This window comes from Aegilops tauschii, chromosome 5 (assembly GCF_002575655.3).
Source record: "Aegilops tauschii subsp. strangulata cultivar AL8/78 chromosome 5, Aet v6.0, whole genome shotgun sequence".
In the NCBI taxonomy this organism is placed as follows: Eukaryota; Viridiplantae; Streptophyta; class Magnoliopsida; order Poales; family Poaceae; genus Aegilops; species Aegilops tauschii.
In genome coordinates, this window is record NC_053039.3 from 442,796,403 (window position 1) to 442,868,491 (window position 72,089).

Genomic DNA, 72,089 nt, shown 5'->3' on the forward strand with positions numbered 1-72,089 from the left:
AGAAGGAATAGATGAGGAGAGATGAGAGGGGAGAGGGGCCAACCATCTTGTAATTCAAGTGATTGCTAGGGGGTAGCCTGTAGTTCGAGCAGTCCTCTCCTTGCTCTCGCCGGGAGGAATCGCTATCACTTTCGATCTAGCTGTAAAAGCTTCATCCTTGCAATAAGACTTGCTTGCTGGTTGGAGCTGAATCCATCCATGGCGGCTTGCAAATTCTTAACTGAATTTATTTTGTTCCACAGTTGCTAGCTGGCTTGGCTGGATCTCGGCCGATCGACCGATGGACGGCCTTTGCAGATGGATGGTCTCCGCGGCGGAGAGGATCAGATCAGGCTTCCTCCTTCGATTTCGTGGTAGCTCGCGACTCGGCGCCTGCGGTCGATCAAGATCAATCCCTGCCTGCATGCAATTTTTGAAATTAACTATTCCCTGTCGCATGACGAGCTGCGATTCACTGAAAGATCGATCGATTGATTCGTGAAATTTGGTGCTTTGTTTATCGGATTTGGGCGCCGACGAGGTGCACTGCTGTCTGCGCTGGTTTTGGAGTCCTATTTCTAGTAGAAATGTTTACTCTGCTTGTGGTAGAACTGTTGATCAGTAGATATGGCTCTGCAGGGTGCAGGCCGGAGCAGCCGGCGGTTGCAATGCCTTGTTCTCCGGCGGTCGTGCAACTCATAGTTCGACTGTTCGGTATAACACCTGCCTCTTATCTTCATACTGGTTTGGTCGATTTAGGCGAGTCCAATTTGCTTCCGCGGCATTGGAGTGGGGACTGAGGATCGAGCTGCTGGGTCAGAAACTGGCCGGGGGCGAATGGAATGTTCTAGAAGCGCTTCCATGCCACCCGGTAAGTGGCGGCCAAGCCGGTCATGCGAGAGTTCCATTTCTTGCATCCTCCTCTACGTGGTTTCCTTCCTATATTATTATATACCACGATCGAGCTTATCATCTGAGATGACTCATGACTGATGAGGCTGCAGATAAATTTACTCTGAGCTTTCTGATGCAGGTTGTTGTACTTATCAGATCTATGGAAATGTAATCCTCTTTTTAGCAGTGTCTATTTTCTCTTTTGATACTGTGAGACATGACCTCGAAGTTCGTTCTTCAACTGCAAGATTCATCGAGCTAACACCGATGATGCATGCCATGCATGAGCAATATTATAATAAAGATACACAGAGATCCATCGGCTGTGTGAAACTGGTTATATATGCTTACTGGATCTCTAATGTGTTCACAACGTAGGAACAAATTTCTAGCATGCTTTGGAACGCCGATTCTTTAAACAGGAGAAAAGAAAGAAAGATAGAGTAGTTCTATCATCCATATGTGCTTGGTGACATGGCTTTCTTTGGAGATTGAATGGGATAACTATGACAATGAGGGTTCGAATAATTCCATTAGTGTCACTAGGCAAGCTGAGGCTAATGTTATGGAGGAATGGACTCCCTGAAATAAGGTTGTTTGTTTCGGCTTCAGTTGGGTGATTCGAAGCCAACTGAAGCTGAAACAAGCAAGACCTAAGACTCGGAATACTAAGGGATTGTGTGTATGTTGTATCGACGAGCCTGGCTCCCCGTTTATAGTACATACTGTAAATCGGAATACACCGAGCGGCTCAATGCCAGCCACCATACAGCCTCCTCGTATATATATGCAACCAGAAATTACAGAGTTTGTGTACAATCGAATACACCAACAGAGATGGAAACTAACTATTTGGTAGCTGCTTGACTTGCACTCCACGTTGTTCATCACAATGCGGCTCCATCGGATGGTCTGACTCTAACACCCCCGCGCAGTCTGAACCGGGCGAGCTCTCGACCTGAAGACTAGAGTGAAACTCTTGAAGAAGAGTAGTAGGCAAACCCTTCATGAAAATGTCCGCAAACAGCGAGGATGAGCGTACAGGTAAAACATGCACATCTCCAAGGGCTACCTTCTCCTGAACAAAGTGAATATCCAGCTCAATCTGCTTGGTCTGTCGATGCTGAACGGGGTTGGCAGACAAGTAGACGGCACTAACATTATCACAGTAGACAATGACGTCAGTCGAGATCGGTCGTCGAAGTTCCTGTAGGAGCTGCCGAACCCACCTATACTCTGGATCGGCACTAGAGCGGGAGACGGTCGTCTGTCATTGTGCGGACCAAGAAATGAGATTACATCGAGGTACATGCAAAATCCAGACGTAGAGTGTCGTGTATCCGGGCAACCAGCACTAGTAGAAAAAAGGGCTTTGGTTCTGGCCAGATCAGAGCAACAGTCCCGGTCGTGTTACGAACCAGGACTAATGCGAGCATCAGTCCCGGTTCGAGCGGCCAGGACGCTGGTCGGACCTCGGCAGGCATCAATCCCGGTTCGGCTGAGACCTTTAGTCCCGGTTGCAGACACCAACTGGGACGAAAGGGCCTCGCTCCTGGCGCAACCCCTTTAGTCCCGATTCGTGTCTGGAACCGGGACTAAATGTCAGTCTTCAATCCCGGTTCTAGAAACCAACCGGGACAAAAGAAATGCCTATATATATCCCCTGCCCGCCAGCCCTCTCCTCTGTTTTTTGGCCAGCCGGCATGGGAGGTGTGTGCGCTACTCTATTCTCACTTCCTATGCACATGAGATGTTTGATGAAATGCCCGAACCACACTTAAGATTTCTCCTCTCCAAGCTCGACCTCCAAGCTCCATTTTTTCCAAAAACATTCCTAGGTTTGGTGGTGGACCAACTATCCAAGTGTTCTAAAAAGGTTAGCAACTTCATCTTTTCATCTCTCACTGCTAGTTTAGCTCATTTGAAATGCTCTAGAAGTAGAGTGGTTTGTGGGTTTTAGTGGAGGAGTGTATGTGGGAGTTTATTTGATTTAGATGCACAATTTGACCTCAAATTAACTTCTTAGTTTGCACATGTGTAAGGTGTCGTCCCAACCCCATCCCCGTCCCCACCGCCGTCGATCGCCCGCCTCGATCTCGTCGCCGGCACCACCGTGGTGAGCCTCTTGTTCTTATTTTTTTTAAGAAAAAAATTCTTACTTGTATTATTTATATAGCTACTTGTATAATTTTCTTACTTGTTTTATTGTTTGTTATTATAGTGCCATGGTTTTGGTATCTGCCCCCCTCGGCTCCCGTTCAGTCTATGATTCGAATGTGGTATATTATCTTTTATAACTATTTGTTTCATTTAGTGTTTATCACAATTATGCCGACCAACTTTACATAGATGTATTTATGTAGGAGGTATGTGAACCGGAAATTCCAACCGACCCTCTTGTCAAGAGGTTAAATTTAGTTAAAAATAAAACAATTATTTGAAGGAAAAATTGAAAAGAATTGAAGAAGAGAAGATGAAATTGGAGTTGGATGTTGCCGATGTTGTCGATCTACACAAGATCCAGATGGACGCAATGCGCTTGAAGATTAGAAAGATTAGAAAATATGCCATTGATAAAGAGGCTTGGTATCATTATGTTGTTGGATCAATTGTTACCTTATTTGCGATTTTGATTGCATTTGTTGTTGCATTTAAATATTTTAATTAGATGCTCTAGATAGTTGTATGTTGTTCTATGAGAACTATGTATGTTGTTCTAATTAGATGCTCTAGACATTTGATCACTACTGTACTTCGGTTTTAATGTGATGATGAACTTGTATTAATTTGGTCATTTCTTTATTCATGATGTTCTGTAATGGTTTTTGATATACATAATTATATAATGCATGCAGATGAACCGACAATGGATGTACGGTGACCGACGCACCTCCGAGTACATTATGGGCCTGCTAATTTTCTCGAGGTGGCTGAGGCAAACTGTTAGGATGTTTTATGTATTGTCCATGTACTGTCTGTGGGAATACGAAGGATTACTCTTCCTCGAAAACCCTTCACTTCCACCTGCTTGAGAAGGGTTTCATGCCACAGTATAATGTTTGTACCAAGCATGGAGAAAGAGGAGTTATGATGGAAGACAATGAAGAAGAAGAGGATGATGACAACTATCCTATGTTCCCTGAATACGGTGATACTGCAACGAGGGAAGCTGAAGATCAAGAGGCACTAGATGTACCTGCTGATTATCTTCGCCGGATCATTGTTGATGCACAGAGAGAGTGCGAAAGTGAAAGGGAGAAGTTGAAGTTCGATCGCATGTTAGAGGATCACAAAAAACTGTTGTACCCAAATTGCGAAGATGGCAACACAAAGCTCGGTACCACATTGGAATTGCTGCAATGGAAGGCAGAGAATGGTGTATCTAACAAGGGATTTGGTTCACTACTAAAAATAATGAAGAAGAAGCTTCCAAAGGTTAACGAATTGCCTGACAGTACATACGAAGCAAAGAAGGTTCCCTGCCCTCTAGGATTAGAGGTGCAGAAGATACATGCATGCCCTAATGACTGCATCCTCTACCGCGGTGCAGAAGATACATGCATGCCCTAATGACTGCATCCTCTACCGGGGTGAGGAGTACGAGAATTTGAATGCATGCCCGGTATGCGGTCGATTGTGGTATAAGATAAGAGGAGATGACCCTGGTGATGTTGAGTGCGAGCGCCCCAGGAAGAGGGTTCCTGCCAAAGTGATGTGGTGTGCTCCTAATACCACGGTTGAAACGTCTGTTCAGAAACAAAGAGCATGCCAAGTTGTTGTGATGGCACAAAGAAGACTGTAAGAAAGATGGGAAGTTGAGACTACCGGCTGATGGGTCGCAGTGGAAAAAAATTGAGAGAAAGTGGACGGACTTTGCAGGTGACGCAAGGAACTTATGGTTTGGTTTAAGTCTAGATGACATTAATCCTTTTGGGGAGCAGAGCAGCAATCATATCACCTGGCCTGTGACTCTATGTATCTATAACCTTCCTCCTTGGTTGTGCATGAAGCGGAAGTTCATTATGATGCCAGTGCTCATCCAAGGCCCTAAGCAACCCGACAACGACATTGATGTGTACCTAAGGCCATTAGTTGAAGAACTTTTACAGTTGTGGGATAAAAAATGTGTACGTGTGTGGGATGAGCACAAACAGCAGGAATTTGACTTACGAGTGTTGCTGTTTGTAACCATCAATGATTGCCTTGCTCTTAGTAACCTTTCAGGACAGAAAAACAAGGGATACCACGCATGCACGCACTGTTTAGATGAGACTAAAAATATATATTTGGACAAATGTAAGAAGAATGTGTACCTGGGACATCGTCGATTTCTTCTGAGCAGGCATCCCTTAAGAAAGAAAGGCAAGCATTTCAAAGGTGAAGCACATCACCAGAAGAAGCCTGTCCTCCATACTGGTGACAATATATTTGATATGTTCAAGGATTTAAAAGCAATCTTTGGAAAGGGTCCTAGCGAACAATATGTTCCGAATGACGCTGAGGGACACACACCCATGTGGAAGAAGAACTCTATATTTTGGGACCTAGCCTATTGGAAAGACCTAGAGGTCCGCTCTGCAATCGATGTGATGCACGTGCCGAAGAATCTTTGCGTGAACCTTCTAGGATTCTTGGGCGTGTATGGGAAGACAAAAGATACACCGGAGGCACGGGAGGACCAGCAACGTGTGAACGAAAAAGACGGCATGAATCCAAAGCAGTATCAAGGTCCTACCAGCTACGCTCTTACCAAAGCAAATAAGGAAATCTTTTTTGAATGCCTGCTCAGTAACAAGGTTCCGTCTGGCTTCTCTTAGAATATAAAGGGAATAATAAATATGGCAAAGAAAAAATTCCAGAACCTAAAGTCTAATGACTGCCATTTGATTATGACGCAACTACTTCCGGTTGCATTGAGGGGGCTTCTACCAGAAAATGGTCGATTAGCCATTGTTAAGCTATGTGCATTCCTCAGTGCAATTTCTTAGAAGGTAATCGATCTAGAAATCCTACCGAGGTTATAGAATAATTTGGTCCAATGTCTTGTCAGTTTCGAGTTAGTGTTCCCACCATCTTTCTTCAATATTATGACGCACGTCCTAGTTCACCTAGTCTACGAGATTGCCATTCTGGGTCCTGTATTTCTACACAATATGTTCCCCTTTGAGAGGTTCATGGGAGTCTTAAAGAAATATGTTCGTAATCGTGCTAGGCTAGAAGGAAGCATCAACACAATCCATCAAACAGAGGAGGTCATTGAGTTTTTTGTTGACTTTATTCCTGACCTTAAGCTGACTGGTGTTCCTCAATCGCGACATGAGGGGAGACTGAGTGGAAAAGGGATGCTAGGAGCAGATTCAATAATATGTAGGGACGGGCATTCTTGGGCGCAAGCACACTACACAGTTCTACAGAATTCTACCTTGGTGGCCCCGTATGTCAATGAACACAAGAATATTCTACGCTCCAAACACCCAGAGCAGTCTGACGACTGGATTACACGTGAACACATGGGGACTTTCGGCGGTTGGTTGCAAACACATCTCATCGGTAACAACATTGTTGGAGATGAGATGTACTTGTTGGTCAGGACACCATCTTCGACTGTATTGACTTTCCAAGGGCACGAAATAAATGAGAATACATTTTACACGATCACCCAAGGTGAAAAGAGCACCAACCAAAATAGTGGTGTCCGCTTTGATGCAGCAAACACCAATAGGGCAAAGGACACACATTATGGTTACATAGAGGAGATATGGTAACTTGAATATGGACGTGATTTTAAGGTCCCTTTGTTTCAGTGCAAGTGGGTCAATCTGACAGGACGCGGGGTACAGGTAGACCCGCAATACGGATTGACAACAGTGGATCTCAACAATATTGGTACACAGACAAACCATTCATCCTAGCCAATGATCTGGCGCAAGTTTTCTATGTGAAGGACATGTCTACCAAATCGAGAAAAAGAAAAGATAAGGAAGCGAATACATCATACAATGAGCCAAAGCGCCACATAGTTCTTTCATGGAAAATAAACATCATGGGAGTGGAGGACAAGACAGACATGTTAGAGGATTATGAAAAGTTTCATGAAATTCCTCCCTGCATAGTTAAGACTGACCCAAGCATCTTGTTAAATGATGAAGATTATCCATGGTTACGGGGCAATAAGCAAGGGACACACGCGAAGAAAAGTGATGACTTTCTCCAGAGTGAGTTTTCGGACTTATAGCTGGAAAATCCCATTTGTGACAAACCGGAGGGAATCTTTGTATGAGCTAGGGCATTTTGGCATTTCAAACATGATTTTTTAATAATTATTTATTAAGTTATGAATTTTCAATTATTCCTGTCATTTTAGTATTATAATTATATAGAGGTGTTAATCAATGCAATTATGGTGAAACGGAGGACAACATATCAGATGGTAGGATTTTTCAAGTAACTGTTCGGCATATGAAAAGCATGCTCTCTTATCGCAAATTCAGGAAAGGGATCATACGCGTTTAGTCCCGGTTGGTGGCTCAATATAAAATAACAAGGTTAATAAAGACATGGCTTCAACGTCTTGACATAGATGAATACTTAAGGAAATATGCCCTATAGGCAATAATAAAGTTGTTATTTATATTTCCTTATATCATGATAAATGTTTATTATTCATGCTAGAATTGTATTAACCGGAAACTTAGTACATGTGTGAATACATAGACAAACAGAGTGTCACTAGTATGCCTCTACTTAACTAGCTCGTTGAATCAAAGATGGTTAAGTTTCCTAGCCATAGACATGAGTTGTCATTTGATTAACGGGATCACATATTAGAGAATGGTGTGTTTGACTTGACCCATTCCGTTAGCTTAGCACTTGATCGTTTAGTATGTTGCTATTGCTTTCTTCATGACTTATATATGTTCCTATGACTATGAGATTATGCAACCCCTGAATACCGGAGGAACACTTTGTGTGCTACCAAACGTCACAACGTAACTGGGTGATTATAAAGGTGCTCTACAGGTGTCTCCGATGGTACTTGTTGAGTTGGCATATATCGAGATTAGGATTTGTCACTCCGATTGTCGGAGAGGTATCTCTGGGCCCTCTCGGTAATGCACATCACTATAAGCCTTGCAAGCAATGTGGCTAATGAGTTAGTTGCGGGATGATGCATTACGGAATGAGTAAAAAGACTTGCCAGTAACGAGATTGAACTAGGTATTGAGATACCGACGATCGAATCTCGGGCAAGTAACATACCGATGACAAAGGGAACAACGTATGTTGTTATGCAGTTCGACCGATAAAGATCTTCGCCAATATGGTCATCTAGGTTCCGCTATTGGCTATTGACCAGAGAGATGTCTCGGTCATGTCTACATAGTTCTCGAACCCATAGGGTCCACACGCTTAACGTTCGTTGACGATATAGTATTTATGAGTTATGTATGTTGGTAACCGAATGTTGTTCGGAGTTCCGGATAAGATCACGAACATGACGAGGAACTCCGGAATGGTCCGGAGATAAAGATTGATATATGGGATAATAGTGTTTGGTCTCCGGAAGGGTTCCGGAATTCACCGGAAGGGGTTCCGGATGTTTCCCGAAATGTTTGGGTACGAGAACACTTTATTTGGGCCAAAGGGGAAAGCCCACAAGGTTTTTGGAAAAGCGCAAAAGGAAGTTTTGCGGAGTCCAGGGGCCAGACGCCAGGGTTCCCGGCGTCTGGGTCCAGACGGCGGGAACCCTGGCGTCTGGCCTTGGAGTCCGAGAAGGACTCTTGCCTTTCAGGTGAAACCGACTTTGTGGAGGCTTTTACTCCAAGTTTCGACCCCAAGGCTCAACATATAAATAGAGGGGTAGGGGTAGCACCCAAGACACATCAAGAAACACCAAGCTGTGTACCGGCCACCCCGTCCCCTTTAGTTTATCCTCCATCATAGTTTTCGTAGTGCTTAGGCGAAGCCCTGCGGAGATTGTTCTTCACCAACACCGTCACCGCACCATCGTGCTGCCGGAACTGATCTACTACTTCGCCCCTCTTGCTGGATCAAGAAGGCGAGGACGTCATCGAGCTGAACGTGTGCTGAATGCGGAGGTGCCGTAAGTTCGGTACTTGATCGGGACAGATCGTGAAGGTGTACGACTACATTAACCGCGTTGATAAACGCTTCCGCTTATGGTCTACGAGGGTACGTAGACAACACTCTCCCCTCTCGTTGCTATGCATCACCATGATCTTGTGTGTGCGTAGGAATTTTTTTGAAATTACTACATTCCCCAACAGTGGCATCCGAGCCAGGTTTATGCGTAGATGTTATATGCGCGAGTAGAACACAAGTGAGTTGTGGGCGATACAAGTCATACTGCTTACCAACATGTCATACTTTGGTTCGGCGGTATTGTTGGATGAAGCGGCCTGGACCGACATTACGCGTACGCTTACGCGAGCCTGGTTCTACCGATGTGCTTTGCACACAGGTGGCTGGCGGGTGTCAGTTTCTCCAACTTTAGTTGAACCGAGTGTGGCTACACCCGCTCCTTGTGAAGGTTAAAACATCACTAACTTGACAAAATATCGCTGTGGTTTTGATGCGTAGGTAAGAACGGTTCTTGCTTAGCCCGTAGCAGCCACGTAAAACTTGCAACAAAAAAGTAGAGGACGTCTAACTTGTTTTTGCAGGGCATGTTGTGATGTGATATGGTCAAGGCATGATGCTATATTTATTGTATGAGATGATCATGTTTTGTAACGGAGTTATCAGCTACTGGCAGGAGCCATATGGTTGTCGCTTTATTGTATGCAATGCAATCGCCCTGTAATTGCTTTACTTTATCACTAAGCGGTAGCGATAGTCGTAGAAGCAATAGTTGGCGAGACGACAACGATGCTACGATGGAGATCAAGGTGTCGCGCCGGTGACGATGGTGATCATGACAGTGCTTTGGAGATGGAGATCAAAGGCACAAGATGATGATGGCCATATCATATCGCTTATATTGATTGCATGTGATGTTTATCCTTTATGCATCTTATTCTGCTTTGATCGATGGTAGCATTATAAGATGATCTCTCACTAAATTTCAAGGTACAAGTGTTCTCCCTGAGTATGCAATGTTGCCAAAGTTTGTCGTGCCGAGACACCACGTGATGATCGGGTGTGATAAGCTCAACGTTCATCTACAATGGGTGTAAGATAGTTTTGCACACGCAAAATACTCGGGTTAAACTTGACGAGCCTAGCATATGCAGATATGGCCTCGGAACACTGAGACCGAAAGGTCGAGCGTGAATCATATAGTAGATATGATCAACATAGTGATGTTCACCATTGAAAACTACTCCATCTCACGTGATGATCGGTTATGGTTTAGTTGATATGGATCACGTGATCACTTAGATAATTAGAGGGATGTCTATCTAAGTGGGAGTTCTTAAGTAATATGATTAAATTGAACTTTAAATTAATCATGAACTTACTCCTGGTAGTATTAGCATATCTATGTTGTAGATCAATAGCTCGCGATGTTGCCTTCCGTTTATTTTGATATGTTCCTAGAGAAAAACTATGTTGAAAAATGTTAGTAGCAATGATGTGGACTTGGTCCGTGATCTGAGGATTATCCTCATTGCTGCACAGAAGAATTATGTCCTTGATGCACTGCTAGCTGACGGACCTATTGCAGGAGCATATGCAGATGTTATGAACGTTTGGCAAAGCTCGGTATGATGATTACTTGATAGTTTAGTGCACCATGCTTTACGGCTAAGAATCGGGGCTTCAAAGCCGTTTTGAATGTCACGGAGCATATGAAATGTTCCAAGAGTTGAAATTAATATTTCAGACTCATGCCCATGTCGAAAGGTATAAGACCTTTGATAGTACTTTGCCTACAAGATGGAGGAGAATAGCTCAACCAGTGAGCATGTGCTCAGATTGTCTGAGTACTACAATTCCTTGAATCAAGTGGGAGTTAATCTTCCAGATAAGATAGTAATTGACAAAGTTCTCTAGTCACTATCACGAAGTTACTAGAACTTAGTGATGAACTATAATATGCAAGGGATGACGAAAGTAATTCCCAAGCTCTTCGTGATGCTGAAATCGACGAAGGTAGAAATCAAGAAAAGCATCAAGTGTTGATGGTTGACAAGACCACTAGTTTCAAGAAAAGGGCAAAGGGAAGAAGGGGAACTTCAAAAATAATGGCAAGCAAGTTGCTGCTCAAGTGAAGAAGCCCAAGTCTGGACCTAAGCCTGAGATTGAGTGCTTCTACTGCAAAGGGACTGGTCACTGGAAGCGGAACTGCCCCAAGTATTTGGCGGATAAGAAGGATGGCAAGGTGAACAAAGGTATATTGGATATACATGTTATTGATGTGTACTTTACTAGTGTTTATAGCAACCCCTCGGTATTTGATACTAGTTCAGTTGCTAAGAGTAGTAACTTGGAACGGGAGTTGCAGAATGAACAGAGACTAGTTAAGGGTGAAGTGACGATGTGTGTTGGAAGTAGTTCGAAGAATGATATGATCATCATCGCACACTCCTTATACTTTCGGGATTAGTGTTGAAACTAAATAAATGTTATTTGGTGTTTGCGTTGAGCAAGAATATGATTTGATCATGTTTATTGCAATACGGTTATTCATTTAAGTTAGAGAATAATTGCTTTTCTATTTACATGAATAAAACCTTCTATGGTTATACACCCAATGAAAATGGTTTGTTGGATCTCGATCGTAGTGATACACATATTCATAATATTGAAGCCAAAAAATGCAAAGTTAATAATGATAGTGCAACTTATTTGTGGCACTACGGTGTAAAGCGCATGAAGAAAATCCATGCTGATGGGCTCTTGGAATCACTTGATTATGAATCAGTTGATGCTTGCGAACCATGCCTCATGGGCAAGATGACTAAGACTCCGTTCTCCGGAACAATGGAGCGAGCAACTAACTTATTGGATATAATACATACTGATGTATGAGGTCCGATGAGTGTTGAGGCTCACGGCGGGTATCGTTATTTTCTGACCTTCACAGATGGTTTGAGCAGATATGGATATATCTACTTGAAGAAACATAAGTCTGAAACATTTGAAACGTTCAAAGAATTTCAGGGTAAAGTGGAAAATCATCGTAACAAGAAAATAAAGTTTCTACGATCTGATCGCAGAGGCGAATATTTGAGTTACGAGTTTGGTCTTCAATTAAAACAATGTGGAATAGTTTCACAAACTCATGCCAACTAGAACACCACAGCGTAATGGTGTGTCCGAATGTCATAACTGTACTTTATTGGATATAGTGCAATCTATGATGTCTCTTACCGATTTACCACTATCATTTTGGGGTTATGCATTAGAGACAGCTACATTCACATTAAATAGGGCACCATCTAAATCCGTTGAGACGACACCGTATGAACTACTGTTTGGCAAGAAACCTAAGCTGTCGTTTCTTAAAGTTTGGGGTTGCGATGCTTATGTGAAAAAGTTTCATCCTGATAAGCTCAAACCCAAATCGGAAAAGTGCGTCTTCATAGGATACCCAAAAGTTACTGTTGGGTACACCTTCTATCACGGATCCGAAGGAAAGATATTCGTTGCTAAAAATGGATCCTTTCTAGAGAAGGAGTTTCTCACGAAAGAAGTGGGTGGGAGGAAAGTAGAACTTGATAAGGTAATTGTACCTTCTCCCAAATTGGAAAGTAGTTCATCACTGAAATCAGTTCCAGTGATGCTTACACCAATTAGTGAGGAAGTTAATGATGATGATCATGAAGCTTTGGATCAAGTTACTGCCGAACCTCGTAGGTCAACCAGAGTAAGTTCCGCATCAGAGTGGTACGGTAATCCTATTCTGGAGTTCATGTTACTTGACCATGACGAACCTACGAACTATGAGGAAGCGATGATGAGCCCAGATTCCGCGAAATGGCTTGAGGCCATGAAATCTGAGATGGGATCCATGTATGAGAAGAAAGTGTGGACTTTGATTGACTTGCTGGATGATCGGCAAGCCATAGAAAAATAAATGAATCTTCAAGAGGAAGACGGACGCTGATAGTAGTGTTACTATCTACAAAGCTAGACTTGTCGAAAAAAAGGTTTTGACAAAGTTCAAGGTGTTGACTACGACGAGATTTTGTCACTCGTAGCGATGCTTAAGTCTGTCCGAATCATGTCAGCAAAATGCCACATTTTTATAAAATCTGGCAAATGGATGTCAAAAACTACATTCCTTAATGGATTTCTTAAAAAAGAGTTGTATATGATGCAACCAGAAGGTTTTGTCGATCCTAAAGGTGCTAACAAAATGTGCAAGCTCCAGCAAACCATCTATGGACTGGTGCAAGCATCTCGGAGTTGGAATATACGCTTTGATGAGTTGATCAAAGCTTATAGTTTTATACTGACTTGCCGTGAAGCCTGTATTTACAAGAAAGTGAGTGGGAGCAGTACAACATTTCTGATAAATATATGTGAATGACATATTGTTGATCGGAAATAATGTAGAATTTTCTGGAAAGCATAAAGGAGTATTTGAAAGGAGTTTTTCAAAGAAAGACTTCAGTGAAGCTCCTTACATATTGAGCATCAAGATCTATAGAGATAGATCAAGACGGTTGATAAGTTTTTTCAATGAGTACATACCTTGATAAGATTTTGAGGTAGTTCAAAATGGAACAGTCAAAGAAAAATTTCTTGCCTGTGTTACAAGGTGTGAGATTGAGTAAGACTCTAAGCCTGACCACGGCAGAAGATAGAAAGAGAATGAAAGTCATTCCCTATGCCTCAGCCATAGGTTCTATAAAGTATGTCATGTTGTGTACCAGATATCAACTGTATACCCTACACTGAGTTTGGCAAGGGAGTACAATAGTGATCTAGGAGTAGGTCAATGAACAGCGGTCAAAATTATCCTTAGTGGAATAAGGATATGTTTCTCGATTATGGAGGTGACAAAAGGTTCGTCGTAAAGGGTTACGTCGATGCAAATTTCGACACTCATCCAGATGACTCTAAGTCTCAATATGGATACATATTGAAAGTGGGAGCAATTAGCTAAAGTAGCTCCGTGCAGAGCATTGAAGACATAGAAATTTGCAAAATACATACGGATCTGAATTTGGCAGACCCGTTGACTAAATTTCTCTCACAAGCAAAACATGATCACTCTTTGGGTGTTAATCACATAGCAATGTGAACTAGATTATTGACTCTAGTAAACCCTTTGGGTGTTAGTCACATGGAGATGTGAACTAATCACATAAAGATGTGAACTATTGGTGTTAAATCACATGACGATGTGAACTAGATTATTGACTCTAGTGCAAGTGGGAGACTGAAGGAAATATGCCCTAGAGGCAATCATAAAGTTGTTATTTATATTTCCTTATATCATGATAAATGTTTATTATTCATGCTAGAATTGTATTAACCGAAAACTTAGTACATGTGTGAATACATAGACAAACAGAGTGTCACTAGTATGCCTCTACTTAACTAGCTCGTTGAATCAAAGATGGTTAAGTTTCCTAGCCATAGACATGAGTTGTCATTTGATTAACGGGATGACATCATTAGAGAATGATGTGTTTGACTTGACCCATTCCGTTAGCTTAGCGCTTGATCGTTTAGTATATTGCTATTGCTTTCTTCATGACTTATACATGTTCCTATGACTATGAGATTATGCAACTCCCGAATACCGGAGGAACACTTTGTGTGCTACCAAACGTCACAACGTACCTGGGTGATTATAAAGGTGCTCTACAGGTGTCTCCGATGGTACTTGTTGAGTTGGCATAGATCGAGATTAGGATTTGTCACTCCGATTGTCGGAGAGGTATCTCTGGGCCCTCTCGGTAATGCACATCACTATAAGCCTTGCAAGCAATGTGACTAATGAGTTAGTCGCGGGATGATGCATTACAGAACGAGTAAAGAGACTTGCCAGTAACGAGATTGAACTAGGTATTGAGATACCGACGATCGAATCTCAGGCAAGTAACATACCGATGACAAAGGGAACAACGTATGTTGTTATGTGGTTTGACCGATAAAGATCTTCCTAGAATATGTAGGAGCCAATATGGGCATCCAGGTTCCGCTATTGGTTATTGACCAGAGAGATGTCTCGGTCATGTCTACATAGTTCTCGAACCCGTAGGGTCCGCACGCTTAACGTTCATTAACGATATAGTATTTATGAGTTATGTATGTTGGTAACCGAATGTTGTTCGGAGTTCCGGATAAGATCACGGACATGACGAGGAACTCCAGAATGGTCCGGAGATAAAGATTGATATATGGGATAATAGTGTTTGGTCTCCGGAAGGGTTCCGGAATTCACCGGAAGGGGTTCCGGATGTTTCCCGAAATGTTTGGGTATGAGAACACTTTATTTCGGCCAAAGGGGAAAGCCCACAAGGTTTTTGGAAAGCGCAAAAGGAAGTTTTGCGAAGTCCAGGTGCCAGACGCCAGGGTCCCTGGTGTCTGGGTCCAGATGCCGGGAACCTTGGCGTCTGGCCCTGGAGTCCGAGAAGGACTCTTGCCTTTCGGGTGAAACCGACTTTGTGGAGGCTTTTACTCCAAGTTTCGACCCCAAGGCTCAACATATAAATAGAGGGGTAGGGGTAGCACCCAAGACACATCAAGAAACACGAAGCCGTGTGCCGGCAACCCCGTCCCCTCTAGTTTATCCTCCGTCATAGTTTTCATAGTGCTTACGCGAAGCCCTGCGGAGATTGTTCTTCACCAACACCGTCACCGCGCTGTCGTGCTGCCGGAACTCATCTACTACTTCGCCCCTCTTGCTGGATCAAGAAGGCGAGGACGTCATCGAGCTGAATGTGTGCTGAACGCGGAGGTGTCGTACGTTCGGTACTTGATCGGGATGGATCGTGAAGGTGTACGACTACATCAACCGCGTTGATAAATGCTTCCGCTTACGGTCTACAAGGGTACGTAGACAACACTCTCCCCTCTCGTTGCTATGCATCACCATGATCTTGTGTGTGCGTAGATTTTTTTTGAAATTACTACGTTCCCCAACAAATACATGCTGCTTCTTGAGCTTGCGTTGGTTTTTCTCTTGAACAGGAAAGGGTGATGCAGCAAAGTAGAGATAAGTATTTCCCTCAGTTTGAGAACCAAGGTATCAATCCAGTAGGAGACAACGCACAAGTTACGGAATACCTTCACAAACAATCAAACAACTTGCACCCAACGCGATAAAGGTGGTGTCAATCCCTTCACGGTTACTTGCAAAAGTGAGATCTGGTAGAGATAGATAAACGGTTAAGTAAATATTTTTGGTATTTTTGGTTTATAGATCAGAAAGTAAAAGATTGCAAAAGAGTAAATCGGAAACTAATATTGTAGATCGGAAACTTATATGATGGAAAATAGACCCGGGGGCCATAGGTTTCACTAGAGGCTTCTCTCAATATAGCAAATAATACGGTGGGTGAACAAATTACTGCCGAGCAATTGATAGGAAAGTGCAAAGTTATGACGATATCTCAGGCAATGATCATGAATAAAGGCATCACGTCCGTGTCAAGTAGACCGAAACAATTCTGCATCTACTACTATTACTCCACACATCGACCGCCATCCAGCATGCATCTGGAGTATTAAGTTCATAAAGAACGGAGTAATGCATTAAGTAAGATGACATGATGTAGGGGAATGAACTCAAGCAATATGATGAAAACCCCATCTTTTTATCCTCGATGGCAACAGTGCAATACGTGCCTTGCTGCCCCTACTGTCACTGGGAAACGACACCGCAAGATTGAACCCAGAGCTAAGCACTTCTCCCATTGCGAGAAAAAACAATCTAGTTGGCCAACCCAAACCGATAATTCGAAGAGAATTACAAAGATATCAAATCATGCATATAAGAATTCAGAGAAGATTCAAATAATATTCATAGATAAGCTGATCATAAGTCCACAATTCATCGGATCTCGGCAAACACACCGCAAAAAAGTATTACATCGAATAGATCTCCAAGAACATCGAGGAGAACATGGTATTGAGAATCAAAGAGAGAGAAGAAGCCATCTAGCTACTAGCTATGGACCCGTAGGTCTGTGGTAAACTACTCATGCTTCATCGGAAGGGCAATAGAGTTGATGTAGAAGCCCTCCGTGATCGAATCCCCCTCCGGCAGGGTGCCGGAAAAGGGCCCTAGATGGGATCTCACGGTTGCAGAAGGTTGCGGCGGTGGAAAAGTGTTTTCGTGGATGCCCCTGTTGGTTTGAGGATATATGGGAATATATATGCGCAAGAATTAGGTCAGGAGATGCACGAGGGGCCACAAGTGTGGGGGGTGCGCCCTCCGTCCTTGTGTCCGCCTCATGCCTCCTCCGACTTCATCTCCAAGTCTCCTGGTTGTGTTCTAGTCCAAGAAAAATCATCGCGAAGGTTTTATTCCGTTTGGACTCCGTTTGGTATTCCTTTTCTGCGAAACTCAGAAACAGGGAAAAACAGAAACTGGCACTGGGCTCTAGGTTAATAGGTTAGTCCCAAAAATAATATAAAATAGCATATTAATGCATATAAAACATCCAGAACAGATAATATAATAGCATGGAACAATAAAAAAATTATATGTACGGTGGAGACGTATCAAGCATCCCCATGCTTAATTCATGCACGTCCTCGAGTAGGTAAATGATAAAAACAGAATTTTTGATGTGGAATGCTACCTAACATATTTATCCATGTAATTTCTTTATTGTGGCACGAATGTTCAGACCCGTATGATTCAAAACAAAAGTTTAATATTGACATAAAACAATAATACTTCAAGCATACTAACAAGGCAATTATGTCTTCTCAAAATAACATGGCCAAATAAAGCATATCTCTACAAAATCATATAGTCTAGCTATGCTCCATCTTCATCACACAAAAAATTTAAATCATGCACAACCCCGATGACAAGCCAAGCAATTGTTCATACTTTTGATGTTCTCAAACTTTTTCAACTTTCAGGCAATATAGGAGCGTGAGCCATGGACATAGCACTAAAGGTGGAATAGAAGGTGGTTGTAGAGAATGCAAAAAGGAGATAGCCTCACATCAACTAGGCGTATCAACGGGCTATTGAGATTCCCATCAATAGATATCAATGTGAGTGAGTAGGGATTGCCATGCAACAGATGCACTAGAGCTATAAGTTTATGAAAGCTCAAAAAGAAACTAAGTGGGTGTGCATCCAACTTGCTTGCTCACGAAGACCTAGGGCAATTTGAGGAAGCCCATCATTGGAATATACAAGACAAGTTCTATAATGAAAATTCCCACTAGTATAAGAAAGTGACAATATAGGAGACTCTCTATCATGAAGATAATGGTGCTACATTGAAGCACAAGTGTGGTAAAAGGATAGTAGCATTGCCCCTTCTCTCTTTTCTCTCGTTGTTTTATTTGGGCCTTCTCTCATTTTTTTGGCCGCTTTTTTTTCATCCGAAGTCTCACCCCGACTTTTGGGGGAATCATAGTCTCCATCATCCTTTCCTCACATGGGACAATGCTCTAATAATGAAGATCATCACACTTTTATTTACTTACAACTCAAGAATTACAACTCGATACCTAGAACAAAATATGACTCTATGTGAATGCCTCCGGCGGTGTACCGGGATGTGTAATGAATCAAGAGTGACATGTATGAAAGAATTATGAACGGTGTGGCTTTGCGACAAATACGATGTCAACTACATGATCATGCAAAGCAATATGACACTGATGGAACGTGTCATAATAAATGGAATATTGGAAGGTTGCATGGCAATATATCTCGGAATGGCTATGGAAATGCCACAATAGGTAGGTATGGTGGCTGTTTTGAGGAAGGTATATGGTGGGTTTATGGCACTGGCGAAAGTTGTGCGGTACTAGAGAGGCTAGCAATGATGGAAGGATGAGAGTGTGTATAATCCATGGACTCAACATTAGTCATAAAGAACTCACATACTTATTGCAAAAATATATTAGTTATAAAAAAGAAGTACTACACGCATGCTCCTAGGGGGATAGATTGGTAGGAAAAGACCATCGCTCGTCCCCGACCGCCACTCATAAGGACGACAATAAATAAATAAATCATGCTCCGACTTCATCACGTAACGGTTCACCATACGTGCATGCTACGGGAATCACAAACTTTAACACAAGTATTTCTCAAATTCACAATTACTTACTAGCATGACTCTAATATCACCATCTTCATATCTCAAAATAATCATAAGGAATCAAACTTCTCATAGTATTCAACGCACTTTATATGAAAGTTTTTAGTATATCCCTCTTGGATGCCTATCATATTAGGACTAAATTTATAACGAAAGCAAATTACAATGCTGTTTAAAGACTCTCAAAATAATATAAGTGAAGCATGAGAGCTCAACAATTTCTATAAAATAAAACCACCGCCGTTCTCTAAAAAGATATAAGTGAAGCACTATAGCAATATTGCCTAGCTCAAAAGATATAAGTGAAGCACATAGAGTATTCTAATAAATAACGATTCATGCGTGTCTCTCTCAAAAGGTGTGTACATCAAGGATTATTGTGGCAAACTAAAAATAAAAAGATTCAAATCATACAAGATGCTCCAAGCAAAACACATATCATGTGGTGAATAAAAATATAGCATCAAGTAAAGTTACAGATAGACGAAGACGAAAGAGAGGATGCCTTCCGGGCCATCCCCAAGCTTAAGCTCTTGGTTGTCCTTGAATATTACCTTGGGGTGCCCTGGGTAGGCTCTTTCCACTACTTATTCCATAGTCCATCAAATCCTTACCAAAATTTTGAAAACTTCACAACACAAAACTCAACAGAAAATCTTATAAGCTCCGTTAGTATAAGAAAATAAATCACCACTTTTGGTACTGTTGTGAACTCATTCTTTATTTATATTGGTGTAATATCTATTGTATTCCAACTTTTCCATGGTTCCCCGATACTACCCATAGATTTATCAAAATAAGGAAACAACACAAAGAAAACAGAATATGTCAAAAACAGAACAGTCTGTAGCAATCTGGATATTTCGAATACTTCTTTAACTCCAAAAATTCTGAAAAATTAGGACAACCTAAGGATTTTTTTATTAATCTTCTTCAAAAAGAATCAGTATTTTATCACGCTTCTTTTAAAAATGAGAATTGTTTTCCTCATCGCAAAAGTTTCTGTTTTTCAGCAGGATCAAATCAACTATCATCGTAAGCTATCCCAAAGGTCTTACTTGGCACAAACACTAACTAAAACACAAAAACACATCTAACCAGAGGCTAGATGAATTATTTATTGCAAAACAGAACCTAAAAAGAAAAAAGAAAAAGAAAATTGGGTTGCCTACAAACAAGCCCTATTGTTTAACGCCCTTAGCTAGGCATAAAAGGCGAATAGATCTAAGTATTGTCATCTTTGGTATGCAATCCATAAGTGGCTCTCATAATAGATTCATAAGGCAATGTAATTTTCTTTCTTGGAAAGTGTTCCATGCCCTTCCTTAATGGAAATAGAAATCTAATGTTTCCTTCTTTCATATCAATAATTGCACCAATCTTTCTAAAGAAAGGTCTACCAAGAATAATAGGACATGTAGGATTGCAATCTATATCAAGAACAATGAAATATACGCGCACGTAATTCCTATTTGCAACAATAAGAACATCATTAATCCTTCGCGTAGGTTTCTTAATAGTGGAATCCGCAAGATGCAAATTTAAAGAACAATCATCAAATTCACGGAAACCTGGCACATCACATAGAGGTTTTGGAATAGTGGAAACACTAACACCCAAATCACACAAAGCATGGCACTCATAATCTTTAATCTTAATATTAATAGTAGTTTCCCACTCGTCATAAAGTTTTCTAGGTATAGAAACTTCCAATTCAAGCTTTTCTTCAAAATATTGCATCATAGCATCAAGGATATGTTTAGTAAAAGCTTTGTTTTGATTATAAGCATGAGGGGAATTCAACATGGATTGCAACAAGGAAATACAATCTATTAAAGAACAATTATAATAATTAAATTCCTTGAAATCCAAAAGAGTTGGTTCATTGCTACTTAAAGTTTTGACCTCTCCAATCCCACTTTTATCAATTTTTGCATCAAGATCTAAAAACTCCGAATCATTGGGGCGCCTATTAACTAAAGTTGACTCATCTCCAGTCCAATCTTTATCAAGATTTATATTGGAAAACAAAGATTCAATAGGAGTCACATCAATCACTTTAAGATCTTCATCGTTATTTTCACGTAAACTAGAAGAACACGTTTTTACAAACCAATCTTGCTTAGCACGCATATTAGCGGTTCTTTCTTTGCACTCATCAATGGAAATTCTCAAAGCTTTGAGAGACTCGTTGATATCATGCATGGGTCGAATAGATCTAAGTTTCAAAGAATCAACATCAAGAGAAATTATAACCACGTTCCTAGCCAAATCATCAATCTTAAGCAATTTTTCTTCAATCAAAGCATTGAAATTCTTTTGCGAACTCATAAATTCTTTAATACTATTCTCAAAATCAGAGGGCATCTTATTATAATTTCCATAAGAATTGTTGTAGGAATTACCATAATTATTAGAGGAATTACTAGGAAACGACCTAGGATTAAAATTACCTCTATACGCGTTATTACCAAAAGTGTTCCTACCAACAAAATTGACACCCATAGATTCATTATTATTTTCAATCAAAGTAGACAAAGGCATATCAATAGGATAACACTACTAGGGAAAACCTTATACACAGAAGTTTATTAGTAGCGCGGTTCAAAAATGGGCGCTACTGCTAATTAGTAGTAGCGAGGGGTATAAAAACCGCGCTACTACTAAGTTGATAGTAGTAGCGAGGGGTATAAACCCGCGCTGCTACTAAATGGTCTCCAACAACCCCGGGATAGGCCATGGTAGTAGTGAGGGGTGTAAAACCGGCGCTACTCCTAAGTAAGTAGTAGTAGCGCAGGTAAGACCCCCACGCTACTACTAAGCCTGTCCGCCCCGGCCCGATCCACCCTCCCACCCCACCACCACCTCCCACCCCACCAACCGTCCCACACCACCCACCCCCCGTCTGTCTCAAAAAAAAACCACGGAGCCCGATCCAGATCCCCAACCTTCTCTCCTCTCCCAACCCACTCGCCGCCGGCCTCCCTTCCACCTCTCCTCCGTCCATCCGCCCCCATGCCCCCCGCCGCGTGCGCCACACCGGCGGCCGCGCGCCCTCCGCTCCCCGTCTCGCGCCGCTGCCCGCCCCTGCCCCCCTCCGCCCGCCGCGGCGCCAGCTCCTCCTCCTCTACGGCATGCCGCTGCACCGCGGCCTCCTCCCCCGGGGCATCGGCGTCGGCGTGGGACTGGACCCGCTGGAGCCGGCACTTCGCGGAGGTGGACCAGGCCGAGAGCTACGCGTCCGTGCTGCGCTTCCAGCTGGAGGAGGCCGAGGACTTCGCCGAGGCCGCCGCCCTCAAGCGCGCCCTCCTCGACGCCACCGCCGCCGACGCCGTCTCCCGCGTCATGGCCGAGCTCAAGGTCCGCTCGCTCGCCGCCTCCTCGCCGATTCCAGCCCTGATTGTTAATACCTAGGGTTTGTCCCCGTCCCTTGCTCTGTTCCCCTCACCCGTTGTTTTGATCGACCCTCGCAAAGCGCCATCGAGGAGCAGCGCTACCAGGACGCCTCCAGGCTGACTAAGCTTGCCGGAACCACCCTGGTGGGCCAAAATTAGCATCTGCAGTATATGTGAAATTGGCTAGTGATGATTCCTCTGTTGTTGGAAATAAATCTGCTGTATATGTGAAATTGGCTAGTGATGATAATTTGACAATACTTTCTATGCCATAAAAAGGGCATCAATGGTTCTCTGCCATAAAAGAACAGTTCTAGCATGATTCACCATTCAAAGTTGGAGAATGAATAAAAACACTGATTTTATTACAAAGCAACCAAATGAGGACCAAGCACTAGCTTCACATAACAAGCAAGGCAGCAAAGTTTCCTCCGGGCCCCAACATCAGCTCTATTGTTCAGTTGCTCCTTTTTCTTTGACAACACAGCATAGATGGACTAAGCCGCTGATACGAGCTTGGATTCGATCAACATGTCTTGTCAGATTACACAGTACATGTACTGCAGAATACAAAATTCAGAATTAAGATCTAGAATACAAACAGACAAATTATTAGAAAGGAATGGACAAAAGGGTATCTAGACAAGCACTAAACAGATTGGATTTTTAAGAAGAAAGAAATTCAGGAACATTGCTAAAAGATATTGGATCAAACCATCTAAAAGGATATTTTTCAGCATGTGTTCTCCACCAAATCAAAATATCAAAACTTTCCTCAGTGCTTTCGAAATTTTCCTCCAAATACATGTCCAGCTCTGGCTTTGGTAGCTTGTAGGACCTCCTTCTTGACTTGTATTGAGCAAACTATTCTTCCTTCCTTCCTTCTGTCCAAAATCACATCACCTTAACAGCACCTTCAAACCTGCATGTGATGGACATAATAAAAGGTTCAGAACAATATGACCCCACAATTAAGAATAGTATGCAAGAACTTACACAGTTGTATGCTCCCAATTAAGCATAGATGCAATAATAGTTCAATAATAATCAAATATGCTTGCACTCATAAACAGAATGATTTATTTATAAATATGTAAGTACATATAGGCTGATGATAATTTGTACATCACATCATCTAAAAGAATAAAAATGCAGAAGGGGAAGGAGAGAGAAATTGGCACTTCATCACTTTGCCGTGTATTGTATCTTATTTAATATTTTCGTCATGGCAAAAAAAACCAAATTGTAGTTATAGTTTCTGAATTCACAATGGATACATGGCAGCTGCTACATGCAAATAAGTGAAAGATGTGCACTTCAGAAGAAAAAAAACTGATGTTATAGTTTCTGAATTCATAATGGATGTCATGTGTCTTGCACTTTAGAAATAGGTAATTAGAAATGATTAGATTTACAGCCAAGTCTATAGGGATTTCACATTTGGTGATCCATTAAGTGAGCTTTCGACGCCGTCGTGCAGCACGCGTGGTTTTTGTTCGATTCTAACCAATTGCATTTTGTTACATGGAACTTACGAGAAGTACAAGGACCAGGGGATGATCTATCTACATACAATTTTATGGGACTACAGGTTTTGAGATCTTTGCTTTCCCATGCAACCAGTTTGGTGGGCAGGAACTTGGCATTGATAAGGAAATTGTTCAGATTGCTTGCATGCCGAGTATCTAATTTCTGACAAGGTAAATGTGTGCCTGATACTTCCTCCTTTTTTGGTGTCTCTGTTTCAAGCTGAAAGAAATGATTGCTTTAGTGTAAAATGTACACTATGACTGCTTCCATAACAGTTACTATATTTAACTGAGGAAAACTGATCCAACATGTCTTATCTATTCATTGCTACTTCGTATGTGCCTTATGATATGTCCTCGTATATGTCTGGACTGAAATATGAGTGTCTTGGTCCTTCTTATTTTTTTTTTTTATGATCTGAGTCAGCCTCTTTCGCACCCATTGCGTCGAGGACCAATGCCAGTATGTTGATTTTGATGTCATTTGATTTGTTAGTAAATAGAAGTTAACCTGATTATGTGGTTGCGTGATTTGCCTGATTCTGTGTTTCTTTTGGGCTTTATGTTTTTCTATGCACTTGTCAAATCTATATGCGTTCTTATATAACTATTCTCTGCACTTTTCACTACTAGGAAGTAGCTTATAGCTTCAATTGTGCATTACGGCTTAAATAAGAATCTCTAGAAAAAATGTTGCACATTGGCATCTACATGTACCGCATTGTTTTTTCGTGCCATTCTTCTGAAGAATCTAAAGTTTCTGAAGCTTTGTTTGTAATGCTGCAGGGTTCTGGTAGCGACGATGATGGTCGTCGAGAGGTTCGTGGACTGGACGGTGTCGTGGCTGCCAATGTACAGAGAAGCGAAGCTGCTGCTCATTATCTACCTCTGTCACCCCAGCACATGGGTAAGCAGTCGACCAGACACCCCGAGCCCGAGAGATGATCAACATTCAGATATACTTGATTCGATATGTGGCCAATTCTGAATCTGAATATAAATCTTAATGATGTTTGGGTTTCAGAGTGCGGGGAGCGGGGCACGTGTACGATGGCTTCCTCCGTCCGCTGGTGGCGAGGCACAAGGACGACATCGACCGGTCCAGATGGAGCTGAGGGCCAGAGCGAGGGACGTGACTGCGTCGCAACTCAAGGCGGCGGCTACCGTTAGTCAGGTGTGGCTCTTCGAGGCTATCCAATGTGTTTCGTCGCAGCTGCAGGCCGCGAGATCAGGCCGGGCAGGCGCCGCACATTGACGAGTGGTCCAATTTTCGGATCGCGCCATAACAACTTACGTAGGTAGTTGCTTATGTAATTGTGCGATAGAATGGAATTATACATGAGTTGCTGCTACAAGGAGGAACGTAGTTGCTTATGTAACTGTGCGATAGAATGAAATTATACATGCGTTGCTACTACAATGAGGAACTGGAGAAGATACGACAACTGTGTGATAGAATGAATTTGGTTGATTTTTTTTAATTCCTAATAAGTTAGTAGTGGCGTGGGGATAAAATGGCGCGCTACTAGTATTTAGGATACCAGTAGCGTTGGGACAATAGACACGCTACTACTATTTCATTAGAAGTAGCGCGGTTCATAATAGCAGTAGCGCGGATTGAACCCTCGTTGCTACTAACAAAGTTAGTAGTAGCGCGGGTTCGACCCATGCTACTACTAACTTTTAGCTGTAGCTTGATACTAGTAGCGCGAGTACCCACACTACTAGTAGCCATTTTACCCGCGCTGCTAGTAGCCTTTTCCCTAGTAGTGTAAATAGGAGCACTTTTGCTAGCAAATAAATTCATAAGCTCATCCATCTTTCCACTCAAAACATTAATCCCTTCAATCGCATGCACTTTTTTACTAGTGGAAGATCTTTCGATATGCCATTGAGAATAATTAACGATAATATTATCTAGGAGTTTAGTATCTTTTCCTAAAGTAATTTCCATAAAAGTACCTCCCGCGGCCGAATCTAAAAGATTTCTAGAAGCAAAATTCAATCCATCATAAATTTTTTGTATAATCATCCACAAATTCAAACCATGAGTAGGGCAATTTCGTATCATCAATTTCATCCTCTCCCAAGATTGTGCAACATGTTCATGATCAAGTTGCTTAAAATTCATAATATCGTTCCTAAGGGAGATGATCTTAGCGGGAGGAAAATACTTATTCCATGAATCAATACTATTTTTAGGCAAAGATGAAAACCAAGTTTTAGCAGGATCTCAAAGCGAGAACGAGAACGGAAATAGCTTCGATTTAACAATATCATTATCCCCATCTTTTTTCTTTTGCATATCACACAAATCAACGAAATTGTTTAGATGGGATGCGGCATCTTCACTAGGAAGGCCGGCATTAATTTCACAAGATTCCGCATTAGTAGCGGGAGCAATCGGAGTACTAATAAAATCAGTACTATTGGTGTTGGAAAAGTCACACAATTTGGTATTCTCTTGAGCCATCGTGACAAAGCAAGCAATCCAACACACGAGCACACAAAAAGCAAACGAAGAAGATGAACGGAATAGGGACGAAGAAAAGGCAAATCTTATTGAAAATCATTTTAGAAGTGGGGGACAGGAAAATGAGAGGCGAATGGAGAATAATGTAATGCAAGAGATGAGAGTTTATGATGGGTCCTTGGTATGTCTTGACTTGGCGTAGATCTCCCCGAAAACGGCGCCAGAAATTCTTCCTGCTACTTCTTGAGCTTGCGTTGGTTTTTCCCTTGAAGAGAAAGGGTGATGCAACAAAGTAGAGATAAGTATTTCCCTCAGTTTGATAACCAAGCTATCAATCCAGTAGGAGACAACACACAAGTCACCGAATACCTGCACAAACAATCAAACAACTTGCACCCAACGCGACAAAGGAGTTGTCAATCCCTTCACGGTTACTTGCAAAAGTGAGGTCTGATAGAGATAGATAAACGGTAAAGTAAATATTTTTGGTTTATAGATCGGAAAGTAAAAGATTGCAAAAAGAGTAAATCAGAAACTAATATTGTAGATCGGAAACTTATATGATGGAAAACAGACCCGGGGCCATAGGTTTCACTAGAGGGTTCTATCAGGATAGCAAATAATACGATGGGTGAACAAATTACTGCCGAGCAATTGACAGAAAAGCGCAAAGTTATGACGTTATCTATGGCAATGATCATGAATATAGGCATCATGTCCGTGTCAAGTAGACCGAAATGATTCTGCATCTACTACTATTACTCCACACATCGACTGCTATCCAGCATGTATCTAGAGTATTAAGTTCATAAAGAACGAAGTAATGCATTAAGTAAGATGACATGATGTAGAGGAATTAACTCAAGCAATATGATGAAAACCCCATCTTTTTATCCTCGATGGCAACAATACAATACGTGCCTTGTTGCCCCTACTGTCACTCGGAAAGGACACCGCAAGATTGAAGCCGAAGCTAAGCACTTCTCCCACTGCAAGAAAAACCAATCTAGTTGGCCAAACCAAACCGATAGTTCGAAGAGAATTACAAAGATATCAAATCATGCATAAAAGAATTCAGAAAATATTAAAATAATATTCATAGATAAGCTGATCATAAATCCACAATTCATCGAATCTGGGCAACACACCGCAAAAATGTATTACATCGAATAGATCTCAAAGAACATCAAGGAGAACATGGTATTGAAAATCAAAGAGAGAGAAGAAGTCATCTAGCTACTAGCTATGGACCCGTAGGTCTGTGGTAAACTACTCACGCTTCAACGGAACGGCAATAGAGTTGATGTAGAAGCCCTCCATGATCGAACCCCCCTCTGGCAGGGTGCCGGAAAAGGTCCCTAGATGGGATTTCACGGGTACAGAAGGTTGCTGCGGTGGAAAAGTGTTTTCGTGGATGCCCTTGTTGGTTTGGGGATATATGGGAATATATAGGTGCAAGAATTAGGTCAGGAGGTGCACGAGGGGCCCACAAGGGTGGGGGCACGCCCTACCCCCCTGGGCGTGCCCTCCGTCCTTGTGGCCGCCTCGTGGCTCCTTCGACTTCATCTCCAAGTCTCCTGGTTGTCTTCTGGTCCAACAAAAATCGTCGCGAAGGTTTTATTCTGTTTGGACTCCGTTTGGTATTCCTTTTCTGCGAAACTCAAAAACAGGGAAAAACAGGAACTGGCACTGGGCTCTAGGTTAATAGGTTAGTCCCAAAAATAATATAAAATAGCATATTAATGCATATAAAACATCCAAAACAGATAATATAATAGCATGGAACAAGCAAAAGTTATAGATACGTTGGAGACGTATAAATATAGCAGAAGCATCAGAGATGATAAGAGAAAAACGTTGTATGACTTAAAGTTGGAGGTACTATGTGGTTTCTCCGATTGGAGGACCCTTATGCCGAGCCAAGTCCAGATGAGGAGTTCTCTGGTTTCTTTATGGTGAAACTGAGGAGGTGCATGAGGATTTTGACAACATTGATCGGCTTGTGTCATATTTTCAAAAACATATTGACAAACCACCACCTGATGCTGGCCCTTCAATGCGAAATGTTGCGACAATGGTAACTATGAAAAATAACTTGATAGAACTATTTGTCACTATCTGATGAAAATCTATATAAGGAGACATTGCACTCATATAAGCATTCACTCTAGCAAGCATACTAGCAATCAAAATACAATCAATGAATCAACTAAAAAGCTTTTATAAAACTCTATTTATGATCAAAATAAGATTAACTTAGAATTAATTAAAAAACAACTAATAATACAAATTGTTTCTGATCTAAAGTAAAGTTAATATAGAAAGTAAAATTTATCCAACTAAAAATTTTATAAAGTATTTTTTCTTAAAAACGTTAATATCAAAAAGTATTAGGTTAAACTAATAACTTGACAAAAAAGAAAATATAACATTATTAGGTTAACAAAAAGTATTTTATAATATTCTTCAATAGCAAAAAGAATCAACTAAAAAGCTTTTATAAAACTCTATTTATGATCAAAATAATATTAACATAGAATTAAATAAAAAATTCAAGTAATAATACGAATTGTTTCTCGTCTAAAGTAAGTTAATAGAAAGTAAAATGCATGTATGCTACTATTTTTGAATCTGTTTAAAAGAAAACTAAAACTAAAATATCCTCAAAAGGTCTAAAACCAAAAATAGGAAAAATAGATTTAGTCCCGGTTCTAATCACCAACCGGGACTAAAGGCCTACCTTTAGTCCCGGTTGGTGGCTAGAACCGGGACTAAAGGCCTAGCTTTCGCGCCCTCTCGGCTGTCGAAATTCAGCTTTAGTCTAGTCCTAACCACCAACCGAGACTAAAGGTAGGCCTTTTGTCCCGGTTGGTGGTTTGAACCGGGACTAAAGGCCGGGGTATATAAACGCGCCTACCCCCTCCCCCCAATATTCCTCTCCACTCACTCCCTGACACCCGCGAACCACCAGACGCCGTCAGGCCGCCGGAGATCACCGTCGCCTCCGAGCCGTCCCCGAGCCAGGTGACCATCGCCGGACCTCCTGACCCTCCTCCCCATGCATCGCCGCCCCCGAGCCCGCTCAGCCTCGTCGCCCGCTGGACCTCCTCACCCTCCTCCCCGAGCTGCACGCGTCATCAAGCCTCGCGCTGCCCCCGCTCCCCAGCAACGCTGTGAGCCGTCGCGTCGTTCCCCTTCTCCTCCTCCTCCCCGGGCCCCGACGCCGCCGCCCGCGCTCTGGCCGCTCTGACCGCCCCTCTTTTTTCCCTTTTCCTTTTTGTTATTTTTATCAATGTGATTTCCAGTGAACATATTATCAATGTTGAAGAACAAGTGATCTTAATGGACAGAAAAATGTTATAAAGTTTGATCCAATATTTTGACAATAAAAAATATAAGGTATGCAAAGTTGGTCAATATTTTGTATTATGGATGTTAATGGTATTGTGGATGTTAAGGAGTGATCTTAATGCTATTGTGGAAGCTAATGGACAGAAAAATATAAGGAGTGATCTTAATATGGTAATGTGGATGTTAATATTTTGTATATAAACTTGGTCAATATTTTGTATTGATTTTGTTGCATGCCGGTGAGAAGTCCCAGACGATCGCCGGAGGAGTCCCCGATGATCGCCAGTGAGGAGTCCCCGACGATCGCTGGAGGAGTCCTCAATGATCGCCGGAGGAGGCCCCGACGATCGCCGGAGGAGTCATCCCCGACGATCGCCGGAGGAGCCGGTGGTGAGTCCTCGACAATCGCTGGTGTGGAGTCCCCGACCATCGCCGGAGAAGTCCTCGACGATCGCCGCATGACTCGTCCCCAAAGATCACCGGAGGATTCCCCGATGATCGCCTAGTAACGAGTCCCCGACGATCGCCGGTGACGAGTCCCCCGGCGATCGCTTGTGAAGAGTCCTCACCGTTTCCTTCCCGATTGTTGGGCACCGCGGAGAGTTGTGAGAGGAGATTTCCCTTTGATTTTGAGTCATATGAAAACATGATTTGCACGTTGGACAGGCATGAGAGGCGGTTGGCAAAGTATCCTCTCCGAAAAGATAGGACGACTCATCAGATATGATTCCTGATAATCCATTGCTCATATGCATATGAATCCTTCTTGTGATTTGGTCTATGTAATGTGTACTTTGTTGCCATGCCCTTGGTTGCCATGTAAAGTTGTTGTTTCATGACTCAATATTGCTCTCAAGTTGTCATCATAATGTTACTGTTTTACACTTGCTGAAAAACTACCAAGTCTAAAACTGACTGTTATAAAACTTCTCAACTTTGCATGATGTTTGCCACCAATCCATTGCTCATATGCATATGATTCCTGCCTGTGATTTTGTCTATGTAATGTGTACTTTGATGCCATGCCCTTGGTTGCCATGTAAAGTTGTTGTAGCATGACTCAATCTTGCTCTCAAGTTTTCATCATAATATTAATGTTTTACACTTGCTGAAAAACTGCTAAGTCTGAAGCTGACTATTATAAAACTTGTCAACTTTGCATGATGTTGGCCACTAATCCATTGCTCATATGCATACTATTCCTTCTTGTGATTTGGTCTATGTAATGTGTACTTTGATGCCATGCCCTTTGTTGCCATGTAAACTTGTTGTAGCATGACTCAATCTTGCTCTCAATTTGTCATCATAGTGTTACTATTTTGCATTCCCAGATTTCATTCAGACTGAAAAACTTGTGAACCACAGATCCATGTTGTTATATTTGAAGAAACTATGGAACACGACAGAGACTTAGAACAAGAAGAGACCTTGGGGGAAATAATCCACGACGGGGATGATGATGATATCACCTCATAGTTTCTCAACGACTCCGATGGTGAGGGAAGAAAAGATGACGACTCTAGTGATCGAATGGAGGGAGAAGATGATGGCTCCGCCGTGGTTGGAGCCTTAACTGTTGCAAAGTCCAGTGAGGTATATATATTAATTAAGCCTCTGCTGACTAGATGCATTAATTGATTTGTATGTACATATATTAACGCTTCTTTCTTCTCTAGCCATCCGGATCGAGCTAACCTTCTGTAAGGAGACGAGGCCCAAAAAAAGTTTGGCCGAGAATGAAAGGTTCACGATCGAAGAAGTTGCTGCATATGGCAAAACGATTTATACATCAGTGCAAGAGCATCCTCAGACCAATTTATACATCAATGTAGAGTTTTTGTTAGGGACAGCATCCCGATCAACATCTAAGAATGGAATAAGAAGAAGGACGATGGAGTTTCTTATGTCGACGATAGATGCAAAGATAAGCTTTGGAACTCGCTCATGACAAATTTCAGCCCACCGCCAGAGGAGGATCCAAATAACCCAGTTATAGAGCAAAAAGTCGAGGCGTGGGCTCTCAAGAAGATGGCCGAACAATTTAAGAACTGGAAGAAAACATTGAACAAACTGTTTGTCGAGAAAGAGGAGACTCCAGAATTCACCAGTCAGTATGCGAAGATAAAAGATCACTAGCCCGCATTTGTGGCGGATAAGAAATCGGAGCAAGCTAAGAAAAGGTCACAGATAAATAAGCAAAATGCTGCAAACAAGCAATATCACCATGTTACGGGGTCAGGTGGCTACAAGGTTGCCCGGCCTACGTGGGACAAAGCTGAGAACAACCTGCTTGATAAAGTGATCGAACCAGAGATATTGAACTGGCCTGAACGGGCAAGGAGTTGGTTCTTCGGGCATGGGCGAACTTTGCACCCAGAAACAGGGAAGTGTGTTTATATGAAAGCTCAACTTGCAACACCCATCAAAAAGATTCAGGATGCAATCAAGGCCATGTAGGAAGGGAACTCCATCCCGACAGAGAGAAGGACGAGCTATCACGCGCCCTCAGGAATCCTGAACACCCTGGACGAACACGAGGCACATCAGGCTCCGTTCCGTGGAAGCATGGGTTTCTCGGCAGCAGTGCCACTTATAGAAGCCGAGGGAGAAAGAAGAAAGAGGAAGCAGACCGGATGCAGAAGGTAGAAGAAAGATTAGCGTTGCAGGCGAAGAAAATAGAGACACATACTAGTCAGCGAGCTACCGGCCTACCATCTCAGCAGCACAAAGATCCTTCATTCGATACTGCCCACGAAGCTACCCCACCATCTCAGCGAAAAAGCATCGTGGCTTCCACGGAGCTCATTCAGCCTGATATCACGGCTCCTCGCTACCCCGTGGATGATATCACGGAGAATGTACATTGTGTTCTACGTGCGAAATGCATGAACATAACCTTGAAAGTGGCAGTCGGCTATGCCTTTCCTCGTGGACCGGGAAATTTCCATTGTTGCACGATTCCAGATGGCTTTGCTGTTGTCGGGTGGATGAAGTTATGAACAGAATTGAGGACCTGGAGCTTGAGTACCCTACAGGTGAAGGGGAGACTCATCAGAGAGATGCCATAAGGACTACCATTCTATGGAGAAAGGAACACATCGTGCTTCCACACTGGTCGCCACGTCAACAGACTCAGCCGAAGGAGGCCCCTCAGCAGACTCCTCATAGTCCATCTCACCTCAGTCATCTCCACTGTGTCAGCACAATCCGCCGCCTCTATGGACTCCGCCGGAGGAGGCCCTTGATCAGCAGAATCCTCCGCCGCCTCAGCAAACTCCGCCCGAGGAAGCTCCTCGGCAGAATCCGCCGCGTCAGCTGACTCCGCCTCCTCCGCCGCCTCAGCACTGGCGGAAGAGATCCTCCGCCGCTCTGGCAGCTATTAGTACAATAGCGAAGAAATCCAGAGCAGGTAGAAGCGTCAAGAAGGCTCCTGCCAAGTCACCATACGACATGACTGATGAGGAACTCAACAAGGTCGTGGCTGTCGATGTGAAACGCCAGCTTGCACCGAAACGCCCTGATCCAGAGGATAAAATAGATCCGGTAAAAGCGAGGTGCGCTCTGAAAAACCATACAAGACCGCCGCCGCCTCTACTGCTATCAAACTATGACCGCTCGATTGTTAAGTAATATGGAGATCTATAGAAGAGGTCCAAAAGTAGCAGTAGTGCAAAGGGGAAAATAATTCCCCATCTCGGTGAACAGGAAAACCAATCGTGCCCCCCGTTGAGGGTGTTTACCGATATCGCTAATGATCCGGGGGTAGCGGCCGCTCATCCTGGTTACACTCTTCGTGATTACTTAGGCAATGAGGTACAGTTTGAAATTGCTGAGTTAGCCTATAAATTCAAGCACGGGAAGCCTCTCATCAGATCTGAGGAGCTCCCGTATCTACCAATGATGATGCGAAGATTGCAGAACTGGTACTTTGAAGCCTCGAAGGAAGGGGCCAACTATATTGTTGCGGAGGCTAAATATGAGCATTACTTCAATGGAGACGATGAGATTTACGTTCAATTTGAAGAATTATTTTAGCTCTACAATCAAGACGCCATCGACAAGTCTATGTCAGTTGCTATTGTTTGTAAGTATTATTTCTGTAATTAAGTCTCTAGCTCAGTTCGTTCATTGCATGTATAATTATCCTCACTATATTATGCAGAAAGAAGATCCTCGAATGCAAAAGAGGGCAAATCTGGGACATTGGGTTCATTAACCAAAATACTATTCATGAAGCTACGGTAAAATGGAACACCAAGGATGTAGAGAAGATCTTGCTAAGGGCGTTACTTGCACAACAAACCAAAAGGGAAATACTATTTGCTTACAACTTCGGGTGAGTGTTATACTGTCTTGTACACATCATTTTGTTTCTCTTACTCAATGTTAAGTGTAATTGATGAGCTATGTGTGCGATGGTTCCACTTTATTCTACTAGTCATTCAGTTTGACGCAGGAAAAGTACTTGTCATGGACTCGTTACGTAAAGACATGGAGCTGTGGGCGGACATGAGAGAATTGCTCCAGAGGTAATTTCAATCATTATCGCACTATATCGGCAACTTTCGTTCATTTCCTAATATAAAGTAATTAATAACTCCTTTATTCATTTTCTTTGCTGGACAGGGTTTGGAAAAAGTTCACCAAGGAGGCTAGGGGTGAATGGAAAGAGGAGTTTCAATTTCAACAACTCAATGTAAGTAGTACTAGCTAGGTCCATACATCTCTTTGATTCTAATTTCAATACCATTATCATGCTTGATTATTATTTTGATTTAACTCTATTCTCATAAAGTGTGTGAGGCAGGGATCCGGGAATAATTAATGTTTATACTACGTTTGCAAGTTCATTCACTAGACGATCTGTGAGACGCGTAGTTTTTTAGAAAAACTTGGAGTATGTAAACAATATTCACAATTTTTTTTTATTACCATCAATTGTGTTGAGTTGCATTCATTCATATATATATATATATATATATATATATATATATATATATATATATATATATATATATATATATATATATATATATAGCTGGACAATTCTGTTACTGGTAACATAATATTATTCTGTTACCCCTCGCCCCCTATAAGGGCGCGACGCGCAGGCCACAGCAGAAGCTCCCCCGACCCAACCCCAACCTAACCTGCCTCCTACCACCGGAGGCAGCCGTCGCGGGCGAGCGAGCGACGGCGGCAGCCGGAGCGAGGGAGCCCGCGGCGCCGTGGCGGCTCGCTCCTCCGACCAACGAGCTCGCCGGCCCGTCCCCGCCTCCGGCGGCTGCCGCGCGCCGTCCCAGCCTCCCTCCGTTGCCGCGCACCGCCATCCCCGCGCCGCGCCGCCACCTCGAGCCCCTCCGCCGTGCGCCGCCACTCCGAGCCCCGCCGCCCTGCGCCTGTCACCCCCTCCTTGCGCAGCATCCTAGCGACCGGACCAGCCGCCGGCCGAATCCAGCCTCGCCCCCGAGCTTCGTCTTCTTCCTCGCCGAGACACGCGACAACCACCCCAGTTCGGGCGTAGTAAGTACCTCAGTACGAGTTAAAAACGGTCGTCCGTTCGGAATAAAAGAAATGGTAGAAATTTAAATTGTAACAGTTCAAGCAAAAAAAGAAACCCCATGAAAATCCTGCTTAGTAAGTACCTCAGTACAAGTCGTAAAATGAGAGAAGTTCATAACATCGTCGTCAAAAAAATGTTGAGTTAAATAAACATTTTCTTTTTGAATTAAAAACATTCAGTTCGATGATACAAACCATGCAAGTACAGGGGCGACGATACAGTAAACCATTGAAAATTTACGAGCAAAAATATTACCCAAAAAACAGAGCAAAGTATAGTTAGTGAAAACATGCTTAGTACAAACACATGTAAACATCAGTACAAGTACTCTTTTTTCAGAATAATTTAAAATTACTCTAAAAAAAAGCTCAGTACAAACACACACATATATCAGTACGAGTACTCTGTTTTTCGGACGGAAAACAGCAGGATCCGTCTTACCGTATTCAAAATTACTCTTAAACGATTGCGAATCTGATAAAATGTTTAACATGACTAAGTTTCGCATTCTCGGTAGCTTTTCAATGGTATATTATTTACACCATTTCAATAAACTTTTTATCAAAATCACATTCAAACCCAACTTTAACTGTATTTGAATTCGTATTTAAACCATAAGGAATTAGAAAAAACTTTCTATACACAAAAGTTGCGCATTCTCCATAGCTTTCCAACGCCGTATCATTTGCGTCAATCTGACAAAACGTTTGCAAAAAACAGCGAAAATACGTTTCGCCCAGAATTTTACCATTTTCAAATTACTTTTAAATCATATAAAATTTGAAAAAATAATAGATATATGGAAGATGCGGATTTTCACATGCTTTCCAATGCCATCTAATTTGCTCAATTCCGACAAACCGTTTGAAAATTAAGTCCAAAATACGATTTGCGTTTTCGGTTTTGAAAAAAACGTTTTTTTCAAAACTGCTCTTAAACCATATTTTTTTGCAAAAACAAATTATAAAATTGTAATGTAGATGTCAAGAGCTTTCCAACGATATATTACACGCCCCGTTTCAACAAAAAAATTGCAAAATAAATTGGACTAAAGAAGACGATTTTTTAACAGAAACAGAAAGCATCAGTTCAAGCGCTCGAATTTCATCAGTTCAGCCGCTTGAATTCATCAGTTTATGGAGGATAACATAACATAAATATTTTTTACGGCGATTATATATTTTCTTACGGTCTCTTTTTACGTCAGAAATAAGACAAACTTACGGAACGTAAAATTACGGTGCACTAATGGTAAAATAGAGGGGGATGAAGAATAACTATTCCTCACCCAGGGTGACGAATAGTCAATCCCTATATATAACACTGTTCTGATCTGGGATGAGAATAGTTATATGGATCACGGCGCGTCCTATATAGGGCCGGATGCAGATGTTGCCGAACTCCCGAACCGGCTTGGACAACAAAAAGACAAAAAGCCCACCTAGCACCTTCCTCGATCCAACCGGCGATGCGCCCTCCGCCCCGACACCAATCGGCGCTGCTGCCGCCACCTCACACCCATCGGAGACGCGGCCGCCGCCCCGCCCCCGACCGGAGACCCTGCCGCCGCCCGGCCATGCCCCAACCGGAGACGCGGCCGCCGCCCCGCCACGCCACAACCGGAGGCGCCGCCGCCCACACCCAGTGCCGCACTTCAGTCCCCCACGATCCCTCCGCTAGCATGAGCCCCTGCCCCGCCGCTCCCTTCCCAGGATCCAGCCGCCGTCCTGCCTTCCTTCCAAGGTGGCACGCGCCGCTACCCCACCTTCCTCCTCTGGCCAGGTGCGCTGCCACGATGCGACCCCCAGCTAGCACGCGCCAGCGCCTCCACCTCCCCCTCCATGCAGCACCTCCCCCGCGACGCACCACCTGCAACTTCGCGCCGCCGGCCACACCTTCCTTCCCCGTCAGCACGCACCGGCACGATCACGTGTGTTCAATTTCAGCATTTATGCTACTGAAAGCAGAGGAGAATGGCTGCTAAGATTTTCTCTGAACTTCCTTGTTCTTTGTGACGAGACCTGCTCAACTCTCCCTCTATGAACTCCTGCAAAACAATTTTATTTATCTTTTCATCTTTATCTTTCTGAACTGAATTGGACTGGGTTGTGTCATATTCTTATTAATTTTCCCATCTAAAAATGGTATGATATGAAGGAACAGTCTAGGTGGACGAGAATTTCAAGTTCATTCTGACTGCAGATACTTTGATTTTTTTTTCAAGTATTAAATTTCTTGGATAAATCACCTCTGTCAACGCCTCGCCGATCATCATCCCGAAGTTCACCTCTGTCAACGCTGCCGTTCAAGTACTCATTCCATTCCAAAATCACTTGTTCGATACATCTCGTGCATGCACTGTAAAATGTAACACATGCCAGTTATAGTCTGCATTAGTAGCTAATTCCATCCATCCATTCAGTTGTTGAGACAAAGCCATCCTCAAGACACAGAAGATATGCACTCGATTCGCAAACTCCACAAGGTACGATTTAAATTACTTGCAGCTTTCTTAAGCAGTCAACTATCTTGAACCAGACTACATAATGGATTACATACAGTGTACATTAGCTCGGGTAGAGAAAATATAAGTTCAAATTCTTGCACCGTTGTGCTAGCTAACACAGCTTATTATTCAGTGATTTGCACAAACACTTCACCTGGAGGTATTGACCTGCAGCGTGCCGCGTCTGCCGCAGCCGCCGAGGTCCACCACATACAGCCAACGCTGCGGCAACCACCCCCCACCACTGTCTGTTGCCGATGCGTGCAACCACGTCCAGCCGCCCACTGGACGTGGGCACAGAGGCAGGGCCACGCTGAGAGCTCGAGCTCCACCACCCGCAGCCGCTTCCCCTGCAGGTTGTACACCCCACCGACCACACCATCTTCTTCTCCTCCTCTATTCTCTTGCCTCTTTGCTTCTATAGTTCAAGATGTTTTAAAAAGGTTGGTATTTTTGCCCTCTGTAATGTTCAAATGTTTGGTACTGTATTTTTTCCGGATCTGCAAAGATGTAATCTCAGCAAGGTTGGACTATGTTAAAGTAAGATATTATGAACCAAGAAAAAAGAGAAATCTCGATCTATGATTTCCCACTATATTTGCCCCAACTTGTGTTCTTATTTCATTTGAAAAATCTAGAAGTTCAATGATATAAAATATATAAGTTCTGACTCCACAAGATGTATGTTTGGAGAATAAAAGCAATAGTTTAATGAACCCACCTGCAGAGTAAAAAAGAACATATAAATATGCATTACAGAGTTAAAAAAATTCAGAGCGAAAAACATATAAAAGTTCGTAGAAGGCAGTGCTAAAAACGTTCAATTTTTTCCCTTTGTTTCAGGTTGTAGTGGAAAAACAAAAGGCAGAAGTTCAAAGATGAAATTTGAAGAAGGAAATATACAACAATCAAAGAAGTGGCGGTCTCATTACAGAGAAGGAGAACGCCTTGCGAGCCAGCCGAGTTGACTTCTGCCATCGGCACTGCGTAATAATCACTGGATTCCCATGGTCACCGGGGCTGGATAATTAGCACTGAACGACTTGCAATCCAGAAGAAAGTTGCGCCCATAACCCGTGGAGATCTATCACGTTGTGCAGTTGGTCGTGATGTCTCCCGGAGCTTCAATTTTTTGACCTTGGTGCATTTTCTTCTTTTTCGATGTGCCATTTGATGCACAATTTATGACTGGATGCCCATGGCGTGTGCATAGTATGTGTTTGTGTTAGTTCCCGACAGATTCCTTCATGTACTTCATGGTGATGGATAGAGAGATCCATTATTCATTTGTATAGAAGTTCAAATTTAAATAAAATAGAGGTTCAATGTTTATTAAAGCTACTTTAGTAATTCTTTATTAAAAGTGTACAAGCGTTACAGGTGGCAGCCGCGGCATCTGTGTGTGTGAATAAAATGGAGAAGTTCAAGTTAAAATAATGGAGACGTTCGATCCATGTAAAAAATCTGATATTTCCCATTTCTTGAAAAATAAAAGTAAGAAGTTGAACTTTAAATAATATTAAATAAGCTCGTTATTTATTAAAAAGTAAAAAAAAATATGTTTCTTTAATAAAACCAAAGTAGTTCAAATTAAAATAACACACGAGCTCAGATGTCTAGTAAACAAAATTGAGTAGCGAAGGACAAGCTCGCATAAAGTAAAACCTAATGTAATTAAAAGAAATGTGAAGTTCAAATTTTAAAAACACAAAAGTTCAAAGTTTATTAAAACCTAGGATCTACAAGTTCAAAAAACAAAACAAAAAAACTAACGTCAAAAAACAACACGTCAAAAACAGAGTGAAGTTCAAACAGACATGCCCGAGAAGTTCAAATACTTCACACAGTGCATTTCTAAAAATACACAATGAAGTTCAAAAATAAAAAAGGTAGAGCGGTTCAATGTCTACAAAAAACTCAGATATTTTCACATAACCGAGAGAAGATCATATTGATAAATGTCAGAAGTGCACGTACTACACGGTGTAAAGAATGTAAAAGCAAAAGGCTAAAAGTTTTGTTACTAGAAGTTCAAATGCTCGGCCCGAGAAATTCAAAAATTCTTGTGAGAAATGTTGAACAAAAATACGTGACATAAGTTCAAGGTGAAAACAGCGGGAAGTTCAACTACTACACGGAATGCGTTTCAAAGAATATAAGAATAGAAAACTAAAAGCTTCAAAGGTTTGTTGCAAGAAGTTCACGTGCACCTCCCGGTGCAGTTCGAGATCTCTAGTGCGAGTCGTCCGACCTTCAATTACATGTAAAAACAGGCAAAAAACTACGTTGTTGCCATTTTTAAAACTGCTCTCAAACAACAAAAATTGTAACGTTTGTCTACATGAAAAAGATGTTCCTATTCATACACTTTCCAACGGTATATTATATGCTATATTTCAATGAATGGTTTAAAAGTTTTATGTATACCTTAAAAACACATTTTTACGCATTCAAAAAATATTTTGAACACTTGCGAGTATGAAAAACTAATCAACACGAAAAAGTTGCGTGTTTTTAGTAGCTTTCCGTCGGTATATCATTTGCTCAATTTCGATAAGTGGTTTGGAAGTTACGGGAAAAAGCCAGCACGTCAAAAACAGAGTGAAGTTCAAACACACATGCCCGAGAAGTTCAACTACCACACTGAATGAATTTTGGAAAAAAAAACTTTTAAAACCGTCGCAAGTATGAAAAAATGATCAACACAGGAAAGTTGCGTGTTTACAGCAGCTTTCCATCAGTATATCACTTGCTCAATTCCGGTGAGTGGATGGAGAGCTGCGAGCAAAGAAAGCACGTGAAAAACAGAGTGAAGTTCAAGTAGACATGCCGAGAAGTTCAGGTTCTTCACGCGGTGCATTTTCGACGAATCTGTTTCACGATAAAGGCAGCGAATGATCTCGTCATTTTCGAAATTACTTGAAAACGGATAGGAATTAGAGAAAACCATCAACATGAAAAAGTTTCGCATTTTCCGTAGCTTTTTAACGGTATATTATGTGCCCCATTCCGATAAAGTTTGTAGAAATTACGGCAAAAATACGTTTTTCGCCATTTCCGAAATTGACTTAAAACCGTAAAGAATTGGGAAAAACAATACATACCAAAACGTTTTGCATTTATTCAAGATTTCCAACGCCATATCGGTTGCTGCATTCGGACGTACGGTTAAAAAAATAAATCGAAAATATGAACTCGGTGGAACTTGTACTGTTTTCTAAATTACTCTTAAACCGTTCACAATTAGAAAAAACTTTCTACATGAAAAAGTAGCGCATTTTCATAAGATTTCCAACGCAATATCATTTGTCTCAATTGGATTAGCCGTTTAGAAGTGACATCAAAAATATGAACTCAGCCGTTCGGTTTGCGAAATTTTATGATTTTCCAAATTACTCTTTAACCGTAGGGAATTAGAGAAAACCTTTGACATGTGGAAGCAGCGGTTTTGCAGCAGCTTTCCAATGCCATATTATTTGCCTCATTCCGATAAACGGTTTTAAAATGGGATCATAAATATGATTCACGTTTTTTGTATGAAGAAAAAACGGTTTTCAAAACTGCTCTTAAACCACTTACATTTTGCCAAAAATTTAACTTGGGTCATGATATCGGTGTCCATAGCTTTCCAACAGTATATCGCAAGCCCCATTTGGGCAATGTTGGCGGAAGTTCAACCTAGCAGTAGGAGAAGTTCAGGTCGAACAACTCAGGCAGTAAAATTGCAAAAAAACGCAATTTTATCACGACCCGAGAGCAAAATCCGCCAACGAGCGAGATTCCTATTTAAAACTGGTATTTAGTTGCTAAAAATGTTTCTAGATTACACTAACATCATATAGAACATGACTAACCAGAATAATTCGCGGGGGAAGCCACGGTTGCGAAGATAGCCCGATGGAAAGGTTCGTACAGAGGGAAGTTCAAGCGCGTTACTCAGGCAGTTCAGGTTGTGATCAGAATATTATTCTGACCCCATGGTCAGAATAGTGTTTATGTATATATATATGTATGTATGTATGTATGTATATGTATATGTATTCACCCCCTTTTTAAATTAGATCCAACGGAAGTGGGACGAACTCCTACCAAAGCCTCGGATACAAGCAATTAAAGAGGAATTGGCGGGATTCTTCCTTGACGAGATCATACGTAAAACTGGAGTATACCAGCGGGAAGTGGAATTGAGAGTTGGTAAGTAGATATTAGGGATCGTTAGAGATGTTATTTTCTATATATGCATGAACGTGTACTATATGTAGTAGCGTCGAATAGATATACGAAAACTTGTTGTTCGACCAAGCACGGAAAAAAGAGAGGTGATCACTTCTCTCTATATTCATGACGATGTCGTGTAATGTTTCCTTCATTGCTATATGTACTAGCTAGTGTCTAGTTGAATGGAAACATAAAATGAAATTGGATACCCTAAATGTAAAAGAATTGAATGGTAAACACAAAAAGTAAAGGGGGGAAACAATAGGAAACCCTAAACCCTCCAAAACTCTAAACCCCTCCTTTCTAAAAGAAACAAAAACCCCAGCGGCTGGCAGCTGCTGACGTGTTGCTGCCTCTTAGTCCCGGTCGGTGTTACCAACCGGGACTAAAGGTCCTCCTGCCTGGGCGCCCCACAGCGACCACGTGGAGCTCCTTTAGTCCCGGTTCGTAACACAACCAGGACTAAAAGTTGGGGCCTTTACTCTAGATTGCTTAGTCCCAGTTGCAGAACCGGGACTAAAGGCCCTTAGGAACCCGGACTGATGGCCTGTTTTCTAGTAGTGCAGCTTAGTCGGCATTTGAGTAGGCAATGAGAGAGTGAGAAGACGTGTGATGTAGAGAAATACCAAGGCCGAGAGTGCCATGGAGATAGCGGAGAATGTGTTTTATGACAGACAAGTGTGGTTCTTGTGGATCATGCATATGGAGACATACTTGTTGCGCGGCGTAAGCAATGTCAGGATGAGTGATTGTAGCATATTGTAGTGCGACGGGTAAGCTATGATACTGAGAAGGATCAGAAATGGGGGACCCGGATGTGGAGGAGAGTTTTGCTTTGGTATCAATATATGTAGTGACGGGATGACAATCACGCATGCCTGCACAATTCAAGATGTCAAGAATGTAATTTCGTTGAGAGAGGTGGAGGCTACTAGATGTACATATGACAGAAATGCCAAGGAAGTGATGTAGAGGGCCAAGACCCTTCATAGCATATTCGTGTGCCATGTCATGGGTGATAGTAGCCAGAGTAGATGGGGTGGAGGCAGTAAGAATGATGTCATCGACATAAAGTAGGAGATATGCTAAGTTGGTGCCCTGGTGAAAAATGAAAAGAGAGGCATCTCATTAGGATTCAATGAACCCAATGTAGCACGTAAAGGTAGCAAACTGCGGAAACCATGCACATGGAGCTTTTTTTAAACCATATAGAGATTTAAGAAGATGACACACATAAGTGGGGTGACGTGGATCAACAAAGCCAACGGGTTGTTCACTATAGACAACTTTATCAAGACGACCACGGAGGAAGGCATTTTTTACATCAAGCTGGTGTATGGGCCAAGATTGAGAGATAGCAAGAGAGAGAGAACAATGCGAATAGTGGCAGGTTTAACAATAGGACTGAAGGTTTCATCAAAGTCAATTCCTGGTTGTTGGGAAAAACCACGGATTACCAACGAGCTTTGTGATGAGCGAGAGAGCCATCTGCATGATATTTATGGCGAAAGCTCCATTTACCGCTCACAACATTTGCTCCGGGAGGAGCAGGGACAAGATTCCATGTTTGATTTAGGATGAGAGCAACAAACTCTTCTTGGATGGCTTGACGCTAGTTGGGATCACGTAATGCCATAAGATTGTCGTGTGGGAGTGGAGAAGAAGCAATAGCAAAGAGGTTAAGGCCATCAATGGGTGGAGGAAGCCAGCCAGTAGTGGAGCAGGCGGTGGTATGGGGGTAGATGATGGCGAGCCAGGTGGGGTGGACTGCACAGGTGGGCTAGGATGCACCCCGTGAGTGGAGGAAGATCCCGATGGTGGAGAAGCGAGCGGGGTGCTAGTAGGCGGTGTCGAAGACGAGCTACACGGAGGAGGCGTTGGTGGGGGTGTTAGGTGCATGCATATCGAGCGCATGCATAGTGGGCGCGGGTGGCGTTGATGCATGCATGGCAGGGGGGACGAGCGGATGGATTGGTTCAGGTGGGTCGAATATTTCGGTGCAACGTGCTGTACTAGGAATTGGGGCGGGTGCATAAGGGAAGGAGGACTCGTCAAAAACCACATGAAGAGAGATGATGATCCGTCGTGTGGTTAAATCAAGACACCGATAACCTCTATGGCATGTCGGGTAACCAAGAAAGATGCATATTCTGGAGCATGGGGATAGTTTTTTGGGACAGGTGGATTTAGTATTTGTTGGGAATCGTAGCATAATTTTAAACTTTTCCTACGCTCACCAAGATCCATCTATGGAGTATACTAGCAACGAGGGGAAAGGAGTGCATCTACATACCCTTGTCGATCGCGAGCGGAAGCGTTCCAATGAACGTGGATGATGGAGTCGTACTCGCCGTGATTCAAATCACCGATGACCGAGTGCCGAACGGACGGCACCTCCGCGTTCAACACACGTACGGTGCAGCGACGTCTCCTCCTTCTTGATCCAGCAAGGGGGAAGGAGAGGTTGATGGAGATCCAGCAGCACGACGGCGTGGTGGTGGATGTAGCGGGATGCCGGCAGGGCTTCGCCGAGCTTCTACGAGAGAGAGAGGTGTAGCAGGGGAGGAGGGAGGCGCCCAAGGCTGTTATCCTCTTGCCCTCCCTCCCCCCTTTATATAGGCCCCCTTGTTGGAAATATGTCCTAGAGGCAATAATAAATGGTTATTATTATATTTCTATGTTCATGATAATTGTCTATTGTTCATGCTATAATTGTATTGTCCGGAAATCGTAATACATGTGTGAATACATAGATCACAACGTGTCCCTAGTAAGTCTCTAGTTGACTAGCTCGTTGATCAACCGATAGTCATGGTTTCCTGACTATGGACATTGGATGTCGTTGATAACGGGATCACATCATTAGGAGAATGATGTGATGGACAAGACCCAATCCTAAGCATAGCATAAAAGATCGTGTAGTTTTCGTTTGCTAGAGCTTTTCCAATGTCAAGTATCTTTTCCTTCGACCATGAGATCGTGCAACTCACCGTAGGAGTGCTTTGGGTGCGCCAAACGTCACAACGTAACTGGGTGACTATAAAGGTGCACTACGGGTATCTCCGAAAGTGTCTGTTGGGTTGGCATGGATCGAGACTGGGATTTGTCACTCCGTGTGACGGAGAGGTATCTCTGGGCCCACTCGGTAATGCATCATCATAATGAGCTCAATGTGACTAAGGCGTTAGTCACGGGATCATGCATTGCGGTACGAGTAAAGAGACTTGCCGGTAACGAGATTGAACAAGGTATTGGGATACCGACGACCGAATCTCGGGCAAGTAACATACCGATTAACAAAGGGAATTGTATACCGGGATTGATTGAATCCTCGACATCGTGGTTCATCCGATGAGATCATCGTGGAACATGTGGGAGCCAACATGGGAATCCAGATCCCGCTGTTGGTTATTGACCGGAGAGGCGTCTCGGTCATGTCTGCATGTCTCCCGAACCCGTAGGGTCTACACACTTAAGGTTCGGTGACGCTAGGGTTGTAGAGATATGTGTATGCGGAAACCCGAAAGTTGTTCAGAGTCCCGGATGAGATCCCGGACGTCGCGAGGAGTTCCGGAATGGTCCGGAGGTGAAGAATTATATATAGGAAGTCAAGTTTCGGCCACCGGGAAAGTTTCGGGGGTTACCGGTATTGTACCGGGACCACCGAAAGGGTCCCGGGGGTCCACCGGGTGGGGCCACCTATCCCGGAGGGCCCCGTGGGCTGAAGTGGGAAGGGAATCAGCCCCTAGTGGGCTGGGCGCCCCCCATGGGCCTCCCCCCAAGCGCCTAGGGTTGGAAACCCTAGGGTGGGGGGGGGGCTTCCCACTTGCCTTGGGGGGCAAGGCACCCCCTTGGCCGCCGCCCCCCACCCTAGATGGGTTTGGCCGGCGCCCCCCACCCTAGATGGGTTTGGCCGCCGCCCCCCACCCTAGATGGGTTTGGGCGGCGGCCAAGGGGGTGCCTTGCCCCCCAAGGCAAGTGGGAAGCCCCCCACCCTAGGGTTTCCAACCCTAGGCGCATGGGGGGAGGCCCATGGGGGGGCGCCCAGCCCACTAGGGGCTGGTTCCCTTCCCACTTCAGCCCACGGGGCCCTCCGGGATAGGTGGACCCCCGGTACCCTTCCGGTGGTCCCGGTACAATACCGGTAACCCCCGAAACTTTCCCGGTGGCCGAAACTTGACTTCCTATATATAATTCTTCACCTCCGGACCATTCCGGAACTCCTCGTGACGTCCGGGATCTCATCCGGGACTCTGAACAACTTTCGGGTTTCCGCATACACATATCTCTACAACCCTAGCGTCACCGAACCTTAAGTGTGTAGACCCTATGGGTTCGGGAGACATGCAGACATGACCGAGACGCCTCTCCGGTCAATAACCAACAGCGGGATCTGGATACCCATGTTGGCTCCCACATGTTCCACGATGATCTCATCGAATGAACCACGATGTCGAGGATTCAATCAATCCCGTATACAATTCCCTTTGTTAATCGGTATGTTACTTGCTCGAGATTCGATCGTCGGTATCCCAATACCTTGTTCAATCTCGTTACCGGAAAGTCTCTTTACTCGTACCGCAATGCATGATCCCGTGACTAACGCCTTAGTCACATTGAGCTCATTATGATGATGCATTACTGAGTGGGCCCAGAGATACCTCTCCGTCACACGGAGTGACAAATCCCAGTCTCGATCCGTGCCAACCCAACAGACACTTTCGGAGATACCCGTAGTGCACCTTTATAGTCACCCGGTTACGTTGTGACGTTTGGTGCACCGAAAGCAATCCTACGGTATCCGGGAGTTGCACGATCTCATGGTCTAAGGAAAAGATACTTGACATTGGAAAAGCTCTAGCAAACGAAACTACACGATCTTTTATGCTATGCTTAGGATTGGGTCTTGTCCATCACATCATTCTCCTAATGATGTGATCCCGTTATCAATGACATCCAATGTCCATAGTCAGGAAACCATGACTATCTGTTGATCAACGAGCTAGTTAACTAGAGGCTTACTAGGGACACGTTGTGGTCTATGTATTCACACATGTATTACGATTTCCGGATAATACAATTATAGCATGAACAATAGACAATTACCATGAACAAAGAAATATAATAATAACCATTTATTATTGCCTCTAGGGCACATTTCCAACAGTCTCCCACTTGCACTAGAGTCAATAATCTAGTTACATTGTGATGAATCGAACACCCATTGCGTCCTGGTGTTGATCATGTTTTGCTCTAGGGAGAGGTTTAGTCAACGGATCTGCTACATTCAGGTCCGTATGTACTTTACAAATATCTATGTCTCCATTTTGAACACTTTCACGAATGGAGTTGAAGCGATGCTTGATATGCCTGGTCTTCCTGTGAAACCTGGGCTCCTTCGCAAGGGCAATAGCTCCAGTGTTGTCACAGAAGAGAGTCATCGGGCCCGACGCATTGGGAATCACCCCTAGGTCGGTAATGAACTCCTTCATCCAGACTGCTTCCTGTGCTGCCTCCGAGGCTGCCATGTACTCCGCTTCACATGTAGATCCCGCCACGACGCTTTGCTTGCAACTGCACCAGCTTACCGCTCCTCCATTCAAAATATACACGTATCCGGTTTGTGACTTCGAGTCATCCAGATCTGTGTCGAAGCTAGCGTCGACGTAACCCTTTACGACGAGCTCTTCGTCACCTCCATAAACGAGAAACATATCCTTAGTCCTCTTCGGGTACTTCAGGATATTCTTGACCGCTGTCCAGTGTTCCATGCCGGGATTACTTTGGTACCTTCCTACCAAACTTACGGCAAGGTTTACATCAGGTCTGGTACACAGCGTGACATACATAATAGACCCTATGGCCGAGGCATAGGGGATGACACTCATCTTTTCTATATCTTCTGCCGTGGTCGGGCATTGAGCCATGCTCAATTGCACACCTTGCAATACAGGAAAGAACCCCTTCTTGGACTGATCCATATTGAACTTCTTCAATATCTTGTCAAGGTATGTACTCTGTGAAAGACCAATGAGGCGTCTTGATCTATCTCTATAGATCTTGATGCCTAATATATAAGCAGCTTCTCCAAGGTCCTTCATTGAAAAACACTTATTCAAATAGGCCTTTATACTTTCCAAGAATTCTATATCATTTCCCATCAATAATATGTCATCCACATATAATAAGAGAAATGCTACAGAGCTCCCACTCACTTTCTTGTAAACACAGGCTTCTCCATAAGTCTGTGTAAACCCAAACGCTTTGATCATCTCATCAAAGCGAATGTTCCAACTCCGAGATGCTTGCACCAGCCCATAGATTGAGCGCTGGAGCTTGCATACTTTGTTAGCATTCTTAGGATCGACAAAACCTTCCGGCTGCATCATATACAACTCTTCCTTAAGGAAGCCATTAAGGAATGCCGTTTTGACGTCCATCTGCCATATCTCATAATCATAGTATGCGGCAATTGCTAACATGATTCGGACGGACTTCAGCTTCGCTACGGGTGAGAAAGTCTCATCGTAGTCAACCCCTTGAACTTGTCGATAACCCTTAGCGACGAGTCGAGCCTTATAGATGGTCACATTACCATCCGCGTCCGTCTTCTTCTAAAAGATCCATTTGTTTTCTATGGCTCGCCGATCATCGGGCAAGTCAATCAAAGTCCATACTTCGTTTTCATACATGGATCCTATCTCGGATTTCATGGCTTCTAGCCATTTGTCGGAATCCAGGCCCGCCATCGCTTCTTCATAGTTCGAAGGTTCCCCGTTGTCTAACAACATGATTTCCAGGATAGGGTTGCCGTACCACTCTGGTGCGGAACGTGTCCTTGTGGACCTACGAGGTTCAGTAGTAACTTGATCCGAAGCTTCATGATCATCATCATTAACTTCCTCCCCAGTAGGTGTAGGCACCTCAGGAACATTTTCCCGCGCTGCGCTACTTTCCGGTACGGAAGGGGTGACTATCACCTCATCAAGTTCCACTTTCCTCCCACTCAATTCTTTCGAGAGAAACTCCTTCTCCAGAAAGGACCCGTTCTTGGCAACGAAGATCTTGCCTTCGGATCTGAGGTAGAAGGTATACCCAATAGTTTCCTTTGGGTATCCTATGAAGACGCATTTTTCCGACTTGGGTTCGAGCTTTTCAGGTTGAAGTTTCTTGACATAAGCATCGCATCCCCAAACTTTTAGAAACGACAGCTTAGGTTTCTTCCCAAACCATAATTCATACGGTGTCGTCTCAACGGATTTCGACGGAGCCCTATTTAAAGTGAATGCGGCAGTCTCTAAAGCATAGCCCCAAAATGAGAGCGGTAAATCGGTAAGAGACATCATAGATCGCACCATATCCAATAGAGTGCGATTACGACGTTCGGACACACCGTTTCTCTGAGGTGTTCCAGGCGGCGTGAGTTGTGAAACTATTCCACATTTCCTTAAGTGTGTACCAAACTCGTGACTTCAATATTCTCCACCACGATCTGATCGTAAGAATTTTATTTTCCTGTCACGTTGATTCTCAACCTCACTCTGAAATTCCTTGAACTTTTCAAAAGTTTCAGACTTGTGTTTCATTAGGTAGACATACCCATATCTACTTAAGTCATCAGTGAGAGTGAGAACATAACGATATCCTCCGCGAGCCTCAACACTCATTGGACCGCACACATCGGTATGTATGATTTCCAATAAGTTGGTTGCTCGCTCCATTGTTCCGGAGAACGGAGTTTTGGTCATCTTACCCATGAGGCATGGTTCGCACGTGTCAAATGATTCGTAATCAAGAGACTCCAAAAGTCCATCTGCATGGAGCTTCTTCATGCGCTTGACACCAATGTGACCAAGGCGGCAGTGCCACAAGTATGTGGGACTATCGTTATCAACTTTACATATTTTGGTATTCACACTATGAATATGTGTAGCATCACGTTCGAGATTCATCAAGAATAAACCATTGACCAGCGGGGCATGACCATAAAACATATCTCTCAAATAAATAGCACAACCATTATTCTCGGATTTAAATGAGTAGCCATCTCGAATTAAACGAGATCCAGATACAATGTTCATGCTCAAAGCTGGCACTAAATAACAATTATTGAGGTTTAAAACTAATCCCGTAGGTAGATGCAGAGGTAGCGTGCCGACGGCGATCACATCGACCTTGGAACCATTCCCGACACGCATCGTCACCTCGTCCTTCGCCAGTCTCCGTTTATTCCGTAGTTCCTGTTGTGAGTTACAAATATGAGCAACCGCACCGGTATCAAATACCCAGGAGCTACTACGAGTACTGGTAAGGTACACATCAATTACATGTATATCACATATACCTTTGGTGTTGCCGGCCTTCTTGTCCGCTAAGTATTTGGGGCAGTTCCGCTTCCAGTGACCACTTCCCTTGCAATAAAAGCACTCAGTCTCGGGCTTGGGTCCATTCTTCGACTTCTTCCCAGTAACTGGTTTACCGGGCGCGGCAACTCCCTTGCCGTCCTTCTTGAAGTTCTTCTTACCCTTGCCCTTCTTGAACTTAGTGGTTTTATTCCCCATCAACACTTCATGTTCTTTTCTGATCTCCACCTCCGCTGATTTCAGGATTGAATATATCTCAGGAATGGTCTTTTCCATCCCCTGCATATTGAAGTTCATCACAAAGCTCTTGTAGCTTGGTGGAAGCGACTGAAGGATTCTGTCAATGACCGCTTCATCCGGGAGATTAACTCCCAGCTGAGTCAAGCGGTTGTGCAACCCAGACATTCTGAGTATGTGCTCACTTACAGAACTATTTTCCTCCATTTTACAGCTGAAGAACTTGTCGGAGACTTCATATCTCTCGACCCGGGCATGAGCTTGGAAAACCAATTTCAGCTCCTCGAACATCTCATATGCTCCATGTTTCTCAAAACGCTTTTGGAGACCCGGTTCTAAGTTGTAAAGCATGCCGCACTGAACGAGGGAGTAATCATCAGCACGCTGCTGCCAAGCGTTCATAACGTCTTGGTTTCTGGGATTGGTGCTTCACCTAGCGGTGCTTCTAGGACATAATCTTTCTTGGCTACTATGAGGATGATCCTCCGGTTCCGGACCCAGTCCGTATAGTTGCTGCCATCATCTTTCAGCTTGGTTTTCTCTAGGAACGCGTTGAAATTGAGGACAACGTTGGCCATTTGATCTACAAGACATAGTGTAAATATTTTAGACTAAGTTCATGATAATTAAGTTCATCTAATCAAATTACTCAATGAACTCCCACTCAGATAGACATCCCTCTAGTCATCTAAGTGAAACATGATCCGAGTTAACTAGGCCGTGTCCGATCATCACGTGAGACGGACTAGTCAAGATCGGTGAACATCTCCATGTTGATCGTATCTTCTATATGACTCATGCTCGACCTTTCGGTCCTCCGTGTTCTGAGGCCATGTCTGTACATGCTAGGCTCGTCAAGTCAACCTAAGTGTATTGCGTGTGTTCTGAGGCCATGTCTGTACATGCTAGGCTCGTCAACACCCGTTGTATTCGAACGTTAGAATCTATCACACCCGATCATCACGTGGTGCTTCGAAACAACGAACCTTTGCAACGGTGCACAGTTAGGGTGAACACTTTTCTTGAAATTATCATAAGGGATCATCTTACTTACTACCGTCGTTCTAAGCAAATAAGATGCAAATAACATGATAAACATCACATGCAATCAAATAGTGACATGATATGGCCAATATCATTATGCTCCTTTGATCTCCATCTTTGGGGCACCATGATCATCTTCGTCACCGGCATGACACCATGATCTCCATCAATGTGTCTTCATGAAGTCGTCACGCCAACGATTACTTCTACTTCTATGGCTAACGCGTTTAGCAACAAAGTAAAGTAATTTACATGACGTTATTCAATGACACGCAGGTCATACAAAATAATAAAGACAACTCCTATGGCTCCTGCCGGTTGTCATACTCATCGACATGCAAGTCGTGATTCCTATTACAAGAATATGATCAATCTCATACATCACATATATCATTCATCACATCTTCTGGCCATATCACATCACATAACATATGCTGCAAAAACAAGTTAGACGTCCTCTAATTGTTGTTGCAAGTTTTTACATGGTTTGTAGGTTTCTAGCAAGAACGTTTCTTACCTACGTATGACCACAACGTGAATTGCCAATTTCTATTTACCCTTCATAAGGACCCTTTTCATCGAGTCCGTTCCGACTAAAGTAGGAGAGACAGACACCCGCTAGCCACCTTATGCAACTAGTGCATGTCAGTCGGTGGAACCTGTCTCACGTAAGCGTACGTGTAAGGTCGGTCCGGCCGCTTCATCCTACAATGCCGCCGAAACAAGAAACGACTAGTAGCGGCAAGAAGAATTGGCAACATCAACGCCCACAACTTCTTTGCGTTCTACTCGTGCATAGTAACTACGCATTGGCCTGGCTCTGATACCACTGTTGGGAATCGTAGCATAATTTTAAAATTTTCCTACGCTCACCAAGATCCATCTATGGAGTATACTAGCAACGAGGGGAAAGGAGTGCATCTACATACCCTTGTAGATCGCGAGCGGAAGCGTTCCAATGAACGTGGATGACGGAGTCGTACTCGCCGCGATTCAAATCACCGATGACCGAGTGCCGAACGGACGACACCTCCGCGTTCAACACACGTACGGTGCAGCGACGTCTCCTCCTTCTTGATCCAGCAAGGGGGAAGGAGAGGTTGATGGAGATCCAGCAGCACGACGGCGTGGTGGTGGATGTAGCGGGATGCCGGCAGGGCTTCGCCGAGCTTCTACGAGAGAGAGAGGTGTAGTAGGGGAGGAGGGAGGCGCCCAAGGCTGTTATCCTCTTGCCCTCCCTCCCCCCTTTATATAGGCCCCCTGGGAGGGGGGGCGCCGGCCAAACCCCATCTAGATGGGGGGGGCGGCGGCCAAGGGGGTGCCTTGCCCCCCAAGGCAAGTGGGGCGCCCCCCCACCCTAGGGTTTCCAACCCTAGGCGCAGGGGGGAGGCCCATGGGGGGGCGCCCAGCCCACTAGGGGCTGGTTCCCTTCCCACTTCAGCCCACGGGGCCCTCCGGGATAGGTGGCCCCACCCGGTGGACCCCCGGGACCCTTCCGGTGGTCCCGGTACAATACCGGTAACCCCCGAAACTTTCCCGGTGGCCGAAACTTGACTTCCTATATATAATTCTTTACCTCCGGACCATTCCCGGAACTCCTCGTGACGTATGAGATCTCATCCGGGACTCCAAACAACTTTCAGGTTTCCGCATACTCATATCTCTACAACCCTAGCGTCACCGAACCTTAAGTGTGTAGACCCTACGGGTTCGGGAGACATGTAGACATGACCGAGACGCCTCTCCGGTCAATAACCAACAGCGGGATCTGGATACCCATGTTGGCTCCCACATGTTCCACGATGATCTCATCGGATGAACCACGATGTCGAGGATTCAATCAATCCCGTATACAATTCCCTTTGTTAATCGGTATGTTACTTGCCCGAGATTCGATCGTCGGTATCCCAATACCTTGTTCAATCTCGTTACCGGCAAGTCTCTTTACTCGTACCGCAATGCATGATCCCGTGACTAACGCCTTAGTCACATTGAGCTCATTATGATGATGCATTACCGAGTGGGCCCAGAGATACCTCTCCGTCACACGGAGTGACAAATCCCAGTCTCGATCCGTGCCAACCCAACAGACACTTTCGGAGATACCCGTAGTGCACCTTTATAGTCACCCGGTTACGTTGTGACGTTTGGTGCACCCAAAGCAATCCTACGGTATCCGGGAGTTGCACGATCTCATGGTCTAAGGAAAAGATACTTGACATTGGAAAAGCTCTAGCAAACGAAACTACACGATCTTTTATGCTATGCTTAGGATTGGGTCTTGTCCATCACATCATTCTCCTAATGATGTGATCCCGTTATCAATGACATCCAATGTCCATAGTCAGGAAACCATGACTATCTGTTGATCAACGAGCTAGTCAACTAGAGGCTTACTAGGGACACGTTGTGGTCTATGTATTCACACATGTATTACGATTTCCGGATAATACAATTATAGTATGAACAATAGACAATTACCATGAACAAAGAAATATAATAATAACCATTTATTATTGCCTCTAGGGCACATTTCCAACAGTATTAGGGTAACAGAGGCAACCAAACACACAAAGTGAGTCATATGGCAGTGACGGACCAAGAAGAGTTTCATATGGTGTGAAAATTTTGGTATACAACATCGCTCTAATGTTTATAAGAAAGGTGGCAGTGTGTAGTGCTTCGGCCTAGAAGGATGTGGGGAGAGAAGCTTGAACCAGAAGGGTACGTATGACATTGTTGGTGGTGCGAATAGCTCATTCAGCCTTGCCGTTTTGTTGAGAGGTGTATGGACAGGACAAGCAAAGAAGAATATCGTGAGAGGCATAGAAAGTATCTATTGTCGTAATGTCAAACTATCATCCATTGTCGCATTGGAAAGCTAAAATAGATAGATTAAATTGAGTGCGAGCTTAAGCATCAAAGGTGAGAACTGTTACATAGACATTAGATATCTTGCACGGTGGGAAAGTCCAAAAGTAATGAGTGAAATCATAGACAATTATACGATAATAGGCAAAGCTAGACGTACTTGGAACGGGAGAGGTCCAAAGGTCATAGTTTAATAATGCAAAAGGTTTGCTTCTGTAAGAGACAGATGGATAAAAGGGTAATCTAACATATCGCCCAAGCTAACAAGCATGACAAAGGGACGACATGAATTTATTGTAGGAGATATGGAGAGAACTTTGAAGATGCTTCATGGTGTGATGACCGAGATGTCCAAGTCGGCGATGCCAAAGGTCGAGGGTGGCGGTGATGGCATGTGCTTCGGCGGGTGTGGGACGGCATACTGGGTAGAGTGGTCCAGAGCTATTGCATCAAAGAATCTTCATCCTTGTGGGAAGTGCCTTCATAGAAAAACCCCAAGGGTCAAATTCTATTGAAACAAAATTATCAGTGGTAAGTTTGCGAACGGAAAGAAGACTTTTGATGATATGTGGAACGACAAGAACATTGTTAAGATATAAAGGTTGCGAAAGAGAGGGCAGGGTATGTGTGCTGATGTGACAGATGAGAAGTGAGGCACCGTTACCAATAGTGATGGTGTGAGTATAGGAGGGTTGGGAGGAGGATAGAATACCATGATAGGATGCCATATGGGATGATGCTCTAGAGTCCATGTACCACTCTTGATTGCCAAGAAGCTGCATGTCCTGAAGTGCGTTCAACAAGGCTGGATCAAGTTGCTGGTGACCTCCTGGATAGCTTGTAGATGGTGACGGCATCATGCCACCGTTGTTGGTTGATAACCCACAAGTATAGGGGCTCGCAACAGTTTTCGAGGGTAGAGTATTCAACCCAAATTTATTGATTCGACACAAGGGGAGCCAAAGAATATTCTCAAGTATTAGCAGTTGAGTTGTCAATTCAACCACACCTGAAAGACTTAATATCTGCAGCAAAGTATTTAGTAGCAAAGTAGTATGGAAGTAACAGTAACGGTGGCAAAAGTAACAGTAGCAGTTTTGTAGTAATTGTAACAGTGGCAACGGTAAAGTAACTAAGCAAAGAACAATATGTGAAAATCTTGTAGGCATTGGATCAGTGATGGAGAATTATGTCGGATGCGATTCCTCATGCAACAGTTATAACATAGGGTGACATAGAACTAGCTACAGTTCATCAATGTAATGTAGGCATGTATTCGGAATATAGTCATACGTGCTTATGGAAAAGAACTTGCATGACATCTTTTGTCCTACCCTCCCGTGGCAGCGGGGTCCTATTGGAAACTAAGGGATATTAAGGCCTCCTTTTAATAGAGTACCGGACCAAAGCATTAACACTTAGTGAATACATGAACTCCTCAAACTGCGGTCATCACCGGTAAGTATCCCGATTATTGTCACTTCGGGGTTAACGGATCATAACACATAATAGGTGACTATAGACTTGCAAGATAGGATCAAGAACTCACATATATTCATGAAAACATAATAGGTTCAGATCTGAAATCATGGCACTCGGGCCCTAGTGACAAGCATTATGCATAGCAAAGTCATAGCAACATCAATCTCAGAACATAGTGGATACTAGGGATCAAACCCTAACAAAACTAACTCGATTACATGATAAATCTCATCGAACCCATCACCGTCCAGCAAGCCTACGATGGAATTAATCACGCTCAACGGTGAGCATAATGAAATTGGTGATGGAGGAAGGTTGTTGATGACGACGGCGACGGACTCCCCTCTCCGGAGCCCCGAACGGACTCCACATCATCCCTCCCGAGAGAGATTAGGGCTTGGCAGCGGCTCCGTTTCGTAAAACACGATGAATCCTTCTCTCTGATTTTTTTCTCCCCGAACGTGAATATATATAGAGTTGGAGTTGAGGTCCGTGGAGCACCAGGGGGCCCACGTGGCAGGGGGGCGCACCCAGGGGGTAGGCGCGCCCCCACCCTTGTTGACAGGGTGTGGGCCCCCTGGTCTTGATTCTTTCGCTAGTATTTTTTATTAATTCCAAAAATATTCTCCGTGAAGTTTCAGGTCATTCCGAGAACGTTTATTTCTGCACAAAAATAACACCATCGCAATTCTGCTGAAAACAACGTCAGTCCGGGTTAGTTCCGTTCAAATCATGCAAGTTAGAGTCCAAAACAATGGCAAAAGTGTTAGGAAAAGTAGATACGATGGAGACGTATCAACTCCCCCAAGCTTAAACCTTTGTTTGTCCTCAAGAAATTCAGTTGACAAATTGAAAGTGATAAAGAAAAACTTTTACAAACTCTGTTTGCTCTTGTTGTTGTAAATATGTAAAGCCAGCATTCAAGTTTTCAGCAAAGATTATGAACTAACCATATTCACAATAACATTTAGGTCTCATGTTTACTCACATCAATGGCATAATCAACTAGCGAGCAATAATAATAAATCTCGGATGACAACACTTTCTCAAAACAATCATAATATGATATAACAAGATGGTATCTCGCTAGCCCTTTCTGAGACCCAAAACATAAATGCAGAGCACCTCTGAAGATCAAGGACTGACTAAACATTGCAATTCATGGTAAAAGAGATCCAGTCATACTCAATATAAATTAATAGTAATGGATGCAAATGACAGCGGTGCTCTCCAACTGGTGTTTTTTAATAAGAGGATGAGGACTCGACATAAAAGTAAATAGATAGGCCCTTCGCAGAGGGAAGCAGGGATTTGTAGAGGTGCCAGAGCTCGGTTTTAAAGCAGAGATGAATAATATTTTGAGCGGCATACTTTCATTGTCAACATAACAACCGAGAGATCTCGATATCTTCCATGCTACACACATTATAGGCGGTTCCTGTCGGTGTCAAAACCAGCGGATCTCGGGTAGGGGGTCCCGAACTGTGCGTCTAAGGTCGATGGTTGCAGGAGACGGGGGACACGATGTTTACCCAGGTTCAGGCCCTCTCTATGGAGGTAATACCCTACTTCCTGCTTGATTGATCTTGATGAATATGAGTGTTACAAGAGTTGATCTACCATGAGATCGTAATGGCTAAACCCTAGAAGTCTAGCATGTATGACTATGGTAATGAGTATATCCTTTCCGGACTACACCCTCCGGTTTATATAGACACCGGGGGGATCTAGGGTTACATAGATTCGGTTACATAGGAAGGAATCTTCGTAGTTGATCGCCAAGCTTGCCCTCCACGCCAAGGAGAGTCCAATCCGGACACGGGTACAGTCTTCGGCCATCATGTCTTCACAGCCCATCAGTCCAGCCCATGGATAACAGTCCGGACGCCCGAGGACCCCTTAGTCCAGGACTCCCTCAGTAGCCCCTGAACCTGGCTTCAATGACGACGAGTCCGGCGTGCAGATTGTCTTCGGCATTGCAAGGCGGGTTCCCTTCTTTCCGAACTCCAAGATAGTCTTCGGACGCAATGATAGTATCCAGACCTGTCATACACACCATACACAACCACAGAGAAAATAATGTTTTACACGAATCTAATCCTGCTGACAAATTTTTGTAACATGACATCATGTCCGACCGGTCATAATTCTGAATCGTTTCTATGTCCGCCGCTCCACGTCCCGAGACGCGGTTGCCATTGGCACGTCTTGTCAAAGCAGAGATCATGTCCCCTTATCGTGGGATTTTCATCAATGCGGGTATGGGTAACCCAACCGTGTCGTTTATACAGCCCTTGGGAACAAGCTAATTCTAAGGCGAGCGGGGAGGCGTTCAATATTTACTGCCTTTATAAAGGAATAAGGACTCCCTTCTTCCTCTCCCACGCCTTCTCTCCATCTCTACCCTCACAATCTCAAGCTCCAGCGCCCAAGTTCTTATCTCCTTTCCACTCGAGCTAGCACTCAACCATGTCCGGATCCAGAGGTCAGGGCAAGTGGATGGTCTCCTCCGTCAAGGAGGACATTACTGAGCTTCGGGCGGCCGGATACTTGGTGAAGGGAATCACCCATCGTCTGCCGGCCGAGGGACAGGTCGTCCCCATGCCGGAGCACAACGAGAGGGTGGTATTCCTCCCTCATTTCTTCCGCGGACTAGGGTTCCCACTCCACCCTTTCGTCCGTGGGCTGATGTATTATTACGGGATAGATTTCCATGATCTGTCCCCGAACTCCTTCCTCAACATCTCGGTGTTTATCGTCGTGTGTGAGGCCTTCCTCCGCATCCAACCCCACTTCGGGCTATGGCTGAAAGTCTTCAATGTGAAGCCGAAGGTGGTGGATGGCCAGCATGCGGAGTGCGGGGGAGCCATGGTGAGTAAGCTGTCAAACGTCTCCTGGCCAAAAGGTACCTTCTTGGAGACAGTAAAGGAGTGGCAGAAACAATGGTTCTACATCACAGAACTCCGCGGCACCACCTGGGCCGCAGCTGCCGAATTCCGCTCCGGTGCACCCATGCGACTCACCTCCTGGGTCAAGAAGAGTCTGAACTAATGTTCGCCCGATGAGCTGATAGCGCTGCAAACGCGCGTTCAAAGTATGATAGCCAAGAACGTCAAGCTTGTCGATGTAATCCAGGTGATGCTAGTTTGCCGGATCCTCCCGTGCCAGCGCAGGAGTCGCCCTCTATGGGAGTTTAATCCGAAGAAGCACCAAACCCTGGAGAGGCTCTTCGAAACCACTCATGAAGGCGCCTGGAAGTTGCTCTTTGAGGGCAACGAGTAACCGCCGGCCACAGATTCAGACCGTGGGCACGATTTTAAACACCTCGCCAGCGAGGTATGTTATTTTTGGCGTATCCCCTACTTGTTTGTTTCGAGGATGATGTCTGAGTTTTTATCATTGCTTTTTCAGGATTGGATGGAGAGGGCGAAACGGATCCAGTGTCCGGCGCCGCTGCCTGAAGAACCGGTCATCCCGCGTCTGGCGAAGATGCTGGTGCCGGCGCCATATAAAGCACCGGAGAAGAAGGCCAAGAAGAAGGCCAAGGGGGCCAAAAGTGGCCCCCGTCGCAAGGGCACTTCGGACGTGACATCCAAACATGAGGAAGCCCATTCCTCCGTCCCTGAGGACGACGACTAGGAAGAGGAGGAGGAGGAGAAGAGGGGGGCCTCCACGAATCTGGAGGCGGGAACGCCCAAGAAGGGGAAGGGCACCCCTGCGGTCAACACCGCGTGGGACGTTGACAGTAGTCCGGAGCGACGTCTCCGCACTAAGCCTCGGGCCGCATCGTAAGTACTATGACTCCCGTACATAAGTGTACCCGGCCTCTCCTTTTTATTGTTTTGACGTGGTTAATTGTGCCATTGCAGTCCGGCCCGTGGCAGCATCCAGCGATCCTCATCTGGGGGTTCGTTGGATCCGGCAGAAATGGCCAGTATGTCGCCGCCACCCGCTTACTCCCCTGAGGCCAAGGACGACACCGAAGTGTTGTCCCGGAGGACCGCTCCGAGCCGGGGAGGGGCCCAGGACGCTGTCCAGGAGGCGCCGCAAGGCGAGACCTCCGCTGCCGGACACATGGGGGGCAGATCCCCATGGAGACTGGCGAAGAGGGACGTATTCAATTCGGCCCTCAGCCGAATACGATCCCGGGGACCGGTACGGCCCCGGAATCCGGCGCAAGCCTTCCTTCGAAGGAGGGGGGTGCGCCAATTCCATCGATGGCCCCTGTCCAACCAGGGGCACCGGATAACCTGATGGAGGCACTACGAGGCGCCTCCATTGTGGACGAGCACCGTATCCTTATGGGTACGGTGATCGACAAAGTTCAGTCCGTCAAGAGCGTTCTAAACGAGGCCTGCCATAACTTGTTGACAGGTTTCAAGGTAAGTCACGTAAAAAGAGAACACCCCGTGCTGACAGTAGCCCCTGAGACACTGTCCGGTGTTCGGAAAGAAAGGCCGGACGGGGGATCAACCCTTTGTAGGAGACTAATTATGTGATTAAACAGGCGTCGCTGTTGGCCGCGACCTCGCATCCTGCAGAAGTCTCTGAACTGAAGCAGAGGTTGGAGCGGACCGAGAACGAGCTCGGCGAGGTGAAGATTCAGCTCCACAAGAAGCAAGGTGAGTAATGACTTGCTGTGTATTCGTAAAGAGTAAGCGGTGAGTATTGACCGGAGTGTCATAATATGTGTAGGGGCGGCAACCGAGGTCGAGGCCCTGAAAAACGCCCTGACCGAAGCCGAGGGGAAGGCGCTCCAGCAGCAAGCCGCCCGTAAGAAGCTCAAGGCCCGGGTCGGCGAGGTCCAGCACGAGCTCCAGGACGCGGTGAAGAAGTGTGAGGCCTTGCAGCGCGAGGCGTCGGCTCGAGAGGCCGAACTTACCAAGGCTCACCAGAGCGCAGGGGTCGCACAGAGTGAGGCCCGGGACGCTCTCCAGGAGATCCAAGAGGCCAAGAAGATCACAGCGGGTAAGGCTTTTAACATGCAAAGCAAGTATGCGGAGAGGAAGTACCTTTTACTAACCCGGATTCGGAGTTGCCCAGGGGCTTTTGCGGATCTGCCACGCCGCGTGTCCGATGCTGCGGAGTTCTTCTGGGCCAGGGAAGGGAATTCCACGGAGAAGTTGTTCTGGTCGCAGTGTGCCAGAACATCCGGTGCCCTTTGCCGATCAACTGAAACAGTTGGTCGAGCTGCACAGGATGGCCGAACTGGCCATGAAGGATTTAATAATCTTGTTGTGGCCAGCCAAAGCTATACCTAGCAGTTATTTTGGCCTCCTGAAGCGGGTGGTGGAGGCTTGTCCGTGGCTAGACATCGTCAAGCGACCAGTCTGCGTTGAAGGTGCCCGCATGGCCTTCGCTCGTTGCAAGATGTGGTGGGCGAAGATGGACGCCGTCGAGGTGGCCAAGGGGCCGCCGGAGGGCAAGGAGCACCGCACACCCGAGAGAGAAATACAAAGCTATCATAATCATGCATAATAAAGTTCAGAAAAGACTCAATTACTTTCAATGAATAATTTGATCATAAACCCACAATTCATCGGATCCTAACAAACACACTGCAAAAGAATATTACATTGGATAGAACGCCAAGAAGATCGAGGAGAACATTGTATTGAAGATCAAAGAGAGAGAAGAAGCCATCTAGCTACTAGCTATGGACCCGTAGGTCTGTGGTGAACTACTCACACATCATCGGTAGGGCGGCAAGGTTGATGTAGAGGCCCTTCATGATCGATTCCCCCTCCAGCAGAGTATCGGAAAAGGCCTCCAGATGGATTGTGGAAGAACAGAAGCTTGGGGTGGTAGAAAAGAATTCGGGTGCCTCTCTGGTGGTTTCCCAATATTTGAGAATTTATAGAAGTGGAATTAGGTCAGATGGAGCCACGTGGGGCCCACAAGGTAACAGGTGCAATTACCCCCAGGGCGCGCCCTGTTGCCTTGTCGTCTCCTCGTTTGTCGTCTGGCCTACTCCCGAAGCTTCTAGGGTCTCTTTTGTCCAAAATAAATTGTCAAAAACTTCCATAGCATTTGGACTCCGTTTGGTACTGATTTTCTAGAAAACCAAAAACAAGCAAAAAAACAACTGGCACTAGGCCCTGGGTTACTAGGTTAGTTCCCAAAAATGATATAAAATTGCATAATAAAGTATCCAAGATTGATAATATAATAGCATGAAACAATCAAAAATTATAGATACGTTGGAGACGTATCATCCTATTGGTTCGATTAACCTTGGTTCTCTACTGAGGGAAATACTATCTGCTACTATACTATATCACCCTTCCTCTTCAGGGAAATCCCAGCGTCTATCACAAGTAGCGCTACTTTCAAGCACAAGTGTGGTAAAGGATAGTAGTGCACCCCTTCTCTCTTTCTCTCTCATTTTTTGGCTCTTTTTGGCCTCTCTTTTTATTCCTCAATGGTAGGAGCAACACTCTAATAATCAACATCATACTTTTATTCTACTTACAACTCTGGAAATGATGACTACATATGAATGCCTCTAGCAGTGTACCAGGATGTGAAATGATTCTAGCGTAACATGTATCAATGATGAACGGTGGCTTTGCGACAATATCATGTCAGCTCTATGATCATGCAGAGCAAAAATGACAATGAATGCTCAAGTCATAAATAGTAACAATGGAATTTTCATGGCAATATATCTCGGAATGACTACGGAGATGCCATAAGAGGTAGGTATGGTCATTGTTTTGAAAAGATATAATGAGTTTTATGTGTGAGAGAACATATCATACCGTAGGGTTGGATGCACTGGCGAAGTATGCACCATGTCTCAATGTGAGAGTGGGCAATGCACGATACCGAAGAGGCTAGCAAAATATGGATGCTAGAAATGCATGTAGACTAAATACTCACATTAGTCATAAAGAACACAAAAAATTATTGCAAAAGCCAAGAAGCCCTCTCGTAGCAAGCACAAATCTCATGCCCCTAGGGGGAGGGTAACCATCGCACGCGCCCGGTCCGAACACAGACGGGCGCCACTCTAAGACATCCCACACTCAGACTTCTTCTCTAATACCAGCGGCTACCACTTTCATGTAAATGGACTCACAAATCTTAACCCCCCCCCCCCACTAAACTTTAATCATTCACGCACACAATCACATACACTACAGGAATCAGCTACTTTGCCGTCTGCCACGGCGTACGGCAAAGGCATGAACGGCGGACGGCAAAGGCCTTTCTTTGCCGTCAGCCGCGGACGGCAAAAGGCTCCGGCAAAGTAGGCTACGGCAAAGACCTAGTTTGTCGTCTGCTTTCGGCGGCTGACGGCAAAGAAGTGACTGATGGCAAAGGCCTGTTTTGCCGTCCGCCATTTCTTTGCCGTCTGCTTTTGGGTAGCTGATGGCAAAGACCTTCTTTGCCATCTGCTAGCAGACGGCAAAGAGCTGGCAGATGGCAAATTAGCTGATTCCAGTAGTGATATCACTACCTCAATTTCAAAACTATTGCAAGTAATCAAACTTATCATATTTAATGATCTACAAGTTTTTATTATGCCACCATCAGACCAACCATATAACTCATACAATTATAATTTCCTATTAACTCTCTAAAAGTATTAAGTTCAGCAAAAGATTCCTAATATTTTCTATAGAAACATATCAACACGCTCAAACAAATATAAGTGAAGAACAAGAGCAATTGCCTCAACTCAAATAGATATAAGTGAAGATAAAAAATGAGCATTCTATAAATAAATAATAAATGTATCTCTCTAACAACTGTGATGAAAGCATGATGATTGTGACAACCGGAAAACAAAACTAAAAGCAAAACAAAAGACAATCCAAGCAAAACACATATCATGTGAAGAATTAAAATATAGCTCAAAGTGGGATATACCGATAGTGTCGAAGATGAAAGAGGGGATGCCATCTGGGGCATCCCCAAGCTTAGTTGCTTGAGCCTTCCTTAGATATTACCTTGGGGTGCCTTGGGCATCACAAGCTTAGGCTCTTGTCGTTCCTTATTATCCTCATGTTGCTACCTCACCCAAAACTTGAAAACTTTATTCACACAAAACTTAACAGAAACTCGTGAGATAGGTTGGTATAATAAAAATAAATCATTCACCCACTGTCAAGACAAGATGCATAATTATTTCAAAAGGATGTCTACTATATCCTATCATTTCCACAATTTATATCCCCCAATATAGGTCATGGAAAATCCAAAACAAGCGGACAAAGAAAACAAAACGGAATCTATCAAAAACAGAACAATACATAAAGAGCTAATTTTTATCCATACTTTTGTAGCTCCGAAAATTTTGAAACATTAGTAAAATGCATACAATTTGCAACTCAATGTTGTGTACAAATTTTAGCAATTGATCACGCTCCACGTTAGATGAAAATTCAAACACTGGACTCAAAAGTTTATGTTTCTGCACACAACCTAATAAACAAGCATTTGTAACATCCCAAAGGTCCAACTTGGCACAAAAATAAATAAATAAAATACAAAAACAATTACTACAGTAGCAATAATCATGTTTACACACTGAAAACAAAAAGTAAAAAATCTAAGATAAATATTGGGTTGCCTCCCAACAAGCGCTTTAATGCCCCTAGCTAGGCGTAATGCGTGCATGAAGTTTATCATCTTTCAACTCTTTTCAATATACAACATCATAAACTTCTCTCAAAAAGTCCATTTTTCTATAGCAAGCTTTCTCATAGGTAATCAAAAATAATTAAAGGGACTATATTTAGTGATTTTGACATTCATGAATTCAAATTCTTGTGGTGATGGATCATCTCCATAGAATCCCTCATACACAACAGCTATATCATCCTCTATGGGTTTCTAGATCTATACGTACACCATTTTTCAGAGAATCCATCATCACTCCCTCTAACAATCCATTCAAATTTATCATTAGATGCTCAAATAAATTCTAAACTAAAACTGAAGTTGAGACTCTTTTTCTAGCATTTTCTCCAAAAGCCTTATAATTTTTAGATTTCATTCTATGCCTAGAATCTTGATCATGGAGAATTTCTTCTAGAGGAGGACATTCACTATTAATTTTTTTAAAGCAAAAATCTCCCTAGCTTCTTTCATTATAAAATCAAATTCATTCATGAGAATAATAGTAGCCAATTTTTTAGCTCTAGGGTCAAGAATATTAGGAAGCTCAAGAAATAGTCTTTGTAAAGCAGGATGTACATGCATAAATTTTCTTTCAAGTTCAACCACAAATACAACTATAGCATCCACATAACTATTAGTTTTTGTAAGAATGGATCCCACTATTGCCAGTATAACTCCCGCACAAGTAAAGAACTCTTGAATAACACTTTTTCCACTAACATTCCCACTTCCTATACGGAATCTTTTAGTTTTCCAAGTTAAGGGAATTTCATTATCAAGATTATCATTATCATGAGTAGGTGTTTTACGTACTTCCTCTTTACTTTCCCTAGATAAGTTTTTTTTGGTATTTTGGAAATTTATAGCAAGAAAATAAAAAGGAAAATAAAAGGCAAAGGCAATTAGACAAGAAATCAAACAAGCAAATAAAAGAGTTTGTGCGAAGGCACCTGATTTGGTAGAAGAAGACTCTCCCGCAACGGCGCCAGAAATTTCTTTGCTACTCCCACAAGAGTCGTTGGGTTTCCCCAAAGAGGAAGGGTGATGTAGATAGTAGCAAAGCTTTCTCTCGGTTAAGAACCAAGGTTTATCGAATCAGTAAGAGATTCAAGTTAACAAGATAAACAGCACCTGCACACAAACAAAATAAAATGCTTGCACCCAACGCGACAAGAGGGTTGTCAATCCCCTTGTCCTTGCTAGTTACAAGATTAAAAACTAATAGATAGATAGATAATTGTGTAGTAAAATAGAAAAACAATAAAGCAAATAAATGAAAGGAGAAAATTGTATGAAAGACTTGAATTAATAGAGAGTGGACTTGGGACATAGGTTCACTAGAGGTATCTCTCTAGAAAGATAGCAAACGGCGTGGTGACAAACTACGGTTGGGCAAGAATAGAAATCTTTATGACTATGATCATTCATGACATAATCTCACATAGGCATTACATCTGTGATAAGTGAACCGTTAATCCAACAACATCTACTACTAATACTCCACCCCGAAACCGCTATCTAGCATGCATCTCAAGGTATTAAGTTTATAAGAAGCAGAGCATTGCAATAAACAAGATGACATAATGTAAAAATAAATAAATCTAGCAATATGATTGAACCATGTCGCTTTATCCTTAGTGACAACAATACAATATGTGTTTCGTCCTTATTATCAGAGCACCGCGAGATTGAACCCTGTACTATGCACCACTCCCTTTGAAAAACTAATTATCAATCTTGGCCAGAGAAGAGATATTGATCGGAAAGCATACATTGCTATAAGATTCAATAATCTTGAATAGTTAGCCTGGAATAGTTAGATTTGACATACAGGACTAAGGGCTTTGCGGAACTGATTTTCTAGTTACTGGTGTGAAGCTACCAGTGATGAGCAAAATTTAGAGTGCAACATTGTTATGTAAAATATTGTAGTGATTGTGTCTACCTAGCCGCCGTGTGAATATGCAACGATAACAACGAGCGTGAAACTAGACCGAAAACAAGTTACATATACCTTCAACGCGATGTGCCAATGGGTATGTGATCCGTCGACGTGTTGGACAAACTCGGTTGGACGGGTTGTGCGCTGGATCAACCGGACAACGGTTGTCATGCGTTTCACGCCGGAATACGGCTTAACGGTAATTGCACATGTCGGGCCAAATCGATTCGATGCCATAATGATATTTATGCAAAGCTACCTGCTAGAGAAATAATTGAAACATATCCAAAAATCAAAGGAAAAATAGAGAAATAAAATCCAAGTCTCTTTCCCAAAAGCAAGAGGAAAAGGACAAGGAAAATTAACTAGCAACCAAAGAAAGACGAGACTAGAAAGAGGCGAAATTAGCCAACGCGCGCGTCCATGGCAACCCAGCCACACCAATCGTCAATGAAAATCCTACAGCGCGAGGCAGAACCGGCGAACGGGAAGATCGAGCCGGAGCTCAAGACGAAGAGGGCCGACGCGGCGGCGTCGGCGGCCTTCACGGCGCTCGAGTTCGCCGCGGCCGAGCAGCTCCTCCACCTCCGCCGGAGCAGCGCCTCCTCGGGCACCCCTCGCGCCCGCCCGGTCGCCACCTCCGTGGCTCCCTCGGGCAGCTCCTTCTCCTCCTCCCTGCGCTCCGTGAACGCCCCGCCAGCGGCGCCGTCTCCTGGCGCCGTAATTCTTGGTGGCTGCGTGGACAGGGAGGAAGAGGAGGAGGACCAGGTGGCCGGGAGCCAGCGAAGGGTGAAGCGCTACCGCTTGATCACTGAGATCTATGCCGCGACGGAGGAAATTGGGGGTCGCAGTGGCGGCAGCCGGAAGAACAAGAAGGAATAGACAAGGAGAGATGAGAGGGGAGAGGGACCTTCTTGTAATTGACATGATTGCTAGGGGGTAGCTCGTTGTTCGAGTCTGTAGTCCTCTACTTCCTCTCGCCCGGAGGAGGAGTCGCTATCGCTATCGATCTCGCTGTAAAAGCTTCATCTTTGCAATAAGACTTACTTGTTGGCCGGAGCTGAATACATCCATGGTGGCATCTGAATTCTGAACTGAATTGGTTAATTTGGTTCGTCTTGTACTGTGGTGCTAGCTGGCTAGGCTGGATCTCGGCCGAATCGGTCGCCTTTGCAGATCGATGGTCTCCACGGCGACGAGGATGATAGCTCCGGCCATGGATCCGGCTTGGTAGCGCCGCCGATCGACGCCTGCGTCCAAGCAATTTTCGCAATTTAGTATATGCGAGTGCGGGTGCGATTCGCTGAAAGATCGATCGATTCGTGAAATTCGGTGTTGTGTTTGTTTGATTCGGGCAACGACGAGATGCAGTGCACTGATCTGCGAGTCCAATTTCCAGCGGAAATGTTGGTTCCCTGTGTGGTAGAACTTTGGTCCTGTAGATCAATAGATATGGTGCTGGAGGCCGGAGCTGCTGGCCACTCATCGCAGTCTCTTGCTCCCGCGGCGTGTGCGTTCGATTCTGCCTCTTCATACTGGTTTGGTCGATTTAGGCGAGTCCAATCTGTTGCACCCCACAGGACGGATGAGGATCGAGCTGCTGGGATCAGAAACAATGGCGGGGGGCGAATGAAATGTTCTAGAAGCGCCTCCATGCAAGCGAGAGTTCCATTTCTTGCACCCGCCTGTACGTGGTTTCCTTTCGGATTAAGCCACAATCAAGCTTATCATCTGAGACTACTGATCAGGCTGCAGACAAATGTATCCTTTCTGCTGCAGGTTGTTGCAATGATCAGGTCTACGGAAATGTGATTCTCCAAGTAGAACAGTTCGAGTTCAGAATGAGTTCGCCGGAGTTGGTGCAAGCCAGCAACGTTTTCTTGTAACTCCACCGTCTAGCTTGGTTAATTTTCCTCTGATGCTGCTGCGAGACATCAGACATGCAAGTTCATTAAGATCGAGCTATGCATGCATGTTTTCGGCGCCACCTGACTGTGTAAAGATACATACAGAGAGGTCGATGGGCTGTGTGAAATTAACAGGTTATATGTGCTTACTGGTCTTTGTGATGTTCACAACGCCGCAATAACTAGTTTAACATGCTCTGGGAAGACAGGAGAAAAGAAAGAAAGAAAGAAAGAAAGAAATAGAATAACTTTCTGCCATCCATATATGTGTTTGGTGACATGGCTTGCTTTGGCAACGTGCTGGGATAACAATGAGTAAGAGAGTTCCGATAGTTCCATAATTGTCGCTGAAATAAGGTGTTGAATCTACATGTGGTTACTGGGTTACTGGATGATTTAGATATGTATTTTTTAGATAATATTAAGATTACCATGATTAAATATGGCAATTTCATCACAAATGTACATGCGGCGGAGGACCCATATGTGTTTATTTATGCAATCTAGATAGATTATGATTCGCCCTTCTCAAAATGTGTTGAGAATCTGGAAGTTTGGTAAGTAAGATAACAAAAAATGGGTGGTATATATTGTTAACTGAATGTTGTCATTTCTAATGTCTGAATGGTTTTGAGCTTAAAATCAGGTTTCATCATTGTATTGTAGATCGATATCATTATGCGTATGTGTTATGATATTGTTCGAAATTCCTCAGTCTTTAGCCTTTACCAATAAATAAGAAATCATAATTTGGATGACAAATTCATAATGTGTCTATCATCTGCAATCTTTTTGTGTTGCGATTTCTAGTGGCATTATTTCTTAATATGTTCATGTTGAAGCTTAAATTTCTAATCCCATTGTAGTTCATGCTTTCTTGTAGCTACTTTCTCTACACAAATTGATCACTAGATATCTCACAAACAGTCAGAGATTAAGCAATTTGACTTGCCTGTTTCATATAAGCTAGAACAAGGGAAGCGTCATCTGTTATTTTAGGGTGATATTATCAAAACTGTTGGATATAAATTTCCACTATTTTTAATGATGTGTTTTCCAGTAGCAACTTTCTTAATTTGTTCATGATATCTGGAAGCTTTCTTATCCTATTAGAGTTCACTTTTTTCATGGCTACTTTCTCTAACAAATTGACAACCGGAGATAATCTGATTAAGAGTAGAAAAAAGGTATTTAACTTGCATGATTTCCCTTTTTTGGTAAAGTGTGGATTTTATTAACTCAAAATGAAGCATCAACAGGATACAAATACAATGAACACACACCCGACCTCTGCATGATTAGGATCACACAGTCAACATTAGTGCGCGCGCGCACACACACACAAAGAATCACACCGACAAAGAGCAAATGCGTACAAGACCAAAGTTATCCCTAAGTTGAGAGAGAATTTCCAAAGCGATCAAACCAGCAATTGACGAACGAAATCAATGACCATCCACAGCAGCCATCTCTTGACTTCACAAGAACAACTGGAAAGGATCTCCAGCAATAATGCCTTCACAAAGGGAATGCAACCAACTAGGATTAGACCAAGGGTCTTCACCTCAGAGCTCAAGACTGGGTACTCCAGAAGTGCCACCAAATCGAGGTTGTCGTGGGTTATCGTCACCACTTTTCATGATAACAGCAACTAAATGGACAACACGGTCTTACTGTGAGATGCCACCCAAGTGAAGACCATGCCGGCACAAGCAAATGGTCGAGCCTTCACAGCAAAAGGTCGATGTTGTACATGCGATGAAGATTAACAATGGACAGAAGTCATCAACACTACCAGAATCCCAATTTGGGACGCTCCAACAGCCCCACTCTGTCCTCTTGCTCAGCGTCCTCGCCTATGGCGACGGAATCGCTCGGCTAACATACTCACCATTGCCCCGGATCTGAAGGTCCGAGAGCCTCCATCTCTTCGGCGACCACCGTCCAGCCACAGTCGTGATAACCGCCTAACAGCATAGGACCCCGGTGCCACCTGCGCGCTCGAGCAGAGGCCCGGGCTGGGACGTAGAAGGGTACCGCTGCTGCGCGCGTACTTGCAGGCATGATTGCGGTCGTCGGCACCTTGCCACCAGAGACCATCGGCCAGGCCAGAAACTCCATTGACATCGTTTCATAGTCATACCCTCTGCCTCTAGCCATTGCCCCGTATATCGCATGTCGCCACCAAAGGCTATCATGTCGGGGCTTAGCCTAGCTACTAGTCTCTAGCAGCAGTGAGGGTAAGTAGGGATACAAAGATAGTATGCGGTGGCTTAGTGTTTGGGTGGCAGCGGTTGTTTCCTTACGGTCGCGTGACAATCCTGATATGTGTTTCCTTCGAGGTTAGATCCTCTTCTATTGAAGAGCTGGTATAGAAGAGTCGGGATGAAATTCGTCATATCCTTTATTAGGTTAGTGTTTGTCATTGCTCATTAGTAAGAAGGTTACACCATAAGCTGGCAACAGACTAACCTAAAGCTTCACCTCTCCTTGTTAGAGTAGCCACATCCAGGTGCTCCTTGAAAAGTCGTGGCTTTAGAATAGGACCTAAAGAGATCTTGTAGAAAAAAGCTCGAAAGCTACATGTCTAGTATGTAGCAAAGTGTAGGAAAATGCTCAAATAATGGTGTGCATGCCTTTCACGTGAATAGGCCCTACCCATCCTCTCCAAGTAAGAAGATGGTCATGTGGAATAGCCCTCGTCCTCCCTCGTCGATCTCTCCCCCCGCCGCCATCGCGCAGCGCCGCCGGGCAAAGTCCGGCCGGCGTTGGTGGCGGCGGGGATCTTGCCCCTCTCCTCGCGGTTGGCGTCCGGCGCGGGACGGCGCGGCGCGAGACGGCGCTGGGCTGGGCGGGGCCCAGCGGCACGGAGGAGGGCGTGCTGGGTGGCGGTGCCCCTGCCTGGCGGCGGTGCAGCTGCGGCTTGGGGCCCCTCCGACGCGCGGCGGCGCGAGTTATCCCGGCGGCGGCTTGGCGGCGTGGCGCGGCGGAGCTCCGGCGATGATTATGTCATACGGCGGGCTGGAGGGCTGGGCACCGTCCAGTGGTGCTGCCTCCGCGGCGGTTGCGGCTTGGGGCCCTCGACCCCGATCCGATCTGGATCTGTTGGTGCTTGGGTCTGGGCCATGGCGGCTGGCGAGGCGTGGTGTTCGTCGGGGCTTGTCGGCCTCTAGGCACCATGGGGGTGCCGGCGGCGACGCGTGCCCAACGTGGTGACGCTGGTGGACGTGGTGGTCATCTTCTCCAGAGATGGCCGGCCAGAGGCTTGGTGATCGGATCTCGAGATCCATCATCTTGTCCCGGCTGCGAGTAGGGGAGACATGGTTGCCGATGAAAACCGAGCCGATGGCCGGCGATGGCAGCGTTCTCGCCGTTACCTTGATGGAGGCATCGTCGTGTAACTACTGTCGACCCACTCGTGCTGCTCCGGGGGAAACCCTAGGATCTGGTGTTCCAGATCGGACGATGGCGACACTGCGGTGTCGT

At 44.2% G+C, this 72,089-nt stretch overlaps 2 protein-coding genes across 3 annotated transcripts; both read left to right on the forward strand.

Moving 5' to 3' along the window:
- The first annotated feature begins 22,008 nt into the window (after nt 1–22,008).
- LOC109783640 (protein EXECUTER 2, chloroplastic) lies at nt 22,009–25,465 on the forward strand. 2 transcript variants are annotated; one of them, XM_073498081.1, is made up of 4 exons: nt 22,009–22,509; nt 24,031–24,189; nt 24,805–24,925; nt 25,043–25,465. In XM_073498081.1, the coding sequence occupies exon 1, from the start codon at nt 22,110–22,112 to the stop codon at nt 22,506–22,508; it is 399 nt and encodes a 132-aa protein (XP_073354182.1). In that variant the 5' UTR covers nt 22,009–22,109; the 3' UTR covers nt 22,509; nt 24,031–24,189; nt 24,805–24,925; nt 25,043–25,465. The 2 variants fall into 2 exon arrangements, with proteins under 2 accessions (XP_073354182.1, XP_040246675.1); XM_040390741.3 differs by having other exon boundaries at nt 22,009–22,454.
- LOC141022976 (HVA22-like protein i) lies at nt 24,821–25,273 on the forward strand. The gene is made up of 2 exons (XM_073499267.1): nt 24,821–24,925; nt 25,043–25,273. Exons 1-2 carry the CDS (start codon nt 24,821–24,823, stop codon nt 25,271–25,273), a joined length of 336 nt encoding a protein of 111 aa, XP_073355368.1.
- Nucleotides 25,466–72,089: the final 46,624 nt, after the last annotated feature.

Coding starts and splice junctions, on each gene's coding strand:
- LOC109783640 (XM_040390741.3), top strand. CDS start 22,110: ATGCCCCCCGCCGCGTGCGCCACACCGGCGGCCGCGCGCCCTCCGCTC. Junction 22,455..24,030: donor GCGTCATGGCCGAGCTCAAG/GTCCGCTCGCTC, acceptor ACTTACGAGAAG/TACAAGGACCAGGGGATGAT.
- LOC141022976 (XM_073499267.1), top strand. CDS start 24,821: ATGATGGTCGTCGAGAGGTTCGTGGACTGGACGGTGTCGTGGCTGCCA. Junction 24,926..25,042: donor TCTGTCACCCCAGCACATGG/GTAAGCAGTCGA, acceptor TTTGGGTTTCAG/AGTGCGGGGAGCGGGGCACG.